The sequence below is a fragment of the Oreochromis aureus genome, linkage group 3, assembly GCF_013358895.1.
Source record: "Oreochromis aureus strain Israel breed Guangdong linkage group 3, ZZ_aureus, whole genome shotgun sequence".
NCBI classification, from domain to species: Eukaryota; Metazoa; Chordata; class Actinopteri; order Cichliformes; family Cichlidae; genus Oreochromis; species Oreochromis aureus.
The window spans coordinates 53101629-53168627 of record NC_052944.1 but is presented as its reverse complement, the minus strand read 5'-3'; the positions used below and the strand labels follow the sequence as shown (position 1 = coordinate 53168627).

The window sequence follows — 66999 nt, the reverse complement described above, 5'->3', positions numbered from 1 at the left end:
GTCTGTGTTTCGTTTCATGCTGGAAAAATTTTACAAGATATTTGTTTACCTCACTGGTGATTAGTTATCGGTAGTTATAGCAGATATTTCAAATGTCTTACAATAATGAATTAGTTTAGAGCAATTCACATTTCTGGCACTTTATGTTGTTTTTTTCAGAACTCCAGGATACTTCCACAACTGATCTATAAAGTTCAACTATGTTCTTTGTTTTTGGACCACACTGTGATCCTGCTGCTTCTGACAGGTAACTTCTACATAAACATTAACAGCTAAAGTGAATAATTTACACCAAATACAGTATCTAGTTATTTGAGGTTTTATAATTTTGTCTGTGTAGACCACGTTTTTTGGTTGTTTGTTTGTTTGTTTTTCAGGTCAGTCTCAGACCGTTATTCCAATCTCAAACAATAATCACATTAGTTGGTGAGGATGTTGTCTAACCATGCCACCTGAATCTGCTTCAGATGCTCTTTCTGAGATTCATGTGTGGAGTGAGACCTGACCTGAATCACAGACTTGTCCATGTGTGGTTTGAGGGTCAAAACCATCTAGTTAATCAAAACCCATCTTACAAAGGAAGGACATCAAAAACTATTCCCATACAGCTTGTGTCAAAATTTGATTGATGACCCTAGCCTTGACCTTTTGACCCCTCCCCTCCCCCACCGGAAGTGTGTAATTTGATCCCTAAGCGTGACGAATTGCATCCGGAGAGGGAGGGGGAAACTCGGAAGTGTGTAATATGATCCATAATCGCGCCACCTGTTGAGAAAAAAAAAAAAAAAGTTTTTAGAGGGAGGGGGTCTGCGGAGGTAGGAGAATAAAAAGAGAGGAGGGCGCACACTATCCTATGCACAGACGCAAGATGGATCCTTTCATTCTGCAGCCCTGCGTTCCTCTCTACTTGGACGGGGAAGAGATCTGGGGATCAAAGAGGGAGGGGTATGGTTCCTGGGGGTGAAGCATCAGATTTCTGTTGAGTCAGTGCTGTATAGAGAGACAGAGCGGCAGTTAGTTTTCCACAGACAGCAGTTTGAATTCTGTTTAAATATTATGACAATTTTGTCAGTAAAGAACTATTTCTTTTTTTAATAGCGGATGTATTTTACTTTCTTATATTACAGACGCAATAAAACACCTTTAAGATTATCTGCCTAGCAACAAATTGCATTTTTATAGAGTGGGGTGGAGGCAGGCGCTTGTAATGAAAAGAAGAACTTTCTATCCGCTTGTAACCTACAGACCGCCCACCTCATTCGTGTAAAGTAAGCCTTAGAGGAAAAAAAAGCGCAATGCACATATTCAGAAATCGGCCTTACTTAATCAATTAAAACTCCCTCGGATGAGGTATTTTGGTTTTGTGCAGCCACTCCTTCTCAGACCAAAGTAAAGAGTTTTTCTTCATTTTTTTTAGATACTTTTATAATGGGTTTTCTCAATAGACAGAAACCCTAAAAGAAAACGGCCTTGTTTTACGCATATCGAGGAGGAGTCAACAACCCCTCTAATCGTTATTAGTATTTCTTAATGCCTCCAGCCAAGCAAAGAATTTCATATTGGCCTCAACTCATTGTACGTGTAAAATAACCCTTAGTGAAAAAAAGCACAGCGCACATATTGAGAACTTGAATAAGTTCCGTCGGTTCATCCCGGTCAATTACCTCCGAGAGATCGGGATGCTTCCTCTGTCTCGTATAACGTATGAGAAAAAAACCCCCAGAGAATTTATTATTTTGGTAAGAGTGAGAGAGAGCGAGAGAGAGAGAGAGAGAGCGAATCAAACAAACTTTTCTACAACACGATATGCCACTCCGGGTCAGGAGGGGCGATATAGCACGGACCGGTCAGATGACTACGCCGGATGGAAGCATAACCGGAAGCGTGGCAGCGAGTTTCCCTTTGACCTTCATCCTGCTCCACGATCAGCTGTTAAATCTTTCCTCAATATTGCTGTAACGTAACAACAAAGTTAGTTTTTTAAGATCAGACAGGTCCCAAAACATTCCTCACACGCAGTCACTGAATTAGTATCTGTGGCACAAACAAGCTTCAGGGACTGACTTGTTTTTTTTATAACCGACCTTTGACACTTGGATGTTGGCTTAATTTTTACCCAAAGAGAAATTTGACCCTAATAAAAAAAATTAAAAAAAACCACCATACTGTGGTAACCACTTACCTCAACTTTGATGGGTTTTTCACAGCTATTTATTTTGGAAAAAAAGTAAACACGTTACAAGGACACAATGCACATTGCAGAGTACATGAATGGGAATTCCTCCTCTCTATACTTACACTCCTCCCTAACAAATGCCGAGTCATCATCTCCATATTGTGTGTCCCACTTTTCGAGTTTCATTGAAGTGTGCCCAAGTGCACAAAATGTAAAACAATGCATCAGTTTTTTAAGTCCCCGGTCTAACAAGATGCCGTTCATTTAAGAGACTAATCATTTTTTGATTTTAAATGGCGCTAACTCAGTAACATTACAAATAAAACATATTAGAACTCATTTTTTGTTGGACGCAAGAACAACTCAAGCATATTTTTCGAGAGCCCAACTAGGGCTTACAAGTTTGCCGTACCCCTGGGGACCAGTGCGAGGTTGTGCGGCGTGGAGGGTCCAGACACTCCCACAGCACAGACTTTGCTATCTGCACAGAGCGTTTCTGGTGTGTCTCATGCAAAAGAGACAATACAGCGTGTTTCTCTGCTCCCGGTAAGCCTGCCCTTTATAAATATCTCTTTGATTATTCAAACAGTGTTTAAATTGTGACTCGTTTGTTATCCAAAAACATTTCATCTGTGTTAAAATATACATAGATATATTTCAAGTTTTTTTTTTTTTTTTTTTAGCTCAAACAGACTCTTGAAAAATCCGTAATGGCATAACGAGTGTGCAGCCTAATGTACATCTTTTAAGTGTATGTTAATCAGTACATGAAGCGTACCTCTGAAAAGAGTCCATCATTTGTGAATTTACTGATTTATTTTTTTAACCGCAGTTTTCACAAACTGCAGATGATGAAATTATTGTAGAAAATGTCTTTAAACTATCGCTGTTCCTACTTATTGAGCTACTTCTTTACTATGTGAATAAACAATTTGAACGAGAAAGGGTTTAAAGACACGTTGAAGCAAAGGTAAAAAATTTGTAATGAAATTTATGTGACCGTTCTTCCGAAATCCGACAGAGAGTGAAAATCCAAGAGCTGCTGCAAGCCTCTGCATTAATGATCTTTCTGTTTCTCTCCTTCTGCGTGCGTGCGTGCGTGTGTGTGTGTGTGTGTGCTCACAGAGGGGAGGTCACGGCAGGAGTTCCCTGAGTTGACACGTATGAAGCATAAAGTCAGTTTGGACTGAGGAGCAGTTGGTAAACTACATTTACTGCAATTATTTTTTTATCCAATGCATGCACAAGAAATCAAATCTCTGTATCACAATGATTTCATTAAAGCCTTATTATTTTATGGGGCCAAATCACCGTAGATCATTAATAGGGAACAGCTCGTGCAAGAGAGTTTCCGCCACCATGCGGACTTTGACGTCGTCCATTTTGATGTTGCGAGCAATCAGCAGACGTTGAATGGATGGAATGAAACGAGGGAAGAGGAGTCTTTTTCTGATGGTGTAATAGTTGTCGGAGTAAAAATCATCCTCCAAGACTTGCAGACACTCGTGCTGTTTCTGGCGGGGGTGATCGGACTTACAGCCGTTGCATTCGTCAGTGAGGTACTTGTTGATTACCAAGTTGACCAGATGATACACCGCCGTTTTCACGGCATCAATGAATAAAGAAGACGCCCAGCCGTCCAGCTCGTCGGCATGTCGCTGCTCCTCCGGGGGTCTGTAGTAGTCGGGGGTGTCGGGTACCATTGTGCCCTCAGCCGCAGAACTTCCCTCCTCCTCGGTGTGGCGCAGGGGTGCAGAGTCCATCCTTCTCTCTGTTTTTGAGCTAAAAATGGTTTTGAAGGAATGAGACGGCAGTCTTCTTTTTAAAATGACAGAAGGGGGTGTGATCTGGAAGTGGGTTGATCTTAGAGAGCGGGTGGGAGTGGCAGCGATTTTCAAAAACTGTAGAGTTGGCCGCGGCATCTCTCCGTGGAAAAAAGTTTTTTTTATTTTTGTAAATAAATAAATGTTGTGATGTTGTGCGATGGGATTGTGTGCCTCAATTTTAGTTATAATGTGCCAAATCACTACAACAGACGGCTCAAGACAATACCGTCCAGAGTAAGGATCTTGTTAGACAGTGTTTCTAAGATTTTTACGCCCCGTTACAATAACCTCAGTTTAACCAATAAAAGTGGGTATCATTTGCATAGCAGTGAAAAGCCTTTAATAAATCCCAAGCCTCACTTGAATACATACGTAACAAGCGTTAAGAATTACCTAGTTTGCATTTTTATTAATTAATTGATTGATTGGGAATTAAAAATAATACAATAAAGACAACACACTAGTTCTCATGAATTCTTTATTAGGTTTTTTCATGTAGGATTAAATTGACAGCTTGTAAAGGTGAAGCGACAAGGTCCATCCTACCTGTGTCAGAAAAGAGCCAAAGTTAGAGCTGCTTACATTTAATCATTTGTCGGTAACCTATGTGAAAAGAGAATTTGTAAAAGTAGTCACCTGTCCCGGTTGCTTCTTGCAGGATGTGGAAGCGGCTCAATCACCTGCTTAAGAGCTCCTGGAGCAGACCAGTGTGCCGGGTTAGGGGAGTATGGATAGATAGTAACGGTTGAAGCATATGTTATTGATTTGTTTATAGTACGTATTTTGGAAATATGTATATGTTTGTTACGTGCTCTAATGTTATTGTACGTTAATGCTTTCATTTTGATTAGTTAACACCCATACTCGGGCTAGTCCGGATGCTCACCCGAATAGGTAGAGTATAAAAGGAAGCCATTTTGGTTTTTTTAGTGGGTTGTGCTGTTAATACGTGCCTTCTTTAATAAAGTGCCAGTCTCGCGTCATATTATTGGAAGGAACCCATGACCGCCGGCCAAAAACTGACAGGTTGTGATCTCAGTGAAGAGGTAGATACGCAGTATTAGAGGGCGTGGCCTGAAGAAATGAGACTGGGTATATTACTTCAGAACATAAAAATACAATGCAAGAACATAACTTTAAAAATGGTGTTTTTGGGGGGATGTGAAATAAATAAAAAACCTCGCAGCCTCAAAACAGAAGCTGTATCCAAACAGCCTTTAATAAATCCCAAACTTTACTTGAATACATACAACAAGCGTTAAGAATTACAACGTCTTCAGCATCTACAGTGAGGTCACACACACACACACACACACACAGTAGAAAAACTGATTTCATTACACTAGTTGAGCAATGTAAAATCATGCGGTCACTCAACTAATCTTAAAGGCTCATAAAAGAAAAAAATTATGACAAAGTTAAATGTATCGAGTCTGTCAAAACTAAAAACAAAACTACGATAAAACAAAAAAGGAAACACAAATTGTCCTCACTTTTTCCAAAAACGGTGAAAATGGTTGTCAAGAGCCCCATACCCCTTGTCGATATAATGATAACGAGTGAAAAACTAAGAATTTGTAAAATAAGAGTTCATCTGTACAAAACAGGCAAACAAACTACTCCGATCATTCTGTCTCTACACAGCCATCTCCTCAGAATCTGTTTTACTCTCAACTTCATGCAACAACGCGTCAGGTTTGCCTTGCTTTGACCCCACAACAGAGGCTATAATGTTTTCTAGGTGAGGATTTCCCTTCGCTTCCTCCTCAACTCTTTCAAACACCTCCCCATACCCATCTTTCTTCAGATTATCCACAAAGTTTTCAAATATAGTGAGCAGAGGAAAGGCGTACTCAATCACACTCTCGCTAAGGTTCGGAAACCCGTAGAAAAACCCGCCGCTGTGCAGACCAAACACTCGTCCCTCGGCATCGAAAACCGGGGAGCCGGTGTTCTGGGAATTTCTCCTACCCCGCAAACCGTCCTACCCGTTGTTCCTGAGCATGTGCGCGCATGCGCACAACACATAAAGCGAAGCAAAGCACATCCGGCTGTGATTTAATGCTACCCCGTTGTCATATTTGCAGGAAAATAGGTAAGTAGTAAGTATTAGTACTTTTTATTGACGTTGATACTTGAGTTTTTTAAGCCTTTGTGATTGTTTGTCAATATTAAAGTAAAGTCGCTATCTGCTTTCTGCACAAAACTGTCGAATTTGCAGCTTCGGTGAAGTCTGCTGTCAAGTTACTGGACACGTGGTATTTGCACAACACTTCTGAATCCGCAGCTTCGGTGTTTTAAGGCTGTTTCGGTAATGTCGTTATTTAATAAGTTACATTATTTGCATTGTTAACTGCACATATTGAAGCTCAGAAGAAAATGTTTACTTACATTCGTAGATATGGAGAAGAAGTGGGAAGAGATTTACGCGTTTATTTCTGCGGGCTCCTACCCTTCAGGATATGACAAGGCTCAGAGGCAAAACCTCAGAAGATATGCCTCAAAATTCCAACAAAAGGGTCAGTAATTTATTGTTAATACTAACAACTCACATATGTGGTTAAATTAATTTATAAATATATATTGTTCTACTGCAGATGGAGAACTCTTTGTTGGAACCAGAAAAGTAGTAAAACCATGGATGATGCCAGGAAGATATTTCATGAGTTTCATTCATCTCCAATTGAGGACACACTGGCACACACAAAACGCTAAATGCAGTGTGTTCCAGATTTTACTGGTTTGGTATGACAGTTGACATTAAAACATGGGTATGTATTAACTGTTTGCATTGTTGTTAAATGCCGTTTAGAATAAGAATTTTTTTTTTTAATATCAGTTAAAAGAGAAACTGTACACTCGCAAAATATAAATAAATATGGTTAATTAGTGATATTACAGTAATAACCTGTAGGCCTGGCAGAGATTTGAAGACACACACAAAGTTTTGTTGCTAAATTGTTTGTTCGTTAGAGAATATATCATTAATGATGTTTTTGGGTTTTTATAAATGAGAATGTTGAACATTTACGTGAACTCCATAAATATTTTTACCTTAAAGATTCTGGAATGTGACCAGTGTCAAAAGTTGGGAAACCACTGACTGCTGTGCAACCGTTGCAGTGTATTTAGGTAAATATTATGCCCCTTTTACCCATCAAACTATGCTTCTAGCTCATATTCATGAAGGCAGGAGTGTTTGCCAACTAATTTTAACCATCGATGTTAATGTGTACATTATACAAATTGTTATTCAAATTATTAATTTGTCCTTGATAGGTGTCTGAAGTGTGGGAACTTATTGGTATAGATCTTACTGGACCGCTTCCTAAAACGTCAAGCGGCTTCCAGTATATACTGACTGCAACTGACTACTTTTCAAAATGGGTTGAAGCTTTCCCATTAAAAACGAAATCTGCATCTGAGGTAGCCCAGCACTTGTGCTCCATTATATATAGACATGGCTGCCCCAAAAGGATTTTGTCAGACCAAGGCAGAGAGTTTGTGAATGAAGTAAGTGTTAAATAATTTTCAGTTACATTTTTAACTTTACTTCACTGGGGTCAAAAATTTTTTCTTGTGTGCTTGTATAAGAAGTATAAGAACCTTGTCCTTATCTGTTGAAGCTCAACTCTGATCTTTGCAAGTTATTGCAAATTGAAAGAAGTGTCACAGCAGCATACCATCCACAGACCAATGGTCTAGATGAAAAGACCAATGACAATATAAAAAGGTATGCCTAATTTTTATCTATCAGTTTTTAATAACATAACTTATGTTATTCAAACTTAATTGTTACTTAATAATTTATTAATTTCTTTACTTCTAATTAAACTTTCATTACTGTCTTTACATATTTCGATGCCTGCATTTAGAGCCCTCCGAAAACTGGTGAATGACCAGCAGAATAACTGGGATCTGTATCTAGATCCCACCCTGTTTTCACTGCGGTCAAAAGTACACACCACAACAAAATACTCACCTTTTTTTCTGATGTATGGAAGAGAGGCAGTATTTCCATCAGAAGTGCCTGCTCAAGTGCCGGTGAGTGTTTGTCAAATTCTTTCTATGTTAGAACTAAGAATTGAAACCATTTAAGTAAAACCCAGTAATGTCTTTATGAATATGATATCATCTTGTTTTAATTGCTAATATCTACAAAATTTTAGATTTCCAACATCATTCTGCCAGACGACAAAAGGTACAGTGACTATGTACAGTCTGAAAGTGAAGCACAACATGCAGTTAAAGAAACTGCACAAGAAAACATTGCGAAGTCACAAGACAAGCAAAAAGGTTGCATATCATAAGCGGGTCCTGAAAAAGTACAAAAAAATGTTGTGTACAATGTAGGCGATCAAATTCTGCTTCTAAATATGAGGAAGCGTGGGCGAAAAGGAGGAAGACTTGAACCGGATTTTTTTCAGGTCCCTACACTATTGATGACATCAGTGGAAAATGTGTTAGACTGAAAAACGCTGAGGAAATACTTTAAAAAGTCTATACAGTATTGACCACATTAAACCTTATAGAACAAGCCACCCTGTCCAAGTCTCAACTCCAACTGAACCTGTTGAGAGTAGCCCATCTTCTGAGATGCAGCCTTGCAGTCCTCAGCATCATCCTGAAGCGCTGCAAAATAACAGACCCTCTGTCATACAGTTTGCACCAAAAATAGCTCAGGTAACATCAGTCCAAGCACCAGAAGAGCTTGTACCAGTGACCCCCAGAAACCCAGCACGCAAGAAAAAAGGTGGCATAGCTAAAATCTCATTCTGACCGGTTGGTCAATTGTTGCCAGTTTGGCTAGTCGAATGGATAGAATTTTTTTTTCTCCCTCTTGCTAATTTTGACCTGTTGGTCCAATTTTGGCTAATTTCTCCCCTCTGGCATGGTTATTTTGTTGGCCCGTTGGCCCTTGTCTGTTGTTGGCCCGTTGGCCCTTGTCTGTTTGTGGCCCGTTGGCCATTGACCGTGATTTTCAAATGGCAACTGTTATTACTAAAGAAACTTATCATATTTTGTTTTTAGTGAAGTGGCTTTGGGCTGCAAAAGACACCGGGCGTGTGGAGGCAGTCGTTGGGCCATACAAATTGTATGACTCTTCTTTTCGCACACTGGAGGACAGTGGGTGGCTTTCTGATGAGGTAAGTGAAGTAATCATTTTTGGTCCTAGTGGTGGTCTGTAAAAATAACCTTCTGTTAATCCAAACAGGTCATTGATGCATACCTGCACTGCCTCATTAGGAAACAAAAGGCAAGTAAGAACGTATGCCGGTTATTTCACAAAAGCATTTTATACAATTATGTAATCTTTTAAAAAAAACTCGTGCATTTTTCAGAAACCCGTGTATCAGTTGTCTTGCGTTGTTGCAACCTCTCTGTTTTCTGGGAAGTTTAAATGTGTCACCAAGGTAATGTAGATGTTATATAGGTCATATAGTGCATGTTATGTAAATGAATCTAAACCTTTATAAACTTAAAAATATTCCACAGATGTTGTTTCCGGCTGAGGACATTTGGTTGTGCCCACTGAACTTCGGTGCACACTGGATCCTTGTGGTACATTGTTCTTTTTAGCAGCATATTCTTATTTTGAAAATGCTTACAACTGATTATGTTTACTTAAGTTAGTGTACTACACATATTCTACTAAATACAATTTTTATTTTAGGTTGTCAAAATCTCCTCACGATCTGTACTGCTGTTAGACCCTCTTGGAAATGAAGGTTGTTATGAAAGGAAAATTATGCGTAACTGGAGGTATTCATCATTCATTAATTATCTGTTTTGGGTTGTTTGGTTTGTGGGGGTTTTTTTTATATTTAGAGCAAAATGCTGGCTACATTTTAAAAAATTTTTTTATTTTTATTAGGAATTTTCTGAAGATGAAAGGAAAGGAAGAGTCCCGAGTGGATTGGAAAATGGAGACTCTGCCACACAACAAGCAGATGGACTCCAGCAGTTGTGGAGTTTTAGTGTTGAAGGTATTTAATAAGCCATCCATCCATCCATCCATTGTATTTAATTGTATTTATTGTATTTAACTAGAATTAAGTTAATCAATTGCAATTACTGTAACATATTTTACAGTTTGCCGAACACTACCTTATGAGTGGAGAGGTTACTAGGGTGCTGTCCACTCCAGAAGCCATTGGGCTGCAACGCACAGAAATTGCTTGCGAACTGCTAGAACATCAAAGTAAGTTGAGTCATGTGCTTTTGTATTGCAATAGCACTTTCAGTTTTGTTTAAAAACTGTTATGTTGAACGCCGGTGTGTTTCTAGGTAATGCTGATGACTACTGTGTGGTTTGTTCCATGCTGGAAGCCGATCCTGAGTCCAGTATGATTGAAATGGTAAAACAAATAAACCACAAATGCAATATACAGTTGCTTGCAACATTATTCGGCCCCCTTGAACTTTTCCACATTTTGTCATATTACAGCCACAAACACGAATCAATTTTAATTGTAATTCCACGTGAAAGACCAATACAAAGTGGTGTATACGTGAGGAGTGGAACGACAGTCGTACATGATTCCAAACAATTTTTACAAATGAATAACTGAAAAGTGGGTGTGCGTAATTATTCAGCCCCTGAGTCAATACTTTGTAGAACCACCTTTATCTGCAATTACAGCTGCCAGACCTTTAGGGTATGCCTCTACCAGGTAGAGACGTTGTTCTTTCACGTGGAATTCCAATAAAATTGATTCATGTTTGTGAATGCAATCTGACAAAATGTGGAAAAGTTCAAGGGGGCGAATACTTTTGCAAGCCACTGTAGTAATTATTTTCTCATGAAATTCGTAATGTTGGTTAACACACTTACACACCCCCTTCTCCCTCTTCAGGTGCAGTGTGACTTTGTCTCAGATGGGCACATTTTGGATGTGCTCAATATGAGAGCAGCCTGGTCAAGTACTTGTGCGACAAATGTGCATAATTTGTTATGAATACTGTTTCTTTTCCACTTCTTTCTCCCTGTGTTCTGTTGGATCTGTAAATATCAAATATATATATCTGTAAATATATGCTGTCAGTCACAGTAAAGTACAAAGAGCAGCCTGGTCAAGTACTTAAAAAAAAAAAAAAAATGTGCATAATTTGTTATGAATACTGTTTCTTTTCCACTTCTTTCTCCCTGTGTTCTGTTGGATCTGTAAATATCAAAATATATATATATATATATATATATATATATATATATATATACATATATATATATATATATGTATATATATATATATATCTGTAAATATATTCAGTAAATATATACTGTAACTATAATGGAGTGAGTTCATTGTCAAAGTTTATATAGTCAAGTGTTCCAATCACTTCAATGGTGACAGCTGTATAACTTAAGCACCTTGGCATGCAGACTGCTTCTACAAACAAGTGCCAAACCATGCTATCTTTGTTAATATAAACTAGAAGCATACTCTGACGGGAAGAATTACGTGCCAAAACATGCTACCTTTGTTATTATAAACTAGAAGCATACTCTGACGGGAAGAATTACGTGCCAAAACATGCTACCTTTGTTATTATAAACTAGAAGCATACTCTGACGGGAAGAATTACGTGCCAAAACATGCTACCTTTGTTATTATAAAGTAGAAGCATACTCTGACGGGAAGAATTACGTGCCAAACCATGCTACCTTTGTGAATAAGAGCAAGAAGCATACTCTGACGGGAAGAATTACGTGCCAAACCATGCTACCTTTGTGAATAAGAGCAAGAAGCATACTCTGACGGGAAGAATTACGTGCCAAACCATGCTACCTTTGTGAATAAGAGCAAGAAGCATACTCTGACGGAAGAATTACGTGCCAAAACATGCTACCTTTGTTAATAAGAGCAAGAAGCATAATTCTGACGGGAAGAATTACGTACAAAACATGCTACCTTTGTTATTATAAACTAGAAGCATACTCTGACGGGAAGAATTACGTGCCAAAACATGCTACCTTTGTTATTATAAACTAGAAGCATACTCTGACGGGAAGAATTACGTGCCAAAACATGCTACCTTTGTTATTATAAAGTAGAAGCATACTCTGACGGGAAGAATTACGTGCCAAACCATGCTACCTTTGTGAATAAGAGCAAGAAGCATACTCTGACGGGAAGAATTACGTGCCAAACCATGCTACCTTTGTGAATAAGAGCAAGAAGCATACTCTGACGGGAAGAATTACGTGCCAAAACATGCTACCTTTGTTAATAAGAGCAAGAAGCATACTCTGACGGGAAGAATTACGTGCCAAAACATGCTACCGTTGTTATTATAAAGTAGAAGCATACTCTGACGGGAAGAATTACGTGCCAAAACATGCTACCTTTGTTAATAAGAGCAAGAAGCATAATTCTGACGGGAAGAATTACGTGCCAAAACATGCTACCTTTGTTAATAAGAGCAAGAAGCATAATTCTGACGGGAAGAATTACGTGCCAAAACATGCTACCTTTGTTATTATAAACTAGAAGCATACTCTGACGGGAAGAATTACGTGCCAAAACATGCTACCTTTGTGAATGTGACCTACAAGCACACTTTAATGGGTAAAAAGAAGTGTCAAACCGTACTGGCTTTATGAATATCAGCTACAAACATACTCTGATGGGCAAAGTTAAGTGGCAAACCGTCATACCTACTTAAATTTGTACTGGAATTATTGTGTGGCAGCAGAAATGTGCATAAATTACGTACAGTAGGACATTTTGCCAAAGTAGGGCAGTTTGTCATAAGGCAGCGTAAAATTATCCTACTGGTAGGACGTTTTGCCAAAGTAGGACGTTTTGTCAGAACACCGGAAGAGCCGTGGTGCATGAGAGTGTTGTAGGTGATGTAGATATTTTCATACGGGTCGTTTTTGATCTGCTGATTGATTTCGCAAAGACTGCAAAATTCCTCGCAGTCTTCTAAATTGTCATTATTCTCTCGCCTCTCTTTCTCCACGACCCACGTAGGACTCATTTTTTTCACTCCTCCTCCCGGGTGTCCGATGACACAGGCCTCGCCGTCTGAAGGTACAGGCCCAAATCTCTTAAGGAGCCCCGGCGGTACTTTCTCTGTTTCCAGCTTAAGTATGACCAGTGTTGGGCAAGTTACTTTCAAATAGTAATTCAATTATAGTTACTAGTTACTTCTTCAAAAAAGTAACTGAGTTAGTAACTGAGTTACAATATTCTAAAAGTAATTAATTACTTGGAAAAGTAACTATTGCGTTACTTAAAAAAAAAAACAAAGAACGTTTAACCCTCTGGCGTCCAGGGTATAATTGGCCATTTTTTTACTACTCTTGATTTTCTCTCCACATTTTACCTTTAAAAACTATTTGCTTTGCCTTGTTTGGTATCATTCTTTTTAGCGCAACCTCACGTGCCTGAATTTACAGTTATGTTCTCATTTTGTCATACTGTATAACCAGAATTGATCTAAAATCAGACAAAAAACATAAAATCAGAGTAGAAAAAGTTATATTTTTACTGTAACAACCATAAACATGTTTAATGAATCATATTTTATAACTTCAAATGCAAATATTAATTGTCAATTTTAAAATCCTATGCACAAGTTTTGCAAACAACAAAGTTATTTGCATCCATTTACCTTTTACCCTTTTTTTAAATAACCATTTCAAACTATTTACAGAACAATCAGCTGTTCTTCAATAAGATGCCACAAATTATTTGTGCCACTCCAAAAAAATCATTTCTGTCCACTATAAAGGAGAACATCACAGCCTGATACCTGCAGGTCTGACAGCAGCAGGTGTATCACTGCTGTTTCTACCTGGAGACAGCAGTCGCCTCATTGTTCTGACACACAACACAAAACTATCCACAACACTACACACTAACTACACAAGACAACACATTAACTACACACTCCAAACATGCTAAACGTCACAAATCTCACATCTCAAAACTCGCTCTCTCTTTCTCTCTCTCTCTTTTCCTGCTCTCTCTCCCTCTCTCTTTCTCTCTCCCTCTTTCTCTCTCTCCCTCTCTCTTTCTCTCTCCGTCACTCCTAAAACTTCCCCTGTTTTGTTTTGTTTTTTTGCTCATAAGCAGAGAGTGCTTGCTAGCGCTAACGTGGCGAAACTATTGAGGAAAAAACGCCGCGTATATATCGTTTATCATGACTCTGGTTTTACGTGGCCTATCGACACAATTTATAAACTAGCACCTTGTTGCTTTGTCTTTAAGTGGTCATGTGATCGGCTTACCACGAATACTTTATTCTTCCTCAGTCAAACAGCAGCACTCGATTGTTTTGCCTCCTTAGCTCCAGGTGTTGTGCTAGACAGTGATCGTGATTACCGTCCGTGCGGGAGCGCGCAGCTGCTTAAAGCTGTAGCGCCCAGATTACTTACAGCTACTTCCTGCAGCTGATATAAGATGCGGTGAACTGAACACAGCTTCAACTGTTTGTTGAAAAATAGTAACGGACCGCGTTACCTTGTTAGTAACTGTAACGGCGTTGTAACGATAGGAATAGTAATTAGTTAGATTACTCGTTACTGAAAAAAGTAACGCCGTTAGTAACGCCGTTACTTGTAACGCCGTTATTCCCATCACTGAGTATGACATAATCTAACTTATCGTCGCCGACGAACACCTTAGCGCTGAGGTTGTTCCTGTCTGACTTTTGGTCTTCAAAGTTAAAGACCACGGTAACGTTTACAAATTCACGCCAGTTAGGTGTGTTTGATTTAACCCAGTAGTCGAATAAGTGGGCGTTGGTCAAGACAAAGTTGTCAAATAGCACAAAGCCTGTGCCTTGCTTTATGAAGGAACCGGTTATGAGACAAACTGACTCGCTCAGTTCGAGCAGCAACATAACGCTGCGAATTTCAGTAAAAGACTGTCGGCTCTTTCCAAAGCACTCCTTCCTGTATTTCAGTGCTTCCAGAAAAGAGTTTTTAGGGAATCTACTCTCCATCCATCGTTTCAGACGCGGATACTGCTGACAAAGTAGATCGTAAACCTCCTTACGGTCAACGCTGCTGCCCGTTTCTTTGATTGACGTTTTTAGACTCAATCCGTTCTGTCGTGCTACATCTAAGACCGATGTCATTCCGCCGCTGCGCTTTGCATTATTTGATGCTTGTGGAGGTTTCTGCTGCCCTGGGATGGATACATCCGTATCTGCTCCCTGTGGAAAACATATCTGGAATTTCTTATTGTCCAGACAATCGATTATGTCCGTGCACTCAGTCTTACGTTCGTCGTCGATGTTAACCAGCTCAAAGTAGCCCAGGTCATCGGCGAAGCGACCGTCTCTTTTCAGAGCCTCGGCCGCAGTTATTCCCTTCTCCCCGTAAACACAAAGATACTCGAACTGTTTTAAAGCGTCATTTTTTAAAAAACTTTTCTCTTTTTTGGCATTTAGTCCTCCCTTTGTACCGATGTAAAAGACAGAATAGCAATCTCTCGCCTTAACCATCTTCTTACATTGACTGAAAGGCCTCCGTGCAAGCTTGAACATGTTGCGTGTGCCGTCTGAACTGGATTTCAGTCTGGACTGATGTCCGTGTTGGTCCTGCAGAGAATCAGAGTTGGAAAAGTTGTTAATGTAGCAAAAAACCAAAATGTATTGCATTTTGTTCATAATCTCTTTTAAGTCATGATAGTTTTTTATCGCTTTCACTGGAGTGGGTCTGCACAGTTAAAAAAACTGATTTACATTTATCGTTTATTACTTTTATCGGACATCCCATTTATGCACATTTAAGAAATAACGTGAAAAATATCCTTTTGTTTGCATTTGGAGACTCGGCATTTGAACCATCCCAAATATCTGGACCAGGGAACCAACTCCTCAAACTGGTAAAAATGTCAAGGACAGAGTTACACGATCGCTAAACTAACCTGTTTTTGAACCATATAAGCATGAGCCCTGGAATCTCGGTTTAGCACTACACATTACTTTTCTTATGTTCAGTATACAGGAGTTGCTGCTCACACTCCGAGTTGCACTAATGTGTCTGTCAGCTGTCCCAAATGGAATGTCAGGCCGTACTCACGCCGGACACCTCCTTGACCTTATGTGCACGAGCCCTCGACTCAGCTGCAAAGTGCTTACGGGGTCAGTTTCCTTTTCATCAGAATTATCTGCCGTCATTCAGACATAAGTTGAGCAACGGTTTAACCAATTTTCCATCAAAGGGATTAAACAGAACATAGGATGTAAGTTAAGGAAATATAAGTTTGACTATGGAGCACATCTCCTTCAGCGTTCACAATAATGGGTTGCATTTCTCTCAGTCAACTGACTGTTTAGGGGGTAAAAGCGGCTAATAGTTAGTGGGCTCTGTGGTTGTTGTTGTTTAATCACACTAGGAGTGAACAGAAGCAGAAAAAAAAACCCCTGTAAAGATGCAGACTGTGAAAGTCTGGTTTATACCATAAATCTTACCGGCTGTAGCTGGGGTTTTTTTGTGTTTTAAGTTATAAGCACGTGTCATGACTACTGTCTCCCATTGCTGATGTGATCCTCCTTTTTTGTTCCCTATTAATGATCTACGGTGATTTGGCCCCATAAAATAATAAGGCTTTAATGAAATCATTGTGATACAGAGATTTGATTTCTTGTGCATGCATTGGATAAAAAAATAATTGCAGTAAATGTAGTTTACCAACTGCTCCTCAGTCCAAACTGACTTTATGCTTCATACGTGTCAACTCAGGGAACTCCTGCCGTGACCTCCCCTCTGTGAGCACACACACACACACACACGCACGCACGCACGCAGAAGGAGAGAAACAGAAAGATCATTAATGCAGAGGCTTGCAGCAGCTCTTGGATTTTCACTCTCTGTCGGATTTCGGAAGAACGGTCACATAAATTTCATTACAAATTTTTTACCTTTGCTTCAACGTGTCTTTAAACCCTTTCTCGTTCAAATTGTTTATTCACATAGTAAAGAAGTAGCTCAATAAGTAGGAACAGCGATAGTTTAAAGACATTTTCTACAATAATTTCATCATCTGCAGTTTGTGAAAACTGCGGTTAAAAAAATAAATCAGTAAATTCACAAATGATGGACTCTTTTCAGAGGTACGCTTCATGTACTGATTAACATACACTTAAAAGATGTACATTAGGCTGCACACTCGTTATGCCATTACGGATTTTTCTCAAGAGTCTGTTTGAGCTAAAAAAAAAAAAAAAAACTTGAAATATATCTATGTATATTTTAACACAGATGAAATGTTTTTGGATAACAAACGAGTCACAATTTAAACACTGTTTGAATAATCAAAGAGATATTTATAAAGGGCAGGCTTACCGGGAGCAGAGAAACACGCTGTATTGTCTCTTTTGCATGAGACACACCAGAAACGCTCTGTGCAGATAGCAAAGTCTGTGCTGTGGGAGTGTCTGGACCCTCCACGCCGCACAACCTCGCACTGGTCCCCAGGGTGCGGCAAACTTGTAAGCCCTAGTTGGGCTCTCGAAAAAAATATGCTTGAGTTGTTCTTGCGTCCAACAAAAATGAGTTCTAATATGTTTTATTTGTAATGTTACTGAGTTAGCACCATTTAAAATCAAAAAATGATTAGTCTCTTAAATGAACGGCATCTTGTTAGACCGGGGACTTAAAAAACTGATGCACTGTTTTACATTTTGTGCACTTGGGCACACTTCAATGAAACTCGAAAAGTGGGACACACAATATGGAGATGATGACTCGGCATTTGTTAGGGAGGAGTGTAAGTATAGAGAGGAGGAATTCCCATTCATGTACTCTGCAATGTGCATTGTGTCCTTGTAACGTGTTTACTTTTTTTCCAAAATAAATAGCTGTGAAAAACCCATCAAAGTTGAGGTAAGTGGTTACCACAGTATGGTGGTTTTTTTTAATTTTTTTTATTAGGGTCAAATTTCTCTTTGGGTAAAAATTAAGCCAACATCCAAGTGTCAAAGGTCGGTTATAGAAAAAACAAGTCAGTCCCTGAAGCTTGTTTGTGCCACAGATACTAATTCAGTGACTGCGTGTGAGGAATGTTTTGGGACCTGTCTGATCTTAAAAAACTAACTTTGTTGTTACGTTACAGCAATATTGAGGAAAGATTTAACAGCTGATCGTGGAGCAGGATGAAGGTCAAAGGAAACTCCTGCCACGCTTCCGGTTATGCTTCCATCCGCGTAGTCATCTGACCGGTCCGTGCTATATCGCCCCTCCTGACCCGGAGTGGCATATCGTGTTGTAGAAAAGTTTGTTTGATTCGCTCTCTCTCTCTCTCTCTCGCTCTCTCTCACTCTTACCAAAATAATAAATTCTCTGGGTTTTTTTTTTTCTCATACGTTATACGAGACAGAGGAAGCATCCCGATCTCGGAGGTAATTGACCGGGATGAACCGACGGAACTTATTCAAGTTCTCAATATGTGCGCTGTGCTTTTTTTTCACTAAGGGTTATTTTACACGTACAATGAGTTGAGGCCAATATGAAATTCTTTGCTTGGCTGGAGGCATTAAGAAATACTAATAACGATTAGAGGGGTTGTTGACTCCTCCTCGATATGCGTAAAACAAGGCCGTTTTCTTTTAGGGTTTCTGTCTATTGAGAAAACCCATTATAAAAGTATCTAAAAAAAATGAAGAAAAACTCTTTACTTTGGTCTGAGAAGGAGTGGCTGCACAAAACCAAAATACCTCATCCGAGGGAGTTTTAATTGATTAAGTAAGGCCGATTTCTGAATATGTGCATTTTTTTTTTCCTCTAAGGCTTACTTTACACGAATGAGGTGGGCGGTCTGTAGGTTACAAGCGGATAGAAAGTTCTTCTTTTCATTACAAGCGCCTGCCTCCACCCCACTCTATAAAAATGCAATTTGTTGCTAGGCAGATAATCTTAAAGGTGTTTTATTGCGTCTGTAATATAAGAAAGTAAAATACATCCGCTATTAAAAAAAGAAATAGTTCTTTACTGACAAAATTGTCATAATATTTAAACAGAATTCAAACTGCTGTCTGTGGAAAACTAACTGCCGCTCTGTCTCTCTATACAGCACTGACTCAACAGAAATCTGATGCTTCACCCCCAGGAACCATACCCCTCCCTCTTTGATCCCCAGATCTCTTCCCCGTCCAAGTAGAGAGGAACGCAGGGCTGCAGAATGAAAGGATCCATCTTGCGTCTGTGCATAGGATAGTGTGCGCCCTCCTCTCTGTTTTTATTCTCCTACCTCCGCAGACCCCCCTCCCTCTAAAAACTTTTTTTTATTTTTTTTCTCACAACAGGTGGCGCGATTATGGATCATATTACACACTTCCGGAGTTTCCCCCCTCCCCTCTCCGGATGCAATTCGTCACGCTTAGGGATCAAATTACACACTTCCGGTGGGGGAGGGGAGGGGTCAAAAGGTCAAGGCTAGGGTCATCAATCAAATTTTGACACAAGCTGTATGGGAATAGTTTTTGACATCACTGTCCACTGAGAAAGCAGAAAGACCTTTCACTGAAACTCTCTAGAGTAAAACGGCAGATATAGCTGCTGCTTTCCTTCAGAGTCCAAACAATCTTTTACTGAGCTTATGTTTGGTAAGTGGACATTTTTCATAACACTGTGAGATACAGGTGGATGACAAACTAAAGGAAAAGCCATAACAACATGAATTTATGGATGAAGTAAACAACATGCCACGAAAAAAGGAAACAAAACCTGTGATTGTTGTAACTAATCATCAAAAGATTGACTGACATTAGAAAGGAAACCTTTAAAATTTGGTGTATAGTAAATTTCAGTCTTCAAATGGTAACATCACATTGCTAATATGGTCAACCTTAACAATGTCAAAACTGCTAAAAAGCTGGAAACAATCTTGTGATAGGATAATCATATAACACTCAGTGCATGTTGTAGTACTCTGAGAATAGACAATTGAAGATTTGATAGGGTAATATATGCAGTGTTGTGAAAAAAATAAGTACACCCCGTGATTTAAAAGCTTGTTAACTCACCTTTAACAGCAATAAAGCTTAAAACTTTGATATATAACTGGATTTCTAAAACAAAACAAAACAAAACTATTAAAGGAATATGTTTTATAATTTCAGTAGTTCAGTCGTAGCAATAGTTCAGTTTATTATAGTTATAATTTATTACATAGAATTTATTATTATTACATTTTCATTCAGCAAAGGCTCGTGACTCATCCTTTATTCATTAAAATATAGGATTTAGCCACAGCACATTAAAAGACAGTCAAGCAATTTTAAAATAAATTTTACATTTTAAATGACACCTTTCTTTATCCCCCCCCCCCCCAAAAAAAAAACAAAAAAAAAACAAAACAAAACAATAAAAAAAAATAGCTACTGTGGAGCCTTTCATACCATAATGTCCATAATGTTAAATGTTCAAATCAAGACAATATTGTTTGTGGCTACTTTAAATTTAAAGTAGGCCATGAATTAGTCAGTCTTGTAACCTTGTTCTTATTTATTACAATACAATACAGATTTATTTATATAGCACATTTAAAAACCCGAAGGCACACCAAAGTGCTTCACAGTAATACAGAGAAACAACATAAGTCAATAACAAAGTATCAATCGGGCACTAGCACAGACAGAATGGAGGCACTAATAGACCGGAAGAGTTAAGTAAAATAGGTATCAACTCTCAATACAGGAGGAAGGTCAGATCGTGAATACAAAATATCTACTAAAAAGTTAAATAACAGCATTAAAATTAATAATAAAATTAATAAAAAGTTTAAAAGGGTATTAACTGGTCAGGAAAGCCAGGTTAAATAAGTATGCTTTCAATCTTGATTTAAAGGATTGGATAGAGTCTGAGGCACGAATAGAAGCAGGGAGGCTATTCCAAAGGTTGGGTGCAGCTGAAGCAAAGGATCGATCGCCTCTGGTCTTCAGTCTAAACTCAGTTTGGGCCAGGAGTAGTTGACCTGATGATCTTAATGCACGACAAGGCGTGTACAGAGTGTACAGATTGAGGAGGTATTAATATTAAGCTTAATTAAGCTTAATCCTCCACTCTCTTTTTCTTCCAAGGAAAATGAGAAAATGAACAGAATTCCATGTATTGTCAGAGAATAAACAGTAAATGTGGTGCACATGAACTACTATCTTGTTGAGTCTGCTGCAATTATGGCTCATCTATTACATCGGCCTGTACATTTGAACCATTACAAATTACTGTTTTGTAATACCTAGCTTCTTAGAGTAAAATAGTCCCACCAGTAGCAAAAGCAGAGCCACCAGTAAAATAGTGAAGATAGTCCTCAGCGTCAGGTAAATATGACAAGAGTGATCTGATGAGGGATGGGGCTCTGCATGACCTTCTGCAACAATAATAGAGACAATCTGCTGTAATGTCATTATATACATGCAGTATATGATTACATTATTTGAAATTATGTAATGTTTTCAAGTACTTTCATAGTACTGTGATAAAACCAAAGCAATCATACTGAAATACAACAAAATGAAAACAAGCAAACAAACAAAACCAAGTCAAACGCTTCCATTAACTGTTTTACATACCATGTTGGAGCTCTTCTCTGACATGGACAGACAGCCAAGTCTCCTCTGATTCTCCTCGGGATCCAGCGATGCTGCATTTGTAGAATCCTTCATGAGACTTCATAACTCTTTGAATAGTCATCTCACCTTTATATCCAGTCTCAATAAAATCACCGTCTTTAAAGAAATTAGCTGTAAATTTGGAGAAAGTTCCTTTTCTTCTACAGTGGATTGTGACATTGTCTCCCTCCATCACTGGAAGACCAGGAAACTCCAGGAAAACATCACCACCTTAACAACAAGAAGCAAAGGTATAAGTGGGAATTAATATTAAACTCCTTAAGACAGAGTAGAATGGGAGGATGGGAACAGAGTCATCTAATTAAATTTCAAACCCAGTATTACTGTCACTGACATGAGTGAGGTGGAACAGAGGGCTGGCCTTTTATTGCAGACTGATAATGTTAACATAAATAAAAGGCAAAACATCAAACCAAAACTAGACTAATTGACTAAAATGGGAAAACTAAAGCAAAACAAAAACATGAGACACAGAGAAACTGGGACAAGGAATCTAGACCATGATACAAGAAACACAGAAACAATACAGACAACCTGACAAAGAACAGAGGAAAACAGACACAATATAAGCACACAAGGGTAATTAGGGAGAGTGGACACACACGGAGAACACAGCTGGAACGAGCTGACCTGACGACACAGAGATAAACTACACACAGTGAACAAAGGACACGACACTGTCAAAGAAAAACAGGAAACACTGAGACGGAGACTAATACACACAACATGACAGAGGGAACGGAAGGCTTGGGGAAACTAGATGGACTTGAAAGACAATGAGAGGAGGCACACGCGACGATCTGGAAGAATGCACATGTAACACAATACAGACAGGGGAGACATGGAAGAATAACATGAGGGGAATATGTAAATCACAAGGGAGACGAGTCAGAGGGAGACATGGGCATAACTTAAGAGACATACACAAAGGACAAGGCAGACCTACACAGGAAACGGGGAGTGACACGTAAACAAGGAAAGACAGATGATGGGAAAAACTAAAATCTAACTAAGACATACTGACAGTAATGGACCGGTGTGTTTATTACTTGCTTTGCCAAAATTTTGGTTTAAATGTAATTCTTTAATTGAATAATTTTAGACTAGTAAAACTAATATATCAGTAAATTAGTTTTAAGCATATATACATTTTCTTTTAGTATTTCACTAATATACTATTATTTTTTTGTTTTTACTATGTGATATGATTTCTTGATCCAAATAGAGTGAATATTTTGATTTTAATGATGTCATTCATTTTCCAATTGCACATTTAACACTGCAAATGGCAGACTGTAAGAATGGCTATATCATCTGTACAACTGCCTGTAATTCCTTTGTTACTCATTAGCTGCATATATAGAACAATCATAATAGGATTACCTCTTACAGCCAGCCAGCTCTCTAATGATTCTCCACTTCCAGATATTCTGCACTTGTAGAGTCCTTCATCTGACTGGGATACACTGTTAATGGTCATCTCACCTTCATATATAGTATTGATTAACTGGCCATCTTTAAAGAAATGTGCTGAGCGTTTGAGAGAAGGTGTCTTCTCTTTACAGCGCAGAGTGACATTAGTGTGTTGTGTCACAGCTAGAGCAGGACTCTCCAAAATCACATCGCCATCTGAAAAAAATAGGTTATCCACCATGAAACAATAATCCTAATAAGATCAAATAATATACAGCAGAAACATAATTTCCCCATGAAATGTGGCACTGTTTCTACAAGCTCATCTGCTTTGCAGCTAAGAGGCCTTCATTTGCTGGGAAGAGCTACTATAAACACTAGAACAACCTGGAGGAGTCATTTTTGATGCTATTTTAAAGAAGAAAGATTTGACCAACCAAATATTTAAGATACATTTTTAAGGGATTTACTAGTTTAAATACTTTGTTAATTTCTTTGTTAAGATCATAAAGTTAAAATACACAGAGAGTATGCATGAAAATAAACTAATAAACAAAGGTTACTGCCTGCTCTGAAACAGCTTACACTCCCATGCATGACCTGTTCAGCCCAGCAGTAATATGTAGTACAGAGTAAAGTACTCATCTTTTATCTAATTACAGTCTCCTGTATATTTAATTATCAGTTACATCTATCTAGCTCTCTGTTAGAGCAACCGTCACCTCAAATTTGGTATTGCCTGGGCAACCTCAAGTATTACAGTAATAGTTTTAAATTAATGTCTATGAGGTTAAAATTACATCCTCAGCAGCTCTAGGTAAAAGTGGTCATAATTGTATTTTTCTTTTTTTACTTTTGAGCCTACACACCACAAAATTCAGTATTTAATCAATTTGCCCATTTTAGGAAACATCATGAAAAAACGATGATGAAGGGGTTTATTTTAACAGCGTTACACAGAGTTTTTAAATTGGCAAGGGGGACAAAAGCCCCCCCCCCATGATTTAACTTAGTTTTAACTTAAAACAGCAGAAAAGATTTGGCACCAAAAACAAGGTATAAAACATTCTGCATTATTCGTGAAGGTCGTATTTTTGTGCTTAGCCACAAAGTCAAAAAACTTAAAAAACAACAAAAAACAAAAGAAAAGAAACTTTAGTAATCCTAAGCAAAGTAAGTATGTTAGTTTAGCCCCACTTTTCGGTTTCTTCACATACCAGTGACAGTGATGTTGACAGTATTGCTCTTTTCTCCCTTTAGATTTTCACACCAATACTCTCCTCCATCTAATAGATATGCAGTCATAATGTTCAAAATTCCTGTTGATGATTTCCTTATGGTAGCCATTGAAGGAGTCTTTTTCATCACTCGCCATTCAGCTCCTCTGGAAAACCCCTCACACTTGAATGTGATTGATTCATATTCAAAGAACTGCAGTCTGTTGGGCTCAATATAAAGATAAGTTCCATCCAGTTCTGTGACAGACAAGAAAGAAACATACAGAAAAAAAGGCCTCTCTAAGAAAAACATTTGTTATACTTTGCTAGAAAGAGGTTTTTTTTATTAACTGGGTTCAACATTATTGCATGGATTACATTTGCTACAAAAGTACATCTTTACCGTTTCCAGTATGTAAGAGGGTGCAGTAAGTAGTGGGTGCAACTTATCAAATCCACTTTATTATTTATCATCAGAACGTGTGACCATCTGGTCTGGAGCGCTTAAAATTTTCTTCAAGTTATTACTGTTCAGGGTGGTTCTACAAGCTGCTGAATCATTGCTGGTACTTTTTTCTTCAACCGACTGCATATACTAATGTCAAAACTTTATTTTTTCCACATAACTGTACAAAGGTAAACAATATTTAATGGTGGAAGGAATAACCGGATGACTTATTCATCAAACCTCAACTTACCAGCGTTTTGAGAAAAATAGCTGTTCTTAACTTCAGATGTGATCAACAAAAATGAATACCAAACTGCAGAAACAGAAAAAGCAATGTGTTAGATACTATTGACTTTACTTGAAAAATTACCCATACATGATACAGATGTATCAACATTCGTTATATATACTGTATTTATACTTGGGAGAAAATAAATAAATGACAAACGAATAAAAGTATAAAAGAGTATAAAGCTAAGGAAAGCTCACCGAGTCTGATGCACAGAGATGTCACCTCCATGTTAGGGAGTTAACTTCCTCATGACTGACTGAACATTAGACTCACTGTCATTTACAAATGCGTAGGTGGAGACCTTCCCTTTTCTGTGAGAAATGGCTGCGGCACTATGATCATTTCATATATGCCTTATATATCTAATTATCTGTAAATTTACAGGTAATATTAGTAATAACCAGAGAAGTAGCAACACTTAAGGCAAAAAGCAGTGTGGTATATCCTGTAGAAAATAACAATATACTACATTTTAAAAAACAGATGCTTATCATGTTAAGTTGAAGCACGCTTAGGATGCCAATTGTCATTGCGAAACATTCTCAATATAGTATAATATAATAAAATAACAAAAATACACTGCTCATAACCTTTCCCTATGCACCAATGAACTGTTGTGATATTAACTACTTTAAAACTTGGGTAAGAAATCTGCTTTTGTATATTTGCTGTAATTTATTACCTGAATATTTAAAAAAGTAAAAAATCATTAAAAAAATGTAATGAATAAAATGAAATCTTTAAGGATACATTTTATGCCATCTAAATACATAACATACATCAAAGGATTATCTTTAAAATAATGATTAAGACTGAGCATTACAATCAACAGCATTGCAACATAGCTGAAAGACACTGTTTAGCCATAACATTGTAATGTATCCTAAAGATACGAAAACTAGAAAACAAAGTGACAAAAGGTATAGACTCTTATAATCATTTATACAATAGTCACGGTTCTTTCATTAGTCAGATGTCTTTTTAGCACCCATTGACCTGGAAGACAAACATAAATGCAGAGTCAAAATTTGTTTAGCGCACTGTTGTAGCATTATGCCCTATTTTTTATAGAGAGAGAAAAAGAAAAAACGAGCAATAAAATGTCATATTTTATAAAATATCTTAGTCCTCCCTTTGTTTTGCATTTTTTTGTTTTGCATATTTTGGTTATGGTTTCTGTGGTTCATGTGCATGTTACGCCCCTCTGCAGCCCCTAATCTCTTTGCAGTGGCAGTGCAAGAGTGGTCAGCTGGTACTAATTCACCACACCTGGTCCGGTGTGGATATAGGCAGGCTTTCATAAAGGCTCACTAGTCTTAGTGTTACCAGCTATTTTAACTAACTTGCTATATAATTTAAAATAAAATCTCTTCTCTGTGAAATTCTGGTATTGGTCAACATATTTATGTTGCGGCTTTTGAGCTGAGTCATAACAGTGCATTGTTTAAATGTCCTATAAATGTCAAGCGGAGTTCTTGTCACAGAGTTTCTTGTTCAACTCAAACTGATGTGTACTAAAAGGGTAATATAGCAGTTCACACCACATCGAGTGTATGTAAACGTGACAACATGTCTGTTCACATATAAATAACACGTCTATGAACAGAGACAGAGAATGGTTGGGTCACTTTTCTACCCTTAGAACATCTTGAAAATAGATGCTGTGTAATACATGAAGCCCATGCTTGAAAGCTAGTGAATGTAGGTGACAGGGACAGAGAACTTGAATCTTGAATGGACGGTAAATAAAGTTAAGGCTTATGTTCAACAAAAGAAATCTCTAAAGAAAGCTGTTACAACACACATGTTTTTGACATTTACCATACACAATTATTTTAAAGGCTGCCATCCTCAGCCAGAACCATATAATCAGAGACACAGGCTAACACATATTACCTGCATATTTCTAAGTTCAGATTTAAACCCACTGGACTATGCTGAGTCTCTAAGATAAGCCTGCAGTAACCACCTAAGCTATACAAGCAGAAAATAAAATTATTGTTAAATTAGCTGATGTATTATTTGACATCCCAGGAGTGTACTACATGAAAGAAAATTCTATGAGATAAAACAAATGAAAATAAGAGCAAAGAGTACACAGGCAGTCAAAGCACACATTACCCCTTTTCATGTTCTGCACAGTCAAATATTCTGTGTACAGTGTTGACATAGGTGCAAACACAGTCAGAGAAACAACTGGTAAGTGTGTGATGGTACGTAAATATGGATCTATATATATTTTAATGGTAACTGTTAAAGTTCTGATTTGATCATTCAACTTCAAAACTAGCTCTCTTATTTTATATTACTCTTCGAGTTCTTTTGGGGTTTTATTTATTATATAGGGGATAATATACTGTGTTTCTTCTGTTTCTTTTACTCAATTGCAGACTTTCACCAAGAGATGGTGCTTTCCTCAAAAAAACTTTGAGTAGGGTAGTTAACTATAGATGATTTTCTGTGTTATTGTAGGGTATTTTCCTTATAATATGAAGGTGTTCCTTTTCAGACCAGTAAGTCATAAACAAAAAAATTTAATAATTGTTTTGGCTGTTGCAGCTCAGTGATTGGTTCACAGTGAAGTAAAGGATAAAAATGCTCAGACTTGCTTGTTTCACAGTATCAAGAAAATCTTGGGACGTCAGTAATGCTCATTGCTAGAGGGTGGTTGGTCTTGTAGACATTAGCACCATGATACAGCAGTAGTACACAACAGTAAAGCATGGCCCAGTCAAAGCTGTCACTTATAGATGTGTTTTCTTAGGATCAGATTTGAATGCATTATATGCATTACCATATTTTTCAGACCATAAGGCACACCGGATTATAAGGCGCATTAAGCGAAACAAAACATTCAGATAAGTCAAACTTTACTCAACTCATTCTTCTTGCTTCCTCCACTTATGTACCATTGATTCATTAATGTTGAATTCTCTCGCAGCTGCTCTATTCCCATGTTGTTGCAGTATATTAATGACTAACCTCGCATTGTGGATGGATTATCTCAGTTGTTCTCCTGACTGAAGTTTGGTCCGTTTACAGCATCCTGCCATGTGATTGCATTTGTCAAAAACAATCAGAAACCCTCGCGTTAACTTTTATCGAGTGGAAAAAAGTTAGCGTTCATCCTCCAGCTTCACTGTGTTTATGTTATGCTAACATAGCTGTGTCACTAGCACATCATTATACACTAGTCCAACTTCAGTAACCCTACAAACGTCACTGCTGTTTAGTTTTCTGTCTTCATTTATGTTGGAAGTGATAGCAGAGCTGTACGTTTTAATTAGTTTCAAAAATCTCTCCGTCAGAACATGTTATATCATGTTTAGGTAGAAACTAGCGAGCTAACTTCCTCCTAACTTCTAACTCTGTTAAATTTAATAAATTCTGTTTTCATGGATGCCTGCATGTTAAACTTAATTATTACACCTAGTAAAGCAGCCACACTGATCATTTTATTAAAGATGAAAGAATTTAGACAGTATTTAACTCTCAGTGATGCTGCAGTGTTCATTTGACTTTGGGACCTGAAACGGAGTTTGAACCCAGATTACTCTGACTATGCAATCCGACAATCCATCGAGCAGCGTGGCTTCGTAGCTTGCTTACCAGATTGTGTATAATTAACCCAAATCTAATCTTTAATTCTTAAACATCAAGCAGTAAAGTAAAATTAGAAAAAAAAAAGAGGCTCACAAATTTATTACGCCACCACATCTCCTATTTCTTATTCAGGAAGCAGGAGGTTTCTGTCTTCCTCTCTACAATATTTTGTTTCCTCTCATCATAAACCGTTGCTCCAGTCAGCTCCTCAATATGCACTTGCAAAATGACTCTTTTTAAATACTTTATCTCTGACTGCAGTTGCCTCTAACAAAAGGGCAGAACAAAAGTATTATCTCTATCATCCTCTGTCACACCACTAACCCTAACCCTCTGCATGTCCTCCTTCGCTATATCCATCAGTCTTCTCTATTGTCTTCCTCTTTTTTTCCTACCTGAGAACTCCATCTTCAATATCCCTCAACCAATAATGTCCACTATCCCTCCCCTCCACATGTTAAAAACCTATGAGCATTGCCTCTCTAACCTTGTCTCTAAACTGCTCAGACTAACTGTAATTAATAGTACTGTTGGAATAAAGAGGAAGGTGATCACCAAGTAGTAATACTCATATTTTATTCAAATACTACATTAAAACTATCAAAGCATTTAATTGTAACTCATCAGTGCTAAAAAAACCCCGACTATATTTACAGAAGTGTACAAATATTTGTTCTGTAGTATTTGTCACTGTTTAATGTAGACACATACAGCTTTAAGATGAATAGGCTTGGAGCTCTGCAGCCACCGAGTAAGCAGAGGTTTGGTGGCTGTGTGCCTCAGCAGTTGGCAACCCTGTTCTAAACTTCATGTGTTCTGCTACTTTGTGTAAGAGTGTCTGTGATTCCTGAGCGCTTCCTTTTTGTAACAATTTACAACAAGATTTACGGTAGACTCTGGAATATCTAGGAGGGAAAAAACTGCACATGCTCACTTGTTCCAGTAAAAACTATTACACCTATTAGAGCACCATGCTCGAATTTAGTGAGCTCTTTAGAACGACCAATTATTTCACATTTATAAAGGCAAACTTCACACACTTGTGGCAAGGGGACGGAAAACATCTGAATTGAAAGAGTAAGAAGTGTGTTACAGTACCTTTTCTTCCATATAGTTTACTATGGGTGTAGAAATCACCACTCAGTAGACTGCATGCCTAAGCAGGACTTTGAGTTTTGAGTTATGCTCATGCTTAAACATGTATACCTGGTCAAAGGCATAAAACTGTATCAAAGACATCAAGCGGAGCCATAAAAAGATTTTTTGCTTAATTTTATTAAAAAGTAAAATCATAAGACATGCAGTTATGGAAGTAATGGACTCTTGGTGTCCTTTTTAACTTTTTGCATCTCCAGTTGCTTATACTGATAAGGTTTTAGTTGGACAATGAGGTTTATTAGCTGTAATGTGAACAGTGATAAATAAACAATCCAATGATATTTCTTTCTTTTACTAATGCAAATATTATATTTCTGATTCAAAACACTATCAATACATACAAAAGCTAGGAGACATTTTTTTATTATTTTGTTGTTTTAGCAACATTAAATTTTAAAACTGTAAATATGTGAAACATTTATAATTGTAATAAATTACAGATTTAAAAAAGCATGACCTTTTTTTTTATATCGAAAAAATATCGAACTGTGACACCAAAGTTTGAACCGAACCCAACCATGAATTTTGTGTATCTTTGCACCCCTAATGTATACATACATCCATATATATATATATATATATATATATATATATATGTGTGTGTATGTATATATATATATACGTATGTTGTTCCTGGGATCTGCCGGAGCCACTCTCACTTATATATAACGTAGGGTTGGTTAGCATGGGGGCCTAGCCTAGGGACGCTTACTGGATACAGACGACTTGCTATCTATCTATAGATATGGTTGCAGTTAAAAGCTTATATACATGATCATGGGCATGAATGTATTGGTAATGTGAGTTTTAGGCTTTTAATAATAACAACTGGTCTTTTTTCAGGATGTATACAGCATAGGGCTGCAAGGGCTTTAAAAACATTTATATGGCTGATTTTGTATCTATGAGTGCAATTTCTGGTCTAGAGCTGAGTTTCCCACAGTGAAGGAGTCCCACCAAAAGCAGCAGCAGAGCCACCATCACAATAGTGAAAACAACCCTTAAGAGGAGGAGGAGATCACGGAAGTTGTCAGAAAAGAGATTAGTATCTCTGTGAAGCCCTGCAAAGAGACCAGAAATTTGCATATTTAGAAGAAACATTTGCAATTTTTATTTTTGCGTCGTCTTTCACACCATGGTGTCTCTTCTAACATCATGATACCCTAAATGGAAAAAATATTTCTATCCCATTGTAAGATTACTTAAAAAATATATAAATAAAACCTTGCCATGCAAAATGCACTTTTTAAAAGAACCCAGTTATGTTGGTTAAATAATGGTACATAATAATATTGAATGATAAAGTGTGCTTTTCAGAATTCATGAGCATTTATCTCCTAATTTAGATTTTGCTAATCCTTTAATTTAAAATACTGCCAGCCTATGTGTTATTTTGAGCAATGATTACATGGCTGGAAGAACAGTGACACAGTTGACAAAAATGACAATGCTTAGTCACGTTTAAATGTGATATACAAGTCAATAAAGTTTATTATAAAACTTTACTACAAAGTGACCAGATATAAGTATCAAATGTAAGGATTTTTATTTTGAAACATGTTTATACCTCACCTTGGACAGACAGCCAACTTTCTGATGATTCTCCAACTCCTGATATTCTGCACTTGTAGAATCCTTCGTGAGACTTGTAGACTGTGCTAATAGTCATGTTTCCCATAGAGTTGGTACCAATGAAGATGTCATCCTTATAGAAGGCAGTAGCAAGGCTGGCACTAACCATTTTGGTTTTGCAGTGCAGAGTCACAGATTCGCCCTCCATCACAGGATGAGCAGGAGTCTCCAGGATTAAAGCAACAACTAAACAAGATAGGGCTTATCAATATTTATATAATTTAACCTTCTAACATTCATTAGGTCACTGGCAACCCAATTTTCAGTTCATTCAATTTTAAGATGTGCTAATTTTTGACTACGGTCAGAATCAAATAACTAAAATAACAATAGATAAACCAAAAACAAATTACAGTACACAATTTTGTTCAATTATTAAATGATGAAGCCTATCATTACACTTCACAATATAATATACAGAACATATTAAATTCAAGACTTATTACCCTCTCCTTTTTGTTCTTTCACAATCAACAAGCTCTCTGGTGATTCTCCAGCTCCAGAGATTATACATTTGTAGAGTCCTTCGTCAGACCTGGATACATTGTGAATGATCATCTTCCCAGAATAGCCAGTTCCAATTTTCAGGTCATCTTTATAGAAATCAGCTATGTGGTTTAGAAGAGATCCTTTCTTTTTACAGCGCAGAATGACAGTTTCACCCTCCATGACAGGGAAAGGTGGACTCTCCAGGATCACAGAACCAACTGAAACATTTATACAGTATGTTAAGGCCTAATATGCATTCATTAGAAATTATTTTTGTTGCTTAACTATCGGGTGTTCAGGCTTTCAGGACACCTAGTTTTAACTAAAGAATTATGGTTGTCAAAAACATTCACAAAAAGTATACTATCTATTGATACAAAAAAAATCTAAAACATTGTACTGTCAAATCTATATATATCATTATTTTGTTTTGTCTTGGTTTTAAATATAGAAGTGCACTTGTAAGCAAGAAAACACATTTGCACGATAGTTGGGATGGGTTCAAGCCTTTCTTGAATTTCAAGTTTCTCAAGTACACAACAGTACATTTTCCTGGCTCAGGTCTGAGTGGGCCAAAATTCTGCCACAGCAATGTAAACGTGTAAATATTCTAGTAGGCAATGAGCATATCTTCACATTGTATATTGACACATAAAATATTTATGGAAATTCGAGATGGCCATACAGAAAGTATTCAAAAAATTATATATGATATTAGATCTTATATTGTGCTTGATATGATATATATGTTTTTTTAGGTACAGCTTGTAATATTTGCTCATCCCAGCATTGAAGTTAAATGAAAATGACATTTTCTTAATTTTTGTGACTAAGAATTTCATGTTAAAAAGTAGTTTTACTGTGTTGTGTAATTCATCTATATACAAATCATCGTTTGCAATTAGTCTGTGCTCAAATATGGGACTTTACAGGATTGTTTGAATTTTTTTTACATTTTAATTTGCCCATTAGTACACGTTTTTTTTTAAATATTTGTCCCAAATTACAAATTCTAATTTTTTTATGCAAAAAAAAGGTCAGGTTTTTCTTGAAGATACTCATGTTCAAACATTGCTGTAGAATTCAATGTGTGAAAAAAGGGCCTGAAAGTGGGTAGTTGAACCATTAAAATATATATTTATAAATATCTTGAAAAGTATTTGACATATGAAGTTAAAATTTCACAGCAATAATTATAAATGTTCTAATTTTCTACCATAACATACTATAATGTAAATTGGAGGCATCCAAGCAGAAGGTTTGATTGATTTGAAACAGAATTACTCTATGGTGTTGCAGAGTTTTAAAGTAATGGTGGGTAATTACTTTTCTTAAGAGACCACATGAGCACCTGGTAATGCTGTGGAGGACTGTACCAATAAGCATATAAAGACATAAAATTAATATTGAGCACAACTGAATTCAGCTTATTGGCGTCGCACTCAGCAATATTACCAGTTTGTTCTGCGGTCCTTCAGAAAATGTATTGCCCATCCCTCTTTTAAGCTTTAATTTTAAATTTGTACTCAAATTAGTAAAATGCTTTTCAAAAACATTGTACATTTTGTCATAAGTGGTAGTCATTTTAAAGTGACGCTTTTTAGTTAACAAGCTTTTATTTTGAATCCATGTTTATTTCTCACCTCTGACAGACAGCCAGCTGCCTGGTGATTCTCCACCTCCAGATATTCTGCACTTGTAAAGTCCCTCATGGGACTTGTAGACTTGGTGGATGGTCATGTTTCCAGTGGAGCTTGTCCCAATGAAAATGCCATCCTTATAGAAGACAGCTGGAAGGCTGGCAGACAGTGTCTTGTTTCTACAATGCAGAGTTACAGCTTCACCCTCCAGCACATGAGCAGGGCCCTCCAGGATTACTGAAACAACTAGAAAACATTTTTTTCTACATTTTTAAAGTGTAAATGTTTACTTAATCTCTTAATCAATTTGTTGGTGATCCATCAAACTTGAGGATAATTATTATAAACACTGAAAAAATGATTTGCAATGCCATTTATACTTGACAGTTTCTTGTATGTCCAAGTGGAAGGAAGCCTTGGGCTGGACCCAGGACACATTAAAGAGATTATATATCTCGGCTGCCTTGGGAGGTAGGGAGAGAGGGAAGTCTGGGCATATCTGCTCATACTGCAGGCCTCAAAACCTCCATATATGTAGTCAGAAATACATGGGCACAGTTGTATTTTTTTTTTTTTTTTTTTTTTGTATTTAACTTTAGGGTATTTCTATTTGTGTTGTGACTATGCCAGAAATTAAATAACCTAAAAAAAAAAACCCACAATGTTCCACAGCTAAATGGTTAGATCTAACAGAGTTTCGTATATAACCTAAAGGATACATGAAATTGAAAGCAAATACCTTCTTCATTTTGATTTTCCAAACTGCTGTTTATCACCACCAGGGAGGTCTCTGGTGATTCTCCAGCTCCAGAGATTATACACTTGTAGAGTCCTTCATCAGACTTGGAAACATTGTGAATGATCATCTTCCCAGAATAGCCAGTTCCAATTTTCAGGTCATCTTTATAGAAATCAGCTATCTGGTTTAGAAGAGCTCCTTTCTTTTTACAACGCAGGCTGATAGTTTTGCCCTCCATGACAGGGAAAGGTGGACTCTCCAGGATCACAGAACCAACTGAAACATTTAATAAATGTACAATAAAAGTTTAGTCCTGAATTCAGATTATACAAAATTGCATTTAATGTGAATTATACATAAAATATTAGATAATGATATGCCATGTGGGGGGTTACAAAAATAGTTCATACATATGGTAAGAAACAAGGGGCAGATTCAAAAAGCATGTGACAAACTACTTTAAAAAACACACACACAGGAAAAACATTCCCAGTAGGGATGGGTACCGGTATCCAGACCAAAAAGCAGCGCACATTTCGGTGCTTTTTTTTTTTTTCTTGAGATGTCATACACTTTGGATTCTAGCCAATCATTTTACCTTTCCAAGGGTAGTAGGCGGGCCCAGGTACGTACGTTCTTTTAGAGCAGAGCTACAGATTAAAAATGCCTAAGGCGAAGCGGTCAAAAGTCTGGCTGTACTAACAGCAAAAGATGCAAACTCAGCAGCCTGCAACAAGTGCTTTAAGCCCTACGCCCCCGGTACCGCGAGCAAAAAGGAGATCACGTTTAATCCGTTATAACACGGGGTGAGAAATATAAGTCCAGACATGTGTGGTATCCACAGAAACCTCTGAATCTCAGCTAAAATGTCATATAAACCATTTCTACAACCACCAAACCCAACGAAAACAAGCCATGATTAAACGAGCAGTTATGTAAATGCGCACAAGTCCGCTAAACAAACAAGGCGAACCAGAAATTCTCCAGACTTCATGTAACCGGCTAAAGAAAAGCTGGTTATCTTCCAGAGCTATCACCAATTCCAAACACCAAGTTTCACCACACTCTGACCAGAATTCACTGAATGAGCCGCAAAAGAAGACCACAAAAACACACAGCGGCGCAAATGCGCTAAGACAGAAATTGGCTTACCCTCCAGATTTCCTCCATTATTTTCGCCGGTAGCCATTTGATTATCAGCAGTTACCACGCCTTCTGCTCTTAAATACCTAAAAAAATCAACTGGCATGGTGTCCAATTGTGTGCCAGAATTGGACATTTTTGTACAACGTCTGGATATTCATGTCTTGACAGGGCTGTAATTTTTCACTGTTTTACTTTAAAAACATAAATCTTTGCACAGATGATGTTTATATGTTGTTACGGTTCTTATCATTTTGCAGAAAAAAAGAGACTGCTAAAAATAAAAACATGAGAGGTTTTTGGACGAAGTTTGTGTTCTCCATTCTTTAAGCACCGGTTCGAGCACTGTTTAAGCACCGGCACCGTTTCAAAAGTACCGATTTTGCACTGGTATCGGATAAAACCTAAATGATACCCATCCCTAATTCCCAGACATCACTGTGGCCATATTAACCTAGCATGTATTAGACAAGAAAGATAATTCATCATCACAAATATCTAATACTAGGGCTACTTGTTCATTTATTGAACCTGCAGTGCAGGTCATACAGTTTTGTAACTGTATAATTCAACAATATGCTGGATTGGCTTCCAAATGGTCTAAAAATATTAATAATACTACTGTAATCACAAGATACATTCTGAGGCTATTGCCACAATACTACATGAAAACTACACAAACTTGCAAATTTAACAGCTACTATAGCTCCACATAGTGTAATAAACAGAGTTATATCTGTAACTGTTTAGTTAACCTTGGAAAAACTGCATTACCCTTGATGTTAGAATTAGTTTTTGTGGCCACGATAGAGTTGTTACTGTAATTGTTTTTAATTACTTGTATCAGAACCTGAGTCATACTTAACTCCACTTTCTTGGATAGTTGTAGCTTTTTTAATGAATGTATTTAAGCACTTATAAGACATTTAACTGTATCAGAGATATTGTATGACAGACTTCCCAAAAGAGAATATTTTAGATATAATGGCATATGTATTATGTGATCATCTTCATGTAATTAAGCTAGAAGGTCAACCAGACTTAAATTCTCACCTTCAGTCATAGGATGAGAAAGATGCTCCTGTGACACAGCTTCACCTGTACATAACAGAAAATATTCTGTAACCATATAATTTAATTAGTACCGTATTTTTCGGACCATAAGGCGCACCGAATTATAAGGTGCACTGTCGATGAACGTGTCTGTGTTCATACATAAGGCACACCAGATTATAAGGCGCCTTATGTGAGACAAAATAGTCAAATAAGTCAAACTTTACTCAACTCATTCTTCTTGCTTCCTCCACTTCCATACAATTGATTCATGAATTCTCTCGCAGCTACCCTATTCCCATGTTGTTGCAGTATATTAATGACTAACCTCGTATTGTGGATGGATTATCTCAGTTGCTCTCCTGCCTGAAGTTTGATCTATTTACAGCATCCTGCCATGCGATTGCATTTGTCCATAACCATTGGGATCTCTCCCGTTAACCTTTATCGAGTGGAAAAAATAACATAAACACAGTATTTTTGTATGTTATGCTAACATAGATGTTTTGCTAGCAATCACGTAGCACCAGTGTTGGGGAGTAACAAAATACATGTACCACCGTTACGTATTTAAAATACAAAATATGAGTAACTGTATTCCGTTACAGTTACCGTTTAAAAAGGTGGTATTCAGAATACAGTTACTTTGTTGAAATAAAGGGATTACACGGCTGTAAAGCTTGTGTCTCAATCTCTCCTTGCGGCCTGCATAATGATGTGACGAAATATTTATTATTGTTCAAAAAATTATTTAATATGAAGGCAATAGGCTGAGTTTTACAGGCATAGCCCTAAAGAATGTAGCCTCATGGGGAGTGTAGCCCAGTTGTAAGTAAGCTATTAAGACTCGACTGTACACTGTGTTCGTGTTTTCCTCCAAAACAATAAGTTCCGTTGGAGTAGCAAAGTTGACCCAGACAACAAAATAAAGCTAGTTTTCGGTTACAAGCCCAACACGGAAGCCAACGTATTAGCCAGAGGTTCTTTTACTACGGTTCATAGCCGCGGACCTGTTTTATATACGCGCAGAATAGTTTTCTATACAAGATCGCTGCAAAAATAGCAGCCTTACATAATGTCCAACCTACCTACTGTTACTCATTTTATATTAAGATTTAAAATTCTAGTTGGTATTGGTATGGCGAATAGCCTTCAGTAATAGTAATAAATCACACAGCAATAGTACATTCATGTAGTTGTAAAAAGCATGATAATATATTAAGTAATCCAAAGTATTCAGAATATGTTACTCTCATTGAGTAACGTAACGGAAAACGTTACAAAATAGATTTTGTGGCATGTATTCTGTAATCTGTAGTGGAATACATTTTAAAAGTAACCTTTCAAACACTGTGTAGCACATCATCATATACCAGCTAGCCAAACTTCAGCAACCCTACAAATGTCACTGCTGTTTAGTTTTCTGTCTTCATTTATGTTGGAAGTGATAGCAGAGCTGTACGTTTTAATTTTTTCAGAAATCTCTTAGTCAGAACATGGTATGTCATGTTTAGGTGGAAACTAGCAAGCTAACTTCCTGCTAACTTCTAACTCTGTTAAATTTAATAAATTCTGTTTTCATGGATGCCTGGATGTTAAACTTAATTATTACACCTGGTAAAGCAGCAACGCTGATCATTTTATTAAGGATGAAAGAATTTAGACAGTTTTTAACTCTCAGCATTGCCGCAGTGTTTGTTTGACTTTGGGACCTGAATGAGACGGAGTTTTGGACCCAGATAACTCTGCAAGGCTCCAGACTATGGACTGTGGTATGGTATGGTGCTCCGACAATCCATTTTTTGAGAGATTTTTGAGTGCCATGTACCACATAAAATCTGTTCGAGGTCAGTGAGCACAACCAGAATTCATACATAAGGCACACCGGATTATTGGCAATTTTTGTGAAGATTTAAGGATTTTAAATGCACCTTAGAGTGCGGAAAATACGGTAAATAAATCAAACAGTGTAAACCTGTGGCAGCCCCTCAAAGTTGAGTCAAAATAGTTACTGGAAACATTCCTGGTTGCCAAAATGTGTCCCTTAATCCTTAAATTCTCCTTGATAGAGTCAAAAATACCCTAAATTTAATCATTGCATCCTAAAGTTTGATTACTTTTGTTAAAATGACATAAAAATAAACAACATTGAACATTTTTTTTAAACTGCTGTAGAAGTGTTGCAAATTTCTTGTTTGATCTTGTTGAAATTTGACCCATATTTATTAAGATACATTTTAAATCCTAGAACAACTAATTCATCTATTCTTATACACTTTTATATGTAACAAACTTGAAGCTTTTATTTTGAAATATGTTTATGTCTCACCTCTGACTGACACCCAGTTTTCAGGGGATTCTCCAACTCCAGATATCCTGCACTTGTAGAGCCCTTCGTGAGACTTGTAAACTCTGTGGATGGTCATGTACCCTGTAGAACTGGTCCCAATGAAGATGCCATCTTTATAGAAGAGAGCTGGGAGACTGGCGGACATTCTTCTTCTGCAGCACAAAGTTACAGCCTCTCCCTCCATCACAGGATGTGTAGGACTCTCTAGCATAACAGGAACAGCTGAAATAGATCATTGACATCAACATGTTATCAAAAATACCTTCTGCCCAACTGAAAATCTGCATGATAATGACATCTTGATGGTTTCATTTAACAGATAAAAGATTACAGAAGCTCTGTCAAATGTATCACCCTAACTGTATATTTTGACATATAAGACAATAATTCGTATATTAATAAGAATCGAGATCAACAAGAGTTGAGGGTTTACCTTCAGTGCCAACATTAGCAGCTCCTAGAGTCAAAGCACTACCTGTATGTGACCAAAAATATGTTTGCACATATTAAAGTTAATCACAGAATTTTCAGCCTTTCAAAATCACTTTTTTTTTTTTTTACCCCTACAGTACATCAAAAATGCCCACATGCATCCTGATTAGCACACAAATCCTGATTCGCATTGGTTGGTATCCAATTTGGAACCAAGAATGTTTCCATTAGTGTTACATTACGAATTGTATGCATACACCATTAACAAAATATAGAATAAAACAAAATGACGACATATATCCTTTGTGCTGTGCTTACTTTTGATAGCTAGCCAGCTCTCTGGTGATTCTCCAGCTCCATGTATTTTGCATTTGTAAAATCCTTTGTCAGACTTGGAAACATTTTGGACTTTTACCTCTCCTTCAAAGCTGGTGCCAATGAGTAAGTTATCTTTGTAAAAATAAGCTGTAAAATTGGAGGAAGTCGTCTTGTTTCTACAGTACAGATTCACAACTTCTCCCTCCATCACAGGATGGACGGGACTCTCCAGTATCACAGAACCAGCTGAAAAATATGTAGAAAGGTTTTTTTTTCTTCTTCTGACTTTATAAAAGCTGGATTGTATAATTTTCTTATTTCAGATTTTAACTCTGAGAAAACATACTTGACACAGTGATATTGATGGTGTTGCTTCTCTCCGCTCCACTCTCACACCAGTATTCTCCACTGTCTGATACAAAAGCATAGTCGATCGTGCAAGTCTTCATCGTAGTGTTAGTGGAACATTTCGAAACGATTTGCTCAATGTTCCTTACTTTCCATTCCACTGAAATATTAAACCCACTACAAGTAAAATAGACTGACTCATATTCAAAGAGCTGCAGCCTCGATGGAAGGATGTGAAAAGCTGAATCTGAGAAGAAAGCATGTCATAAATGTAAAATTCAGTTTAATGCAGACATTAGGGGAAAAAAAGAACAAGGTTAAGCAAAGCCCATCAAAAGAGTGTGAAAGAAATGTGTGTGTGTGATTTTTTGTTAAGATTAACGTTAAGTTGACTACTACTTACCAGATACAACATATGCAACCAGCAGTATCGACCCTTAAAAAAGAGCAAGGATAGTTTTGTATAATGTTGATTCTATAACGATATATATAAATATACACTAATTTTTATAATCTACTTTGGAGAGTGACCAAGCACCATACATATACTGTACATGCACTGCACATTAAACCATGGTTACCTGGTGATGCTGTCATAGTCTGGCTATACTCAGTATGTTTTCACTTCAAGTTCTGAAACAATTTTGTAATTTTCTTATTAGTATTGTGCTGTGTGGAAGGAGCTCCCTTTTTATTCAATCTTAATCTGAGGCTAACACGGTTCTTGCTCTTATAAACGAACAAGAGGGGTGTTGTCTAGTACTTTTGGTTCATGAATTCACAAAAAATAAATGTAAAAAAATATATAAACAATAACGGTTTAGCATATCTTATTTTATTTTCTTGAAATATTATTTTAGCTGATAGTTTTTACTATGAGACTTTTGGATATCTATTATTTTACACTTCACAATTCAGTGCTGTAGATCTTACATGAACAAATGTTAAGAACCTAAAGTAAACCTAAAACTAAAAGAAAAGTCTTGCATTCAGATGCTACTAAAGTCCCATATTTGCGCATAGGCTAATAAAAAGTAAAAACATATATTGTTGATTTTAATGCCTCTTACAATATTATAAATTTTACTTGAATTATATGACTGCTTGAGGGGAGTAGGTCTTAAAACAGCGGGTAGAGTAAAATTTAAAAAAATGTCTAACAAATAAATTTTCTCAGTTATAATTAGAGTATCATCTGAAAATGATAAAACATTTAAAATAAAATCTGTATTTACGTTTTTGTTTTTATGGTTAATAAAAAATAGCATTTTTGTCATTTTGCGTTTATCTTAAAAAAAGCATTTGAAATGTTTTTGTTTGCCTTTTTGTGAAATTCAGCTGTAAACCATCAGAAATTGCCACGAACCTTTGACATTTGTGACATTTTAGTTAGTCAAATCTGGGCGTCTGCAGGAGTGCTGGCTTTCTTTCCACATTTTTTTTTACTTGCTAGTACTCAGAGGGGTTTTTTTTAAGCGTCTGTTCTAAAATCCAAATCCTGGTAAATTACAATGATAAAAAAATCACAGGGAACATTTCAGGCTCCTTTCTTCAATAGTTTTTGCTTCATTTTTCAAAAAAGTGATGATTTTTCCCAAAAAAGTTTCTAAACAAATGTACAAGTTAAAATTTACAGCAATCATTCTCTGTGTCCTCATTATAGACCATAGAATTGTATGCAAATCAAAGACAAACAAGAAGAAGGCCCAAATGAATTTGATAGGATGAACTAATAGTAACTTACAGGTTAAAATTTACACCAGTTGATTACTTATTGATAACTTATTGGGACACACATTGCACATATTGCATTGCAAGTCTTGCGTTTAAATGTTTGACATCATCTCATCGATCATAAAATAACTTGCAAAAATGTCCAATAAATAAATAAAAAAGACATTAACTTTGCATTATGCCGAAAGAAGAATGGTGGAAGTAGAATAATTTCAAAAACTTAAAACTAGCCAGTGAATGAAAAACAGCAACATAGTTTGCAAACTGTCATGCCTTACTTGTGAAAGAAAATTTATGAGGACTACAGAATAATACACTACTCACAGATTGTGCTCCAGAAAGCTGTGACCATCATGCTGTCTTGATGTTGTCTTGGCTGTGACAATGAGACAACAATAAAGCTCGAAGTATTTGAGGTCTTCCACTTCCTTTGCTGTTTTTTTGGTTGTTTGTGTGTTTACGCTAATATTCATGAACTAAGATACAACTTTCTTTTTTAAACCGTATGACCATTTTTTTCTGTGTCTAGTAGGGTGTTTCTTCTGTTTGTTGTCTTCATGTGTGGTTTGCTTTTGATATGCTGCAGCTACTAAATAAAACTTTGAAGACATGCTGTAAAAACTCAATACATGTCTCTAAATGTCATGTACCTTCACACTTTGTTATTAATATTCTACAACCAGTTAACTGTCAACACAGCAGAACTTTAATAAAAAGCTTTTGATCAGTAGCACAGTCAGGCCTCGATGAAGTGTTAAATAGGTTGTAAAAGGTAATTTTGCAGGAATTTTGTTTTCTTTTACTCATTTAATGTATTTCAGTGCAAATGTATTAAAATTTAAGTAGTAATTTTAGATGATGTAATATACATTTTTATTATATAACCATGATGCATTTCATGTGTGACTCTTTTCTTATACTTTTTATGTAATATTATTAGGAGAAACTTATAAAGTAAAACAGCTCCAGGTTTTAATTTATAAAGATTTCAATATGAGCCACCACTGTGGCAGTGGCAGGAATAGTTATAAGTGAGGGGCTCCTCTACTCTGATGGATGTGACTTTCAACAAGTAAAAGTCATAAACTATGTATTATTTCTTACTTTATTTCTTCTCTGACTTCTCTCTGTTACATTTCTCTGCAGCTTTGAGTGATGTCTGTAATCACTGCTCTTTTTTTCTTGTATTTTGCGTCTAATCTTTTGCATTTTTTTCTTCCACTTTCTTGATCATTTTTACATGATTTTTTTCATAGTTTTTCTCTCATTTTTCTGCTGCTCTTGTTAACTGGGCTGCTTTCTTGTATGAAACAATTGTAACTTTTGATTTGTTGGTAAATCACAAATTCTCAATTAGCAGCAATGGCAAAAACTGCTTCAGTAGTGCATCTATAATATGAAGTTGAATATCATAGATGCATCTACTAATCATATTGAACAAGTTCGAATCTTGGTGAGTCAGAGATGAGGCTTTCTGAAAATTTTGTGAATGCAATGAATTGAGAAATATGTCCCAAAGGATTTTCTAAATGCTACCATAGCTGCATCTACTAAGTCAGTGGTTCCCAAACTTTTTTTGCTGGGCCTCCCTTTGTTTTACAAGAAAAATGTCCCCCCGCGCACGCACGAACACATCCTCCAAACACACACACCCATATTTTGCTCCATTGCGGTTTATTTCACACCTCAAACATTTAGTAAACAATTAAGCAAATATAAGTAATCTGCAATAAATTACATGTAGTAAGGAAATAAACTAATAACTCTTTTACGCTACATCCGCACCTACACGAGTATTTTTGAAAACGCAGCTGTGTCGTCCACACGTAAATGGTGTTTCGATTCACCGAAAACAGAGATTTTTAAAACTCCTTTTTTGCGTTTACGTGTGGACGAGCAATACAGAGTTCGTCACGCAACGTCAAAGGTATTTGCCTTTTTTCACGTCATGCTGTGCGCCACATTATTGTTTACATAAGATGAATTGGCAGATAGTCAGATTAACAGTATTTTGTCTCGATCTTCAGGTTTTACACGCTTACACACACACGCAGTTACTGTCCCTCCATTTAGAAAGGCAGAGGCGTCACGGTGTAATTATTTTACATGTAGTTGTTTTTTTTCATGTGTAATAATATTCAACATTGCTATCAATACAATTTTCAAAAAAATGCCTCTCTGTGCAAAATGGGTTTAAAAACATAAACAACTGTGGGATACTGTTTGCCTGTGATTTGAATTGGGGGTACCAATCCTGGCAGGATCAGCCTGATATTATTTGTATCCCACTGTAACTTTACTGTATAAAGAGCTAACATGTCCAAAATGTCAGGAGTAGTTAGTCATTACAAGAAGTGTTTGTGAACTAAAAATCAAGAATGTGGGATCCTGTTTGTCCGTGATTTGACTAGCCCAGCGCTGCTCCCGACGAAGGGAAAACCAATTCTGCAGGGGAGACCTACCTCAGCACTTGTGCAGGTGAAGCCAAAGGGAAGATATGCTTCACCATATTTTCTAGTCTTTGGCTTGGAAGGAAGTTGGTTTGGAAACATATTCAGCGATGCTTCATCTCCTGCTTTGCGTTTGTGTGGGTGCCCCGTGCTAGCAGTGTCCAAGCTTTGTGGTCAAGTTTTCTGAAAATCTTTCTGAAAATGAGTTAACTTAGGATTTGCAAATTCATACTATAAGTGCACGTTATCAAACAAATCAGGAACTGCAACAATTCAAATTTTGTCAAACAAGAAATTCTGATGCTTACCAAATTTGTGAAGTGATTTCACATTTACTTACATAACCATAAACAAGAATTATCGTGTGGCTACATGACATTTAGTTATTACATCCATATTTTGAAAATTTGATGCGTTTCCATTACAACATAATATTTTCACTATAACACAACCATGCTCAGACAATCAAGAAAAAAATTTATAAAGAATTTTTTGGAATTTTACACACATTTAGCTCAAGTCACCTTATTCCAAAAACACACACTAAAACAAAAACATTAGAAGAATATCTAATAAATGTGGCCCAATCCTAGCAAGTGAATGGGTTGGACAATCTCCTTGATTTAGCTGACATTCCTTTTAGTGATCTGTAAGGAGAGAGAAGATGATTTCTCCCAGCTGTGTTTCCCTCTTGTCTCCCATTCCCTGATTACTCCAGTGTGTATTTTCTTGTGTTTTCCTTGCCCTCTGTTGCGTTGCACCCTCTTTATGCTGTGTTTTCCCTCTGTGCTTCTTGTACTTTTCTAGTTGTTTCCCTGTTTAGTTCTGTAGCTTTCTATTGTCGTAGTGTTTGGATTTCAGTTTGTAGTTCTATGATTTTTTTTTTTTTTTTTAATCCAGCAATAAAAGCTGTGCTTTAAGGTTAACCTCCCGTCTCTGAGAGTCCTGCTTTAGAGTCCAATCCTGCCTGCCACACAGCGAATCATGACCGTAACATTGTTTTGTTTCAATCTCTACACTAAAACCCCATTCCATTTTTTAAAACATGTATTTAGCTACAAAATCTAAATTTTGGCAATTAAAGTGAGCAGGAAAATTGCTCTGCAGTTTTTGCAGCATTCACCCTAGCATATCTTTTAACTAGCTGCATAAAGTTGATACCAAGGAAACAAGCATAATCTGTGCAAGTAAAACTAACATTTTATGTCAGTTTCAGGTGACATTTGACCATGTTGAAGTTGGTTGCAGGTAGTTAATAGTATGTCTGGAACAAAAGAGAAATTGTATTCGAAAATTTCTCGTATCAGTCAGCTATAATTTACATTTTTAAACTTGCCTAGTTTTGTATTTAAAAAAATATATAAATAATTTAATTTAAAAAAAAAAATTGGTGAAGGGAACAGCAATGCCACCTATGCCAGAAGACCCAAAGACAGGCTACCAAAAATCCAGTGGGTTCTTCGCACTTGTGTCAAGCCAGCCTCAACTTTGTTTTGTGTTTGTATTCCATGTACTACGGGAAGAGATGTTGAAAACTGATTTCAAAAACAAAGCCTGTGAGGTAGCATAACATAAGCAGCATGGAAAGTGACAGGAAAACAGCATCTGCAGACTGTTCAAGTTTCTTTTAATTGTCCTTTGTTTTCTGGCGTCGCCTTTCAACAATTATTTCACAAAACATCAAAACCTGGCAGTTTCATATCTCACCTGCTTTATATAGAATTCCACTCACATCTGAACCTCATTAACCTCTTCCATTGAGAAAACAGGGTAGACTAAATAACACAGTATAGACAAAGAAAAAGAAGTAAAATCAATCTTCCACTTACGAAACTCATTCACCCAGCTAAACGGCTTGAAAAGTCAATCTCTTCCCAAAATCTGACTCATGAGGTTATTTTAAAGGAAATAAACAATTTTAAACAAAAGAAACACCCCTTCATTTGGTTACACCCAATTGACATGATCAATGACAACACATCCTATACAGGGAGTACAGAATTATTAGGCAAATGAGTATTTTGTCCACATCATCCTCTTCATGCATGTTGTCTTACTCCAAGCTGTATAGGCTCGAAAGCCTACTACCAATTAAGCATATTAGGTGATGTGCATCTCTGTAATGAGAAGGGGTGTGGTCTAATGACATCAACACCCTATATCAGGTGTGCATAATTATTAGGCAACTTCCTTTCCTTTGGCAAAATGGGTCAAAAGAAGGACTTGACAGGCTCAGAAAAGTCAAAAATAGTGAGATATCTTGCAGAGGGATGCAGCAGTCTTAAAATTGCAAAGCTTCTGAAGCGTGATCATCGAACAATCAAGCGTTTCATTCAAAATAGTCAACAGGGTCGCAAGAAGAAGCGTGTGGAAAAACCAAGGCGCAAAATAACTGCCCATGAACTGAGAAAAGTCAAGCGTGCAGCTGCCAAGATGCCACTTGCCACCAGTTTGGCCATATTTCAGAGCTGCAACATCACTGGAGTGCCCAAAAGCACAAGGTGTGCAATACTCAGAGACATGGCCAAGGTAAGAAAGGCTGAAAGGCGACCACCACTGAACAAGACACACAAGCTGAAACGTCAAGACTGGGCCAAGAAATATCTCAAGACTGATTTTTCTAAGGTTTTATGGACTGATGAAATGAGAGTGAGTCTTGATGGGCCAGATGGATGGGCCCGTGGCTGGATTGGTAAAGGGCAGAGAGCTCCAGTCCGACTCAGACGCCAGCAAGGTGGTATCATCAAAGATGAGCTTGTGGGGCCTTTTCGGGTTGAGGATGGAGTCAAGCTCAACTCCCAGTCCTACTGCCAGTTTCTGGAAGACACCTTCTTCAAGCAGTGGTACAGGAAGAAGTCTGCATCCTTCAAGAAAAACATGATTTTCATGCAGGACAATGCTCCATCACACGCGTCCAAGTACTCCACAGCGTGGCTGGCAAGAAAGGGTATAAAAGAAGAAAAACTAATGACATGGCCTCCTTGTTCACCTGATCTGAACCCCATTGAGAACCTGTGGTCCATCATCAAATGTGAGATTTACAAGGAGAGGAAAACAGTACACCTCTCTGAACAGTGTCTGGGAGGCTGTGGTTGCTGCTGCACGCAATGTTGATGGTGAACAGATCAAAACACTGACAGAATCCATGGATGGCAGGCTTTTGAGTGTCCTTGCAAAGAAAGGTGGCTATATTGGTCGCTGATTTGTTTGTTTTGTTTTTGAATGTCAGAAATGTATATTTGTGAATGTGGAGATGTTATATTGGTTTCACTGGTAAAAATAAATCAGTGAAATGGGTATATATTTGTTTTTTGTTAAGTTGCCTAATAATTATGCACAGTAATAGTCACCTGCACACACAGATATCCCCTAAAATAGCTAAAACTAAAACTACTTCCAAAAACATTCAGCTTTGATATTAATGAGTTTTTGGGTTCATTGAGAACATGGTTGTTGTTCAATAATAAAATTATTCCTCAAAAATACAACTTGCCTAATAATTCTGCACTCCCTGTAAAAACAGGAAGTACTGGGGCAGCCCTTCCCAAATACCTGTTTCACAAATAGGACCTGTACAAGTACCAAACCAAATCAACTAATGATGAAGTGACATTTAGCTTTTTAAAATAAAAGCCCTTTCCAATTGTCCATATATCAGAGTGTGTGTTTGTGTGTGTGTGTGTGTGTGTGTGTGTGTGTGTGTGTGTGTGTGTGTTGTTGTTGGTTGTTGTTTTTTTTTTTTTTTTTTTTTTTTTTTTTTTAAATGACTTTAGAATGCTCTAAAAAGGAAAGTTGCCATCTCCACAGGATAATTACAGTCTGTATTGACAGTAGAAAACCTCACACTTGTCAAGGAGTTTGAAACGGACTCAAGCGCAGACCAGAAATCCTTTGCAAAGAAGACAGTGCATTTATTAACAGTGGAAAACACCAGGTGATAATATATACAGAATGTGGCAGGGGAAAAGGGTCCGAGGCTCCAGGGTCCAGGGAAAAGGGAATTAGTCCAACAGAAACCTCCTCAGCAGTTCGTTCACACACACTCATTTGGTTTATGCTGCATTGCAGTGATTCGATTTGTTACATAAAACTTTACCGCTGTCCAGCTTCTATTTTTAAGTGCTTTCGGTGAAGCCTCAATACAGGCAACGCACTCTGACTTTCCTGGTATTTTACCAGACTCAATGAAGGACATTAGTGTCTTTTCCACAGCATTGACCTCAGCTGATGTCCAAGTCGTCTTCTTTGATGTTCCTAGAATAGAAAAGAAAGTAACTTAATGTATTCTAATAATTAATTTAAGATAAATTAAGACAAACTAAAAGGGTAGAAACTGCAGTTTTAGGGCAATTGTTGGGTCTGCGCTTCCACAGGCCCCACTGGTTTAGAAACTTATTCTCGTTAACAACAAGCAAGGAAACCAAACGAACATCTTTAACTGGTTATTACTTGCTAGCATGGGAGGCCCGCTCGGTGTCTCAGGAAAGCACTCTGAATCCAACCACAGGTGACCTCAACTCTGGCCTCCGCTTGCCGCCTTTTATTGAAAACAGTTACAGTACACACAAGCACCTCCCATTGTGGAAACCCCCTATTGTTACAAAAGACAAGGCACTATGTGTGTATGTGTATGCATGTACGAGAATGTGTGTGTGTGTGTGTGCGTGTATGTATGTGAGTGTGTGTGTGTGTGTTTTGTGTGACCTCCTGCTCACCAAAAGGGTCATAAAGGCAGAAAACTTACTACACAAGAAAACAGAACCTTCAAATAGATGTCCCTATAATAAAAAAACTATAGCCTCCTGCACCAACAGACTGGCTGGAGAGGTGGTCAGAGCCAAAGGAATGTCTTTGATCATGCTGCTTGAACTAAGACTTACAAATTTAAGTAAACCAATGACAACATTTAACAATTTGACTCCAACAGTAATCGCTTAACATTTTGACATGTTCCCTCTTAGCCGTTGAGGGTCCAGTTAAATCATGAATTTTCGGAATATTAATAAAATAAATCTGACAATGAACTTGCAAATTACACATTAGGTGCTTTAACACGATTATCTGTGGATACATCTTAGTTCCCTGAAACTGCCTACACTTTTCTATCATTTGCATATTTTCCTTGCTTCTTAATATTCCACATGTAGGATAGAGGATAGATACAAGAAAATGTAAGGAAACATCCATCTCTGACAAGTGAGGTAGCTGATCACAGCTGGATCAGTTGTCAGTCAGCTTTAACAGTTGAGACTTATCCTGCAAGATGACTTATACTAATAGAGACACTTGAAAGCGGCATTGTTTTCTCCCTGTAGCCTGCTATCGGTTTAGCACCTGTACATAAGTAACAAGCTGCCATCTGGATTCATACTGTATCCTGCTCACAAACACAGAATCCGCTTACAGAATCAGTGTCTGTATGTACTTAAGTTCTATGAATAAAAATATCAATAATATATAAATAGGGTGGCTTGATAGTTGGAAAACTAAATGGTAAATGGCCTGTATTTGTATAGCGCTTTACACATCCAGTCATCCACCCACTGGTGGAGGCAAGCTACAGCTGCCCTGGGGCAGGCTGACAGAAGCGAGGCTGCCATATCGCGCCATCGGCCCTTCTGGCCAAAACTAGTAGGCGGTAGGTGAAGTGTCCTTGAAGTACCAAGGACACAACGACCGAGACTGTCCGACCCGGGGCTCGAACCGGCAACCTTCCGATTAGAAGGCGAACTCCCAACTGTTGAGCCACGATCGCCACTACTTTTGTGAAGCCTGCTTCTGTGAATGTTGCTTCACTGGCCTGCAAGAGTTAGAATCAAGCCAACTTTATATTTAAAAAAAAAGAACAAGAAAATTAGGGAATTAGGATGCACCCAGTGTATTTATTTTGCATCAGTATGACATCTTTGTCATCAAAAATATGACATATGGTTTTTTATATCTGATGACAGTCGCTACATGCTATTAATGAACAAAAAACAAACAAACAAAAAAAAAACAGTAATGCACAGGAAATGTTTGAGTACATGGGAACTACCAGCCTAACAGCTGTACTGCCATCAAGAGTTAGAAAGTGGGCTATAAATTTCATATTTACCTGATAGTAATCTGATGTAATTTCTGTTTCCGTTCTTACATTGTACTTAACAAGATGATTTACCAAACTACTATCTCACTAGGTCTCTCAATGTCTGTAAAACTGTAAACTTCTGCAAACTAAACCACTCAACTATGACCTTTGATAGCAATTTTATGAATGAGAAAAAGAAAACTCAATGCAAGTCAGCCAGTTCAGACACAACAGGAGCAGGAGAGGAGTCAAAGAAATCCTGCAGGTTAGGTTTACAGGGTCTGTACCCCAGTATCTGACTCCACCCTCACTATGAAATGGAAAACCCAGATTATACCTCATCACCAAGTTAAACTCAGAATTTTATCCAAACATGTCTTCTGGCACAGAGCCCTGATTCCTGGAATCATCTTGTCCAGAATTAATGAGATAAAGACTTCTGTCTGTATTCACCCACCCAAGGAGTATGACTTTGGTTGCTTCAGGTAAAAGTATTCACATACTGGAGGTCTCAAAAAAGAGCTGAAAGATGAAGTGTTTTTATGTTAAGTAACAAAAGTAAATTATTTGACCAGTAACAGTCGTTTTGGACAAGAGTTTAATAACCAGCTAATCAACCAGAAGTAGTTAGCCTTAAGAAATTTGGCACACATTTTGTCCACTGTAACACCTCTAAGCTTGCTTAGAGGTTAAATTAAGACAGGCACCTCAGATGTAACAGGGTGTGCGGTAGGTGTGAGAAGTACCCGTTTAGGGTCATCAATGTCAGATCTGTCTCCATTCTTCTCTTAGGTGTTGAGGATCCTGTTTAAAAACCACAAAAGAATAAAAACAGGTACCATCTAGTTAGTCTGCTGGATACCTGTGGGTGTTTCATCTGTGGGCTGACATTTCGATCTTTGGGATCCTTTGACAAAAAAAGAAAGTCAGTAATGGTTGAACTCAGTGCCCATTCAGCCTGGACACTACGCAATGTATTTTTGTTAGACGTATTAACTGTATGTAAAGATGACTGGTATGTCTCCACATCTTTGCACTATTCAAACATTAAGCCAAAACAACAAGCGCAGAAATCTTTTGCTTGTCGTTTGAATCAAGAATCTGCACAATAGTGATGGGACACTGCAGCAAGGGATATAGTTCTTGTCCATCCACCTGCCAGAAACAAACTGAAATCAGCTGTCAATAATGACAGCTCAGCCTTTTTATAACATTGAAGTACACTTCAAACCAAACTGATAAGAAAATTTAACAATTGAACACACATTCACGTGATAAGAACTAAGTAAAATGAGAGAAGCTCTTTTGGAACAATTTTTTGGTATGTACTTTGAGGTTTTAGTTTATCCCCTTTGTTAACAGTCTGCCACCATAAGATTCCACATTTTAGCTAAAAACTATCATGTCATCTATTTTTATACACAGTAAATGGCTCGATGCTAAAAACATTTAAACCTGACACCTACTCAATGTTGAGGAACTGAAAGAAAGTCCTTTGATGCATCAGTCTCTGAAAGATCACTGTCCACATCTTCCTGCATTTTTTCTTTAAATTAATTTGGATTTGATTGAGGCTCATTCCCTTGAAGTCTGATAGTCTGCCCTTGTTCTAGAGCAATGAGCACTTTAGTGACTTTAGCCAACTCAAGTGTTCCTTCAGGCAGTCTATAGTGCTCCCTACGAACTCTGATATCATGGCCTAGAAAATCTGTGAGGATGTCCATCTCATTGTCTCTCAGTTTTAGGACTGAACAGTGTGTGGACACATGCTTTCTCAACTTTGTTGAGGACAGCATTTCTGGTTGCTTCGCTCCACATTCCTTTGCAATCTGTCTGATGGTATTCAATCCCCTGAAGTGAGTGTCTGCTTCAGGTTTAGAGAAGAAAAAGGGATTTTCATCAGACACCCCACAGGGCCACCCATGTGAAACCAAGGCTTCCATTGAAGACATCATGTCTGGTGTTAAGAGGATAGGAACTTTTCTGTTTCTTTTCCCTTTTATTTCGATGCGCTGGAAATGCAGACAAAGTTTTTGTTCAAACTCTGAAAGTCCTACTGCCAAATCCAAACTCCTGAAGTGTCTCGCAGGATGAATGCAGTTAGTGGCATTTTTGATACCTCACTCTCTCTCCTGCGGTTAAACAGTATCACTTCACGAAGAGTCAAATTGGTCAGCATGGACCAGTTCTTCTTATTGAGATCACTGGCAAGTCTGGTTTGGTATTCTTTTCTGTTTTTGTCTTCATCAAAGCCAGCCACATCCTTGACTGCTTCAACCACAAAGTTGAAGTTGGAAGGTACATTGAAAAAAATTGAGGATTTCTGTCTCCCTGCAGAAGTAATCATGCTATTTCTCGCATTTTTTGTCCGATGTACTTACAGTGCCTTGCAAAAGTATTCGGCCCCCTTGAACTTTTCCACATTTTGTCACATTATAGCCACAAACATGAATCAATTTTATTGGAATTCCACGTGACAGACCAATACAAAGTGGTGTACACGTGAGAAGTGGAACGAAAATCATACATGATTCCAAACATTTTTTACAAATAAATAACTGCAAAGTGGGGTGTGCGTAATTATTCAGCCCCCTGAGTCAATACTTTGTAGAACCACCTTTTGCTGCAACTACAGCTGCCAGTCTTTTAGGGCATGTCTCTACCAGCTTTGCACATCTAGAGACTGAAATCCTTGCCCATTCTTCTTTGCAAAACAGCTCCAGCTCAGTCAGATTAGATGGACAGCGTTTGTGAACAGCAGTTTTCAGATCTTGCCACAGATTCTCGATTGGATTTAGATCTGGACTTTGACTGGGCCATTCTAACACATGGATATGTTTTGTTTTAAACCATTCCATTGTTGCCCTGGCTTTATGTTTAGGGTCGTTGTCCTGCTGGAAGGTGAACCTCCGCCCCAGTCTCAAGTCTTTTGCAGACTCCAAGAGGTTTTCTTCCAAGATTGCCCTGTATTTGGCTCCATCCATCTTCCCATCAACTCTGATCAGCTTCCCTGTCCCTGCTGAAGAGAAGCACCCCCAGAGCATGATGCTGCCACCACCATATTTGACAGTGGGGATGGTGTGTTCAGAGTGATGTGCAGTGGTAGTTTTCCGCCACACATAGCGTTTTGCATTTTGGCCAAAAGTTCCATTTTGGTCTCATCTGACCAGAGCACCTTCTTCCACATGTTTGCTGTGTCCCCACATGGCTTGTGGCAAACTGCAAACGGGACTTCTTATGGTTTTCTGTTAACAATGGCTTTCTTCTTGCCACTCTTCCATAAAGGCCAACTTTGTGCAGTGCACGACTAATAGTTGTCCTATGGACAGATTCCCCCACCTGAGCTGTAGATCTCTGCAGCTCGTCCAGAGTCACCATGGGCCTCTTGGCTGCATTTCTGATCAGCGCTCTCCTTGTTCGGCCTGTGAGTTTAGGTGGACGGCCTTGTCTTGGTAGGTTTACAGTTGTGCCATACTCCTTCCATTTCTGAATGATGGCTTGAACAGTGCTCCGTGGGATGTTCAAGGCTTGGGAAATCTTTTTGTAGCCTAAGGCTACGTCCACACGTATTTTTGAAAACGGAGATTTTCCGTTTTCGTTTTAAAAAATAATCCCGTCCACACGTAAACGCAGACATGAAGGAAAACGCTGCTAGGAACATGCCAAAGCAACAGGTGGCGATATATTCCTAACCATGTAGAAATGTTGGCCAATCACAAGTCTAGAAGCCTCGGTAGGAAATAGTAAACAAAGATGGGGCATAGAAGCAGAACCAAGTCATATGTGTGGAGGGACAGTAACTGTGTGTGTATATGTAAGCATTTAAACACTGCAGAGAGTACAATTAACAGTAACAGTATTGTAGAACTTCATTTCACCGAAACAATAACGTGGCGCACAGTGTGACGTCAAAAAAGGCGCACACCTTTGACGCTGCGTTTTCTCCGTTTTCCTCGTCCACACGTAAATGCAAAAACGGAGTTTTCAAAAATATCCACCCTGGCAGGCGTTTTTAGAAATCAATGTTTTCAGTGACCAAAAACGCCGTTTACGTGTGGACGAAAGTTGCAAACGCGTAGAAAAATCTGCGTTTTCAAAAATACCCGGGTACGTGTGGACGTAGCCTAAGCCTGCTTTAAATTTCTCAATAACTTTATCCCTGACCTGTCTGGTGTGTTCTTTGGACTTCATGGTGTTGTTGCTCCCAATATTCTCTTAGACAACCTCTGAGGCCGTCACAGGGCAGTTGTGGAGCTGTTTTGCAAAGAAGAATGGGCAAGGATTTCAGTCTCTAGATGTGCAAAGCTGGTAGATACATACCCTAAAAGACTGGCAGCTGTAATTGCAGCAAAAGGTGGTTCTACAAAGTATTGACTCAGGGGGCTGAATAATTACGCACACCCCACTTTGCAGTTATTTATTTGTAAAAAATGTTTGGAATCATGTATGATTTCCATTCCACTTCTCACGTGTACACCACTTTGTATTGGTCTTTCACGTGGAATTCCAATAAAATTGATTCATGTTTGTGGCTGTAATGTGACAAAATGTGGGAAAGTTCAAGGGGGCCGAATACTTTTGCAAGCCACTGTATGTTTGGTCTTGTCATGTCCATGTTTTGAATACAAGTGCCCTCCGAGTCTCAAGATACTTTTCTCCTCTCTGATGATGTTTCTGATTTCATCCTGATGCATAGCATTCACCAGTTCCCAAACCGTTCTGCTGACACCATCTGGGACAGGCTGTGCAAAGTGAATGGATCCGACTTTTGCCTGGTTTTGCTGTGCTGCAATTCTTTGAAAGCTTGCATCTTGAAATACGTCTCCATAATGCCTGGCAATGTTGGGTCTGCGCTTCCACGGGCCCCGCTGGTTTAGAAACGTATTCCTGTTAACGACAAGGAAGCAAGACAATCAGCGATCGATTGATTTTACTTGCGCAAGGGAAGCCCCGGTCAGAGTCTCAGAAGAGCACTCTGAATCCAACCGCAAAATGACTCCGACTTAGGCCTCCGCTTGCCGCCTTTTATTGAAAACAGTTACAGTACACAGAAGCACCTCCCATTGTAACCCCCCCGGTTACCAGTGATGGGAATAATGGTGTTACAAGTAACGGCGTTGCTTTTTTCAGTAACGAGTAATCTAACTAATTACTATTCCTATCGTTACAACGCCTTTACATTTACTAACAAGAAAATGCGGTCCGTTACTATTTTTCAACAAACAGAAGGTTGAAGCTGTGTTCAGCTTACCGCATCTTATATCAGCTGCAGGAAGTAGCTGTAAGTAATCTGGACGCTACAGCTTTAAGCAGCTGCGCGCTCCCGCGGACGGTAATCACGATCACTGTCGAGCACAACACCTGGAGCTCAGGGGGCAAAACAATCGCATGAGTGCTGCTGTTTGACTGAGGAAGAATAAAGTAGTCGTGGTAAGTCAATCAAACAATTTGTGTGGCATCTTATTGAATAATAATAATAATAATAATAATAATAATAGATTGCATTTATATAGCGGTTTTCAAGACCCTCAAAGCGCTTTACAATTCCACTATTCATTCACTCTCACATTCACACACTGGTGGAGGCAAGCTATAGTTGTAGCCACAGCTGCCCTAGGGCAGACTGACAGAAGCGAGGCTGCCATATCGCGCCATCGGCCCCGTCTGGCCATCACCAGTAAGCAGCAGGTGAAGTGTCTTGCCCAAGGACACAACGACCGAGACTGAATGAATGCAGAACAGCTGATTGTTCTGTAAATAGTTTGAAATTGTTGTTTAAAAAAAGGGTAAAAGGTAAATGGATGCAAATAAATCTGTTGTTTGCAAAACTTGTGAAAAGGATTTTAAAATTGATAATTTATATTTGCATTTAAAGTTGTGAAATATGATTCATTAAACATGTTTGTGGTTGTTACAGTAAAAATGTAACTTTTTCTACTTGGATTTTATGTTTTCTGTCTGATTTTAGATCAATTGTGTTAATACAGTATCTCAAAATGAAAACATAACTGTAAATTCAGACATGTGAGGTTGTGCTGAAAAGAATGATGCCCCAGAGGGTTAAACATTTTTTTTAAAGTAATGCAATAGTTATTTTTCAAGTAATTAATTACTTTTAGAATATTGTAACTCAGTTACTTTTTTTGAAGAAGTAACTAGTAACTATAATTACTTTTTCAAAGTAATTTGCCCAACACTGATGGTTACAAAAGACAAGGCACAATGTGTGTATGTGTGTGCACGTGTAAGTGCGTATATGTGCATGTGCAAGAGTGTGCGTGTGTGTTTGTGGGTGCGTTTGTGTGACCTCCTGCTCACCAAAGGGTCATAAAGGCAGGAAGTTCACTAAGCAACAAAACAGAACCCTCACATAGATGTCCCTACAATAAAACACTACAGCCTCCTGCACCAACAGACTGGCTGGGGAGGGAGTCAGAAACAAAGAAATGTCTTTGATCATACAGTTTGAACCACGACTTACAAATTTAAGTAACACAATGACAAGATTCCCCTTGTTTCTAATGAAGTCAAAATTTAGTTTTCGCTCCTTTGATTTCAAAGGAAAACTCGTTGCCTCTGCTACAGCTAGTTCACTGCTGTGCTTGTGTATTAAGCAAAAAAATAATGCTTATTTATCCCAGTTTTATTATTTCATAAGTTGACCATTTATTCATTTAAAAGTACTAAGTATTATACACGTTAATTATTTGATATTGTCTTCTTAAATGATGTCAGTTGTGTAACAAAACAAAACAAAACAAAACAAAAAAATCAAAAGGAAAATAAATGAGCTCCTCTTTGCTTCATCCAATTTGGAGAGCACGAATGCTTGATCCTGCGGCAATATGTTCATGCTCCCCTTGTTTTGTATCATGGTCTTCTGCAGCATGGGTCTGCTCAGGTCCTCCAGTGGAAGGTTTTTTAGTATCTCAACAAATTCTGTCAAGCCGCCATTAACAAGGTCCACCGTGTGCCTTGTTGAGTAGCCAGGCATTTGAAAGGCTGTCTACCACCACAAGGGACTTGGGAATTATTATTACCTCTAACTTGAATCCCCTGTCCAGGTTGGCAAAATCAAAGCCTCTTACCTTGTGCAAGACCTTTGAGCCTCCACAGACAAGGAACTACGGTCAAAGTGTTTGTTGATCATATGCCAAGAGCTTTTCAGCTGGTGCATCTTGAAGGGTGCCATGTTCAACCTAGAAAAAGGTATTCTCAGGCCTTCCAAGGCTTTTAGTTCCACCACCTCTCCGTCGTAGTCAAACTCAGCTGTCAGTAGTCTCCTGGGGTCCTCAACGGTCGTCACCTGTAGTGGAATGATAATGTTAGGGTCCAGGAGTAAATCTTCAACACTTTGCGATCTCGCGAAAGCGTCTGCCAAACCCTTCATGTTTTCCACACCGACGAGGTTTCTTCCTGTTAAAAGTGCTTGCTCATAGGGGGTCATATGCTTGTTGGGTTTTTCTCTGTATCTATTATTGTAGGATCTACTGTACAATATAAAGCGCCTTGAGGCAACTGTTGTTGTGATTTGGCACTATATAAATAAAATTGAATTGAATAGAGCGAAAACAAAAACAAAACATGTCACCTAACCTAACACAGAGTCAGCCAGCAAGGCACGGGGACCATGCCAACACTGATATCATGTCAATTTCAAGTCAGTCTGATTTTGGTTATTAAAATTTACCGAAATAGTATTATTGTCTTAAAAGAATCAAGACACAATGTTTTCAGAATTTTTCCTTCTAAATTTTTCCTTGTATTTCTCCTGTTATGAAATATAATTATTTAATATTAACCGGTAACTCCACTTAAGTTGGAAAACCAAAAAAAGGAAAAAGCAAAAATAGCAGGAGAGTACATTTTTAAAGTCCCAAAGGTGCAGTGACGATAACATTAAAGATGCACATAGGGTAAATGAAAATGTCACGGAAATTTGCAGTAGTGTTAAAACGTTATACCATACTATGCTGTTCAAATTATTACGTTGCTGGAGACAACAGTACATCTTCAGAGATTATGATGCAAACATCCGTCTCTGGTTTAACAGCACAGGAGAATTCCACGCTTCATCCCTTGCTTTCTTAAAGTCATCGTTAGTCGTGTCAAGGCACTGTTCATTATACCACCTTTGACATGTGTCACATTGTATCTATTAAAAAACCCCCACAAAAAATACAAACAAAGCAAAAACAACAGTTATATTCAAAGACTAATGCACATTTTTCAGAAATTCAAATACTGTCCAACTCACCCAGTTCGTTATTAAATGTTGATCATTGAATGTCCTGATCCTCAGAACCGAATTTTGGAATAGTAGCTGGTGGCTTTGCCAATGAACACAGTTGCTGTGTCAAAAACAGTACATTATGTCGGGCTCACACTGTGCGATTTTCGGCCCATTTTGAGCCGATTTTTGAGTTGTGCGACCATTTTGGCGATCGGCCCGATTTTGGCCTTCATCGTGCGTCGTGCATCGTGTAGTCTACGTGGGGTAACGAGAAGCGACTAACACCTCACGACCAGCTCCCGATCATCAATCGCTTAGTCGCGAGGATTTCAAACCTGATCTGGACACAAGCGATGAAGGCACAACTTGTACAACTATGGCAAGCTCACCCGAGCCTTTTTGATGTGGCCTCACAAAATTATCACGACCACAACAACCGTGAAAAGAGTTGGATTTACATTGCTGCTCAATCACAGCTGCCTGATCAATGTTTTTCATTAGCAATTTAGCAAAGTTGATGGTGTGTGTGTCTGTGTGAGTGAAAGACAGAGAGGGAGAGCGAGCGACAGATTTTCTGTTATAACCTTCATTTTATGGACGCACAGTGTGAGCACTCAGGTCGCATCAGAGCATCGGGTCGTATAGTGTGAAACCCTGCATCGTGACCTATGAACTTCTAACGCCTGCGAGTCAATTCTACAGTTTGAGCAGGAGCTGAATCGTGCGACTGCAAAAATCGCACAGTGTGAGCATTAGGCAGATACTTGTTTGAAGGCCAATTCGTGCATATGTCAGACTGTATACAACTTTCTATAGATTAGACCACAGCATAAAGTGCAATTGTGCCTTATAAAACGCCCTCAAAAAAAAAAAAAATACATTTCAGGCTTCATACACTACTGTGACAGCAACATGATGAACTTAGTCATCCCATACAGTTGAGTTATTCATTTCCAGACACATTGCAGAATCCCACAGTGCATATGTCCACAAAAGGTGAACAGATAAGTGACTGCTTGTAAAAAAAAAAAAAAAAACCTGTTCCCCACTGTGGCTCTGCTTCGTGAAAAACACACTCCGCTCCGGATTACTGGTAAAACACCAGAACACTAGTGATCGACACAACACTAGTGATGTGTCGGTCGCGAACGAAATGGCTATTAGAGCCGGATCTTTGACGTGAACGACGCGAGCCGGCTCCTTATCGCGAGCCGTGTTTTGTTTTTGTTTTTTCTGTCTCTCACCCTCTCTTGCTTTACGCTGGGGAGAGGGGGGAGGGGCGGTAGTTACACTCAGTAGCACAGGAACAGAGCGGGAGGGAGAGACAGAGAAAGAGCCAGGAACAACAACTTCACATTAGAAACTTATAGTAATCATCCACAACTATTTTCAGTTGCAGATGATAAAGGATTCAGAAAGTTTATTCATGCAGGTCCATATGACAGAGAATGTGCATCTTCTTTTTGTTTTCATATTTTAATTTATATTTAATTGTGTTGTGGTTTGCAGTGTTTTGTGTTGTTTCACTTTAAATTTGTAAAAGGAAAAAACTGAAAATTGAAATAGTTAAAAGTTGAAATGTGAATAGTTGATTTTTGTAGTTTTTGAATTATTTATTACATTTTATGTGGAGTGAATAAATAAAAGTTTATTTACGGTGGACCCTACAGACAAAGCACATACAAACTCCAAAACACATAAAAACACATAAAAACTCCAAAACACGTAAAATCTCCGAAGCACGTACAAACTCAGAAGCACATAAAAACTCAAAACATGTACAAAAGACAACAGAAGTGCTCCAGGATGCCAGGGGCAGTGTTGAGCTTTTGTTACCTAGTGGCTGCACAAGCCAGCAAGTACCAACGACCGGATTTGGTGTGTGGTAGAAACAGGTAAATGAACATTTTTTTTTTTTAATTATTTGACTATATATGAATACACAAACAATACACATATGCTTTCAATTGTGTAATTTCATTGATCTAGGTAGCTCTGTTTTGGAAGTTCAGTTCATGCTAGAAATGTGTTTTGGAGTTTGTACGTGTTTTGTCTCTAGGGGCCACCGCATATATTTATATATAAACATATATAGATAAAACCACTTCTTTTACATTAGTAATTCCTTTTGTGCATAATTTTATATTATTGTTAATAATAAATTAATTAAAGCAACAAAACAACCTGAAGAGCCGGTTCGGAGCTGAAAGAGCCGGCTCTTTTTAGTGAGCCGAACCGAAAGAGCCGGTTCTCTAAATAGAGCCAGAAATCCCATCACTACAGAACACATATGTCAAAGGCAATCCCAAGTCAGTGAAGTTACTTTCACAACACCAATGATAATCCACAGCTGTACTGATTAGTTTTGACTCAAGGATCCAGCGCTAACTGGAGCTCAGCCACACTCTTAACCCCTGGTGAGTGTAATCTGCTGCAGATAACGAGCAGCAGGTGTGGCTGCCTCCAGCGCAGGAACATTCCCGGGGTCGTGATCCCCTTAGCTGACCCAAAACAGCTGAGAGGAACAACAACAAAATACTACCCACAGAAAATAAACATACAGTTGCTATCTCCAAAAGTTGAATCTGTTCATCTGGACGTAGCGTTTTGTGGGAGAAACGTTTCGTCACTCAATTTGCATAATTATGATTAAGGAACTGACCTCTCAGCCCATTGTTCCTTCAGTGGGCTGATTCAGTCGTTATGCAAATGTACTGTTTATAAGGTTTGGGTAAACCTGCAGTCAGCTGAGACTGAAGAAGTCACTTGGATGAGTGACGAAACGTTTCTCCCACAAAACGCTACGTCCAGATGAACAGAACCAACTTTTGGAGATTTACTTTCCTGGATGATTGAGAATGCATCAAGACATACAGTTGCTATAACTTTTTGGGGGGGGGGGTGTTAATGTGCTGCTGTGGCCTACGGGTGTCTGTGGTGTATAATGCAGTTTTATCATAAATAGAAACCATAAGTCTAATCTGAAGACTGATTTTGAGAATCTAATTTTAATGTATTCCTGAGTGTGGCTGACTTTTATTTTATTTCACAATAAAACACTACACTACAAACCCAGGTACACAATTTAGTGACAGGGCTTGTCGTTTTTTTTTTTTTTTGTTTGTTTGTTTTAAATGGTGTAATTATTTTTTAATTTGCTTAAAGACGTTTCACCTCTCATCCGAGAAGCTTCTTCAGTTCTAGGATCAAATGGTGGAGAGTCCCAGATTTAAGCTCTGTGGGAGTATCCCCCCAGAAGGGACAATGGACCCCCTAATGATCCCCTATCTAATCACACAAGCCAAGGTGTGAAAATAGATGTAGGTCACAATCAGCCGAGCCATCAGCAAATTTTAGAAAGATATCAGAGGAAAGTGGAGGAAAAGGAAAAACAAAAGGGACCCATGGAAAAAAAGACAATAATGGGGGTGTTGGGAAAAACACAAAGTATATGTATCTGCATCTGTAACAAAACACACTCAAATGATATCCAGCACCAAAAGGACAAAACAGACATTGGTACACAAAAACAAATCAAGTTTTGCTGTGTGTGTGTCTGTGAGAGAGAGACTGTCACGGTTCTGGGTGTGTTTTCTGTTTTACTTTAAAGGTCCGTGTCTCATGTCATGGTATGTAGTTTTGTTTTTCTTGTCTCATCTGGCCTAATTACTCCCAGCTGTGCTCTCCTTCTGTGTCTCATTCCCTCATTATCCCTCAGTTTATTTAAGACCCATGTTTCTCTTTGTCAGTGCTGCACTCTCCCTCATACAAGTCTGTGTGTTCTGCCTGCCTAGTTTATGTTTGTTTTCCACTTTAGTTCTTTCTTGTGTCCAACAATAAAACTGCTATTTTGAGTTTTGAGGGTTTTTTTTAAAGTTGCTTGAAAAATGAGTGTTAAACCATAAGAGCCCCCCAGAGGTTGTTGCAGCCCAAGCCACCCCAGACCGCAACCCCCAAATGAGCAGGCTAGTTAAGAAATGAACAATCAACAATGGATGTATGCCTCCATAACTGCAGGTTGTAAAAATGTTTTTCAACATTCTCCCCAATATAAGGAATTGCAAAAACAACTGCAGCACTTCAAACCATGTCAGTGAGGTCTTTTAAGGAAGTTGCAGTAGTGAAGAGTCCAACAGTGTGTACTGTGAGATGGTAGTTCTTTGGTGCACTGCAGTTTAAGAAGAAACTCTCTCTAAGCTTTTCCAAAACAGTAGTAATAATCCGAAAAGTTTCCCCAAATTGAAACATGAGGTGCCATGTCACATATCACAAGCCAAAAAAGCCCCACGCAAACACTGTGATAACAGGATTATACTTACTACTTTTTAAAGATCTCCTTGGCATTCTTCATGACATGACTAAGACATCTATGAAGAATCGGAGCCTCAAAGTCTTCCTTGTTTCCTTTCCCAGAAGCAGTGTTGTAGTAATGATTTCTTGTGTCTGACAGATTTCTGGGGGGGGGCGCTAAACAGCTATTAGGGCCATTGATCCATCACAAATGAGCATTACAGGTGAATGCATGGCTTTGTGCCCAAAGGCCCTTGTAACATCGGTCATAAATGCCTCCAGAAAATATGTGACAAAGGCAGTCTTCTGGTCGCATGTCAAATATTTAGCCACTGGTAGGGGAGAGCATGTTTTCTGTGGATTCCTTACTAGAAGTTCATGAACATAGAAAGGAGGCGAACCCTTCCTTTTTTGATGATACTGCCTGTAGCATTCAAATAAACTGTCCTCCCGACATCAGCTCTTAAAAATTCCAATGCTCCTTGAAAACCATAAAAGAACACCTTCTGGGTGTAACATCACTTTTTGTAATATGTCATTTGGGTTGTTTTTCTTGTTTTGTACCATTACCTGAAAACTCATAATGAGATTATGATGAAGCCGACTTTTCTTTCGTATTTCCAATGATATGATTCTCAAGACTTCAGCGAATTGGATGATGATGTTGCACAATCGGGGTGCAGTAATGAAGTTCCAACTCCTCATATATTCCACATACATGGCTCTAGGTAATTGTTTATCTAATTCACGGCCAATTTGATCTCTTATCAGTTTTTACTGGTCTTCTATTCAGTTCGTAGTGGTTGTGCACACATTCCAGATCTTAGAAATTAACTGTCGCCTTCAGATCTTCCTCATCATCGACAGTGACTGGACAACCCTCAAACCTGCAGTAACCCAGACACTAGAAGAAAGACTCAGCAAGAAAGGGCCCTAAAGCCTTGACTCTATGCCTTTTTGAAAGCAAAAGAACAATATGGAAACACTGTCCACAGTTCATCAGAAATAAGATTGGTCCACTATAGTCCCATGTATCCTCTTTTGTAATCTCTCTTTTTTAGATTTGCCCATATTTTCTTTTCTAAAAAAAAAAAAAGGAAAAAGGGAGGTTCAAATGGGACATCATCAGACAAGTTGCTGTTAGACTACAAAAGAAGAAAAATTGTGAAGAGACTCTTTCATTTTGCATAGATACTATAATATCTGTAAATATGCTTGAAATACTAAGGTATTTTAAGCAAGTGATTTTAGTTAGGAATATATAGCGATAATTTATGTTGAGAACTGTTATTAAATATCAGTTATGTCTGAGTTCCTAGACTGCATCCTTCAGAGGGCCCAACCTCTGGTCTACGCGGGCCGGGTGCTCCTAAGGCTACGTTCACACTGCAGGTGAAAGCACATCAAATCCGACTTTTTTGACCCTATGCGACCCATATCCGATCATGGTATGACAGTGTGATCGGCTCAAATCCGATCTGGGTCACTTTGGTATGTGGTACTGAATCCGATACATATCTGATGTTTTAGAAAGTGACTGCTGTTTGAATGGTCATTGTTACATCCTGTGAGGCTGTGGGAGTGTGTGGGTGGGGTGTTTGCCTGTTCTCCCCGCCTCCTCCTCTCTTGCCACTCCTACCCCCTCTGTCTCTCTCACTCTCCTCTCTCCCCAGGACACAGCTGCTCTTGATTAGCCTCCTTTGCCACCTGACCCAAGTCAGCAATCACCTCTCTGAGGCTATTTAAGCTGGGGATGAGCCGTGAGCAGGGTGGTTTTTCCCTCTATGGCTCTACACGGTTTTGTGCTAGGTCTTGGACAGACAGCCTCTTTCTGAATAGTGAGTAGATGGGCTTGTGGGCCCTGAGAGTGTCTCCCTGTGGTGAGGAGTAAAGTAGGAAGTGTGGGAAGTGCCTCCCTTTTTTTTGTTTAGTAGTTTTCTTGTCTTTTGTTGCTGCGAGTGTTTCTGTTGTTTCTTTGGCATTATTGGTAAAACGGCGTTGCCGGCTCTTTAAGTTAATGTCGTTTGTAATAGAACTATTTTATTTGTAATAAAGCTATATTATTAGAGAACAACTCTGTGTGTTTTCCTTTTCATTCTGTTTCCGGACCCATTTGTTACTGGTCCCCTCACTTGCACGCCTAGACCCCTTTGGAGGGGACGTAACAGTCATGTCGCATTAAATCCGTCTTTTACATCACTGACACAAGACGGACGCCATGCGCATGCAGGCCGCTTTGAGGATTCACACTAGAGCGCGTTTGCTGTCACATCTTATTTGTAGTGTGAACAAGCAGACAAAAAAAATCAGATTTGATCAAAAAATCGGAATTGAGCATTAAGGTCCTGCAGTGTGAACGTAGCCTGAGACTGAGAAGGCCAAAAGTGCAAGGCTGTGAAATGGCATGTCACCAGCTGTCACGGTGGAGTTCAATTAGGGCTGTTTGATATAACGATATATCAGATGACGATATATAAAAACGTCTATAAAATGTAATTTCATATAATGCTATCATTTGTTTCATGCAAAATAAACTGTTTACGGCAATATTGTTTTTCATTGGTTTGACTGTCACTGTAGTGACTATTTTCTTAAAGTTCTCTCTCTCTCATATTTTAAAATAACCACACTACAGACAGGCAAGCAACTGCTTTTATACGTTGTCGTTGGCAACAACGATCATGTGGCTCCACCAGCCTTTCACAATTAAGCTAAAGATCCAGTTGAGTTTTTTTCAAAAATAAAATGAATCACGTGAAATCCGTCAGGATGCTTGGCGTAGCACTCTGAGCCAATCTTTCATTAGGCTCTCCATCATCCAGCCTTGCTTATTGACTTATCACCACAATTTCTTTTGGGTATTTTTCCTTTGACAATGTTAGTCACTTAAAAATCACCATCGGTGGAAGCTTTAGTCTGGATGCTGTGCAGCTCAGAACACAAGTAAAATGCGTTCTCGCATGGCCACTTGTTTTCAATGTGATGGACGAGTCACCTTTTTTATTAACAGTCCGAGTGAGAGGCAGGTCAAAGGTACTCATCCATATTTATGATATCATTTGGCTCGATGGAATTCTCTCTTTGTTTGAGTGAATGTGCAGAAGTTGGCAAGTTTTGCCTCGTAGTCAGGAGGGAGCGGCTGATACAAAGTTGTGCGTGCCCCGATGGACAGGTCTTTTCGTCTCATATCTAAAACACCACAATGGCCCACCTCTAAAATCTTCAATTCTCACTTCGGTAGCAATTGCTTTAGCCTTCAGTCTGAGCTGCACTGTAACATCGCAGCCACCTTCTCTGTGAGTGTTCACCCAGTTTTCATGGTTGGGCTATCTGCTATGATTACCTGTGAAAGCTTTTGTCCTTTTGCACTGACTCAGTTCTTCACGCTGGCGTCTCCACTGTCTCCCCATCGATTAATTTATGCCAAGATAACGTGCAGCAGCTAGATTTCCTTCTTGAACCACCAGATTGATTGCCTTTAACTTAAAAGCTGCATGATGCTTTTCTTCGACTGTTTTCCATGTTGATGAGGGCAAGTACAAATTACTGATTTACAATAATTTTATTGTGAAAGTGCACTGGATTTATCGTATAATTTCCTTGGACCTTTGTGAACTACTTATCAATTTTATTGGTCTGCTGTTACCAGGCAATGTTTTTGGCGGCATGAAGGAGGTGTTAAAAAAAAAAAAAAAAAAAAAAAAACATGCATTAGTTGCACCTTAGTATAGGCCAGTGTTCAGTGTGGAGAAAGTAGTGGCTTATAGCTCGAAAAATACAGTAATTGTAATGTCCAGTAGTGGGTGGTATAGGCTTGTGTATTACTTTTTGCTTTTAAATTTATTTATTTATTTTTCTCCCCTCCTCTCTGTACCGTTCAGCACTGTAGCAATCATTTATTGTCTGAAGACAAAGGAAAATGCCCAATGGAAGTATTTATTAATTAAATTTTCAGTTATTATCAACGGTACAGACATAGACAAGAGGCGTTCAACAGAGAGGGGGGGAAACAGAGGGGATGAATAACAGTGAGAAAACACAATGAAATTCCCTGGATTACCTGCTGGAAGAAAAAACAGAAAACAAGCAAAAGAGAACAATGCAGTAGGGAGACAACAGCCACAACCTAGATAAGTATAAGTAACAGTAAATAATAAATATTGGTGTCAGCACAGCCTCCTGAGAAACCTCATAGTCTATATGTATTTAAAATTTGAGAGGTGGGAACCGGCAACAGAGGTGAGGTTGAATACACAGACCATCCCTTGGACGCTGTTCAGTCTGCCCAGCCCCAAGGCTCTACGTGTATATATTATGAGAGTGTGAGTAATGTTGATATCTAGGTTGGCACAG

The 66999-nt window shown here is 38.2% G+C and overlaps 3 protein-coding genes and 1 long non-coding RNA gene across 4 annotated transcripts; 2 read left to right on the top strand and 2 right to left on the bottom strand.

Moving 5' to 3' along the window:
• Positions 1 to 4801: 4801 nt before the first annotated feature.
• LOC120434195 lies at positions 4802 to 6637 on the top strand. Its single transcript, XR_005608981.1, has 4 exons — positions 4802 to 6097; positions 6224 to 6313; positions 6402 to 6521; positions 6600 to 6637. It is a non-coding gene; the product is annotated as an uncharacterized LOC120434195 (long non-coding RNA).
• Positions 6638 to 7914: 1277 nt separating this feature from the next.
• LOC120434192 lies at positions 7915 to 10574 on the top strand. The gene is made up of 9 exons (XM_039601831.1): positions 7915 to 8046; positions 9034 to 9149; positions 9218 to 9259; positions 9345 to 9416; positions 9499 to 9564; positions 9677 to 9765; positions 9878 to 9989; positions 10096 to 10204; positions 10291 to 10574. Exons 5-9 carry the CDS (start codon positions 9499 to 9501, stop codon positions 10572 to 10574), a joined length of 660 nt encoding a protein of 219 aa, XP_039457765.1. The 5' UTR covers positions 7915 to 8046; positions 9034 to 9149; positions 9218 to 9259; positions 9345 to 9416.
• Positions 10575 to 20072: 9498 nt separating this feature from the next.
• On the bottom strand, positions 20073 to 25198 carry LOC120434178 (high affinity immunoglobulin gamma Fc receptor I-like). Its single transcript, XM_039601764.1, has 6 exons — positions 25162 to 25198; positions 24923 to 24985; positions 24225 to 24482; positions 22978 to 23223; positions 21535 to 21804; positions 20073 to 21332 (listed from the first exon to the last, which is right to left on the bottom strand). Exons 1-6 carry the CDS (start codon positions 25190 to 25192, stop codon positions 21184 to 21186), a joined length of 1017 nt encoding a protein of 338 aa, XP_039457698.1. The 5' UTR covers positions 25193 to 25198; the 3' UTR covers positions 20073 to 21183.
• Positions 25199 to 30360: 5162 nt separating this feature from the next.
• On the bottom strand, positions 30361 to 38803 carry LOC120434169 (Fc receptor-like protein 5). The gene is made up of 8 exons (XM_039601734.1): positions 38751 to 38803; positions 36750 to 36863; positions 36422 to 36466; positions 34226 to 34501; positions 33490 to 33732; positions 31804 to 32064; positions 31298 to 31543; positions 30361 to 30786 (listed from the first exon to the last, which is right to left on the bottom strand). Exons 3-8 carry the CDS (start codon positions 36429 to 36431, stop codon positions 30608 to 30610), a joined length of 1215 nt encoding a protein of 404 aa, XP_039457668.1. The 5' UTR covers positions 36432 to 36466; positions 36750 to 36863; positions 38751 to 38803; the 3' UTR covers positions 30361 to 30607.
• Between the last annotated feature and the right edge of the window lie 28196 nt (positions 38804 to 66999).

Excerpts from the sequence above, each read along its gene's own strand:
- LOC120434169 (XM_039601734.1), bottom strand. Across the intron at positions 33,733-34,225 it reads GGAAAATCAAAATGAAGAAG|TTGTTTCAGTAATCCTGGAG; the intron begins GTATTTGCTTTC and ends AATGTTTTCTAG. Across the intron at positions 32,065-33,489 it reads CAGCTGGCTGTCTGTCAGAG|TTGGTTCTGTGATCCTGGAG; the intron begins GTGAGAAATAAA and ends TAAATGTTTCAG.
- LOC120434178 (XM_039601764.1), bottom strand. The coding sequence starts at position 25,192 with ATGGAGGTGACATCTCTGTGCATCAGACTCG. Across the intron at positions 24,483-24,922 it reads CTATTTTTCTCAAAACGCTG|AACTGGATGGAACTTATCTT; the intron begins GTAAGTTGAGGT and ends TGTCTGTCACAG. Across the intron at positions 21,333-21,534 it reads CAGAGAAGAGCTCCAACATG|AAGGTCATGCAGAGCCCCAT; the intron begins GTATGTAAAACA and ends TTATTGTTGCAG.
- LOC120434192 (XM_039601831.1), top strand. The coding sequence starts at position 9,499 with ATGTTGTTTCCGGCTGAGGACATTTGGTTGTGCCCACTGAACTTCGGT. Across the intron at positions 9,990-10,095 it reads GTGGAGTTTTAGTGTTGAAG|TTTGCCGAACACTACCTTAT; the intron begins GTATTTAATAAG and ends CATATTTTACAG. Across the intron at positions 10,205-10,290 it reads CGAACTGCTAGAACATCAAA|GTAATGCTGATGACTACTGT; the intron begins GTAAGTTGAGTC and ends GTGTGTTTCTAG.